Raw genomic sequence first — 60,948 nt, 5'->3', positions numbered from 1 at the left:
GTACCCTTACGTAAAATGAATAAACACATGAATACATTTATTTTCTCTGTGCAGATTAAAATTGTGACATTAAGCTAACACAAAACAGATTTCCAAGCATGGAACCAACAGGTGACGAATTCAGCATGTCAGCAGAAGATGGGAGAAAAAATAGAAACAAGTCTGTTCAGGGCCTTTGCCTCCCTTCTAGGTTAATTGTCATTGGTTGGCTGAGTTTATCCTGGCTGCAGTCACTGCCAATCTGCAGTCATCCAGCTTAATCCTCTGCTGGCAGGCCAGGTGGTTCTCTGTGACAGACAAAGGTGCCATCACCATGGAAGTCTTGACCTCGCCTGTCCTTAAGCTGCAACCAGCCATGTCAGCGTTTAAAACCATGACAGTGCATATTTGTGTCCAGACTATACCTTTTAAGATGTTTAATCTTTGTTTAATTTATTCACAATACTAATATCAAAATGTTTGCTTCATTCTTCTGCTCTTGCAGAACATCGTAGCACAATTCTGAGAAATTATTTGGTTTCAGATGTGCTAAACTGCAAGTTCATGACATGTATACACCAATCAACCACAACATTAAAAACACTGACAGGGGAAGTAAATAACATTCATCATTTTGTGACAATCCAGTGTTCTGCTGGGAAACTTCTGGACCTGACATTAGTGTATTTGTTACTTAGACATGTACCACCCACCTAGACCAGACCAGGCACCCCCACCCCATAGCAATGACACTCCTTGATGGCAGCAGCCATCCCCAGCAGGATGCAGCCTGACACAGACACACACACAAAAACAGTTTAGGAACAACTCAAAAAACATGAACAGCACAAGGTGTTGACCTAGCCAACAAATTCACTAGATCCAAACCCATAATGTTATGCCTGGTCAGTGTACATATGCTGGCCATTCGATATACCGAGCAGAAACCGAAAGCAGCCACTGCACAGAAACAATCAGTTCTACTTCCCCTTGTGAGGAAAACTATACAAACATCCTGTTCAAGGATCTGTACTTGCTGGGTATGTTTTATTTATGCAAAATAAATGTGTGCAGCATTGACATACATGGACCAGAGGATGTTCTCGTCATAGGCCCTAAACTCATCTAAAGCCTTGTGCCCAATTTTCCAGTTACAGTGAAGAAACTTCCTCAGCTAAACTGTCTTAGATAATTATATCCAAGAGCTGCAACAGAAGTCATGACACACACAAGCCTACAGTGAAAGTCCCACAAGTCCCAAGACGGTCACATTAAGCTCACGACACTTTACTACAAACAGCATTTATTTTAATCACAATAGATTCACATTTAAAACTAGTCGATTTTTAAAAACCATTAAATTCTTAGTTTTCTTTAAAAACAGGATTTACAGTTACTGATTTCCAACTACACTGCAGACCAATACTGTAATGTAATACATAGTCAGCTGTTCCATTCCCATCTACTCAAACTCCCTTTGAGAGAGAACAGTGCGATAGAGGGAAGTGCCTTTAGCCTGGAAGAACGTCACGATCATCTTGTTCTTTGTGACCTCTGCGTGGACAAAGCCTCCCAGTGTCGACGCTTGGCCGGTGAAAAACTTCACTGAACCTTTGGGGACATGATTCCAGTGGCGCACGTCAGGATCCAGGAAGTTTCCAGCACCGCTCACCACGTAGCCCACACCAGACTCTTCAATGTACTGTAAGAGAAAGACAGTCGTTTGAGCTGAAAGCAGCTATGTAGAGCTATTCAAGATGTTAAGACATATCCTTCCATAGCCGACCTGCAGATTGTGATCGTGACCACAGAGATAAGCGGTAGCCTTGTATTTAATGAGGAGGGGGTGAAGCCTCTGTAGCAGACACTCGGTGGGCCCGTGTTCAGACACCGACCACACAGGGTAGTGGCCTGCCACCAACAGGAAGTCTGCCTTGGACCGAGCCAGTCTCTCCTGCAGCCAAGTCAGCTGACGGTTGGCATCCACTGCACGCAGGGGTCCTCGGGGCTTCTCGTCCACGTAGTCGTCAGAGTTGCCGCACAGCATTATAGTGTCGAGCATGATGATGGTAAGGGTCTTCCCAGTGTTGGGGATGCGGAAGTTTAACTCATAATAGTAAGAGGGAAATTTCCTAACGAGGTAATAAAGAACAGTTTTTAAACCAAGACTTAAAGACGTGGGAGTCAGTTTAATAGTTAATATTTAGGCTGCCACTTACCATCTGTCCGATTTCTTGCTGTAGTCGATCTGGGCTTTGACATTGCCTGCATGGTCGTGATTGCCAGCAAGAACATACCAAGGGACCTTGAGAGACTTTGCAGTGTACACAGACTCAAAAGTGTCCTGACAGGAAGGGGGGGAAAAAAAAGTAGGGTTACAGCTCCCACTGGGCCACTTTAACATCAAATATTTAGCAGTTCACAAGGGTTACTCAGCTGACCTTAAACCGAGGAGAATCCACACTGTCCACACCTTTGTAGTAGAAGTTATCGCCAAGGGCCAGAACAAAGTCAGCTCCCATCTGCTCTGCTACTTTGCTCATTTCTCGGGCAGTAGCCTTCTGCACAGCAGTGATGTACGGGGGATAGGGCACTCCACCCCAGTCGCCCACAGCCAGGAACTTAATGGTGCTTCTGTTTTCTGTGTGGAATGAAGCAAAAAAAAACAAAACATTAGGACTTCTGACCCCGAGGGATAAGACTAATGACGATACACAGCTGTTCACATAAGCTCATGAAAATTTGTACTTACTACTTAAGTCCTCCAGGTCTTGGAAGGCAGTCGGATAGCAGTAGGCCACAGGGACGGCAACAATCAAGATGGATAAAAGAGTGAGTGCCATCTTTAGAGGCAAAACAGAAGAGTTCCAGTTAATGACGGACCCAAATATATAAAGCGAAAATCTAAAACAACACCTGCCTTCATAAAGACAGACTTAGTGGAACATGAAACCAGCACAGCAAACCACAGCTTACCATGTGAGCCTATGCTTCCTCTCTCTGATATCCTCCCACAGCACTAAACAACTTCCCCATCTCTTGTTTCTTTATGCCTTAAGGTGACCTGTGATTGGCTGCAGCCTGAAGCTGACATGTCCCAGCTGTAGCTAATAGAAGCTAATCAAAGCGGCCATGTCTCTGAGGCTGAGCGGGTCAGAGGTCACCAAAGATAATTTCATGTCTGCTTCTTTTTAAGAAGGCACTTCTGTTTATGATGTATAAATTGCATTCATCCGCCTCAGCAGAGACACCTCAAAGCAAAAGTAGAGGAGTGTCTGACGCTTCAGATCAAAAAGAAAGCAAAGCTAGCAGACGGGAAAGAACAGCCAGCATGTGTGAAGAATAGGTGTCTGAGATAATAAGGTCAAAGAGAAACACTCACAGCTGATAAATGGTGATAACCTCACAGGACACGCTCCGCACTCGCAGCGCTCTTCCTTCTCGTCTTTTATCAGCATTCCCGGAGGAGAGGCTGCAGGAGGAGGGCTACACCCGGCAGACGCCGCAGGGGCATGATCATGGCTCACACCCTGACTCAGTCCTGGGACCAAAGTGTCATCGGGGCCACATGTGATCCTGTGGTGCTTCTGTGGCTATTATAGCTGGCGTCCAGACTCTGCTGTTTCCGCTTCAGTGTTAATCATTATTTTCCAACTTGCGCTTCCACATTTTTCAAAAATTTCATGATAAGAAATGTAATTAACTGAATTTATTTCAGTAATCCAATTAGGGTCAAATCATGGGCACATTGTTCAGTCTTGTGATTTGCTTTGGATCATTTTGCATGAATCTATATTTTGTCTATTTTCTTCATCTGCCTTTAAAATGGAAATTAAAAAAACGCTTGTTAAACAGCTAGAAGGCCACAACGAATGCATTGTAGAATTAATTTACTTTTTGCAGACCTAAGCAAAAAATAGAGAATATTTTCTAATAACAAGCTGCCTTGTGAGACGCATACAACAGCATTAAGTTATGCGTTAGAAGCTAAGGAAGGTTTGTCCCGTTCACACATGTGCAGATTTAAGGGATCAGATATTCATCAGAAAAAAGATGTCTGTACTTGTGTTAAAAAACCCAATGAAGTTGCATTACAAGAAATGTAGGACACCATCTTTTGAAGGCTTTTCATCTCAACCTGTTGCATCCACTTTCAACTGTATAAACTTTATACAACAGCAGCATTAAACCAGTGGAGTGACCATTTAAAAGATTAATTTTTTTTTTGTTATCTTCTGGAGTAACGTTGCTACTCAGCTTCCCTAATATCCCATCGTCTGTATCGTTGCATTGTTTACATCTTTGCATATAGACCATGTGTGCTACATGGTTACACTACATGTGAACTAGAGTGGTTGTGCAAGTGCTGCAGAAGCCATTTGCATCACTTGTACGTTACTAAACAGCCCCAGTAACACTCTTACGAAAGATGTCTTTAGTGTTTTTAAAGTGACAGTCAAGCATACCTCAATGTAGCATCTTCAAATTCATAATCTTATCGTGAAATGCTGTATAATAGAGCACCCCCATTTAATGAACGGCGCCTAACTTTGCTCTGTACTTAAGAAACTGATGGTCAGAAACTGCTCCAAAATAAGAGTCATTTATTTCTACAAGATTAGAGCATTTTAAAGACACACAAATTAATACATCTTTCATCCAAAACAACAAGCAGCTTTAAACCAAAATCATAAAACAGTACAGAACCAATACACTTAAAAAACAAAAACTATGCAACATTCGTGTCAACATGGACATGATGAAGGATTCTGTAGATAAAAGAAACAACTGTTTTACCAGATGTCAAAGAACCAACAAAAATACTGCAAATTTTCCAGTTTCACAATAGGCATAAGGACTTTTTTTTCCTTTTCAGAAGTGGTCATCATCAAGGTTGAAAAGGTGAGAGTGTTGTGAGAAAGGTTGCACATGATGTGATGATCAGTAATTTACGTCGCTGTAGCCAGAGTATGAGCTCTGGTTTTGCTCTCCGAAGCCCTGGTACATGCTGTACCCCTGCTGATCGCCCCATGATGACTGGTTTCCCCAGCCTGTGAAAAGACATCAGACCAGTTGGCATTTATCTGATGTTGTTGTGTTGTAGTACATTTCAACTTGAGATTTATCCTTACTCACCATAATTATTATACCCTTGTCCCCCTGTCACAGAGCTGGGGTAAGCTGTACTGTACATAGAGTAACCTCCTCCCTGGGCCTCATTCTGACCTTGGATCAGCATCTTCTTCTTCTCATCTCCATACCCATAGCTGTATGGGCTCTCCTGGTCGGCAGGAGGAGGCATGGACTGGTAGCTTTCTGCCTTTGTGGTGCTGGAGTTGGAGTTGGAGATGGGTGGGGAGGAGTAGGTGCCGCTGCTCTCGGGGTAAAATGTGCCATAGCCGACGCTGCTGCCTGGTCCGCTGGGTACAGTGCTTTTGCTGGAGGTCCCTACTGCGTTATTACCATACAGTTTATCTGAAAGACAGTGGAGACAAGACGTTACTGTGTGAAAATCCTCTTCTCATTTTCTTACAAGACATGCATATTTTTAATTAGTTGCATGGTCTACAAAATGTCAGAAAATAGTACGAAATACAGATTCCAAGAGTCCAGGTTGCCATATTTCAATGCTAGTTTGTTCCAAATAAAAATCCAAAATCACAAATATATTCAATCAGATTAGCAAAACTGAAACCAAGTAAATAAATGCTTTTCATAAAAAATACTTCTACGACTACTCGATAATTAGTCTTCAACATATTGTTTTTCTGTGCAACATACTCATCAATACAAAACCGAGAGCATGATAGCAGCTGTGCAACACATGCCAAACATCAAATACTCAGTGACAGTCTACACCATGTAAGGCTGCTGCATGTCTTTTAAGAGCTTTATAACTAGTAGACACTTAATTGTGTTATTTAGTGCACACACACACAAAATAAACCAAAATCCAAACTAATCAACACCCAAAACACACACAAAAATAACAAAGCAAAGCAGTGATCACCATGAAATCATAGAGCCAGTGTGAGGAGCACTAAGAGAGATGTATTTATACTCACGATAGCCTGTACCAGAGCTGCTCTCATAACTGTAGTTGGCTTTTAAAAGAAAGGAAAGAAATTACTGTTTAGTTGATTTCCTCACAGGAGCAAAGTGCTTGTTGTACTTGTTTAAAGGATCCTTAGTTGACTTGGCCAACACTTAGCTAGTGTCAAATTCCTTACTCTTGTTATAACTGGGTCCCGAAGGAAACGGCTTGCCTCGGCCCCTGCCTCGACCCCCTCTGTTGGGGCCCCAGCCACGGGACCCAGAGTCTGAAGGGATGCCACGGATCGTGCCGAATCCCGGGATGTGCTGATGAAGGGAAAATGGCACAAAGCTTAATGTGAAGTGCTTCTAAATTTAAATTGCACAGCGTTATGATCACTAGTTAAATATTATACCATGTCGGTGTAGGTGACCTTCTTCTTTGAGGCAAATCTGTTGGACGCGCCATTGTCATCTGGGAACAGCTTCTCCAGAGCAGCGAGGGCAGCGTAGGCCTTCGCTTCCTTTTTATTAGAGCCTCGTCCTTTAAACTTCTGCCCGTCAACTTCCACCTAGAAAAGAGATCACGCCTCAGAGTTTTTCCTCTTTGAAAGTAAACACGCATTATTTCCAATCAGTCTTTTTTCTGTGACTGTACGGCTAAAGTTCCTTTTAGATGTGATTTATTTCTGTTCTCACATTTTGAAGTGAAAGAGTTTTTTTCCACACTGATAGTAACATGCAAACGTGGACATTTAGGCCTGTTTGGAAACAAATACTGTACTACGACAGAAGAAATGAAAGCCATCAGGAAAGCTTCACCCCTCAAGCCTAATGTAATGTAATGTTTTGGGTAATTTCTTTTGAGCACTGTTGGAGGCATAAAAAGAAGAATGGACAGATTACCATCACTGGAACTTTGATTCAACGTGATACTGAACAAAACTTAACCAAAAGCAAAACCTCTTCATACCAGCAGGTGGCAGATCTGTATTTGTTATTCACTATGCAATGCACTGCAAATCCAGGAACGACCAAACATCACCTTTATCTCTGTAGTTGTTCCCTGTGTTTGACATTGCCGACTCACCTCCATGACAAAGCACTTTTCATGGGAGCCTCCTGTCTCTGCAGAGAGCTCATACTTGAGGCTGCGCCGCTTCTCGTTCAGTTCCATCACAGGGTTTTTGCCATTTTTAGTCAGGATTGGACCCTGGCCACTCTGTTTACAGCAAGTGGAAAAACAACTGCTGGTTAATACACAAATGTAAGCTGTTAAACTCAGGAACACATGTTTTCCTCTCTGATGAAATATTTTGTGTATGAAGTTTCTAAATAAATCACTCCAGAGGGAACTCAGGTATGTACATCTTCTGATGTAGTGGAGGATGTGGCGGCAGCTTTCACTGAATCCTGGCTTCCTTCAGCATCACCACTGGACTCTGATTTAGTTTCTGAACCTGTAGGAAGACCAAGATCTTGGAGGACCTGTGAGTAACAAAAGTCAAAATATTAAGTAACATGTAAAACAGAAACAACTCTCTTTCCATTTATCTATTCCTTAACAAAATCTGTTATGTGGAATCTTATCAGCAAAGTAGAGACAGCGTTCTGTGCATTAAGTAAGAATTGTGATTGTGATATTGTGACTACAACGCAACGGTCATTCATTCAAACAAAGCCAAAAACACTGATTCATCGGGGCACAACATTCAATCAATGCCAAGTAAACTTAGGTAGATAACAACAAACAGTCTTGCCTTAGTGGCTACATTAAGCTTGGCTGCTCGTTTGGAAGGCCCTGTCGCCTCGTACGTCTTTCCATTTAGGTCCACAGCCATTGTGAAGACCGGCTCATGGACTGGACCTGTCTGAGATGTCAGTCGGTAATCAAGACCAGGTCTGTACTGATTCAGACGCATCACGGCATTCATGCCAAGATCCTCTGTGACTACAAGAAAAGGAGAAAAAAAAACAGGTGAACATATAAATATATACACTGCCTCGTCAAAATAAAGTTGCCACCTGGATTTAACTAAGCAAATAGGTACGAGCCTCCTACTGGATAATTACTGCATGGGTGATTATCTTTCAGCTGGCAACAAGTTATTTTAACCCCAACTGATGCAATGAGTAGCTTCTCATTTCTTAAACAACCATGTCTAAAGACATCCTGTGGTCGTGGAAAAGATGTTAGTCTGTTTGAGAAGGGTCAAATGATTGGCATGCATCAAGCAGAGAAAACATCTAAGGAGATTGAAGAAACTACTAAAACTGGGTTAAGAACTGTCCAATGCATTATTAAAAACTGGAAGGATAGTGGGGAACCATTGTCTGTATCGTCGCATTATTTACATCTTTGCATATAGACCATGTGTGCTACATGGTTACACTACATGTGAACTAGACCGGTTGTGCAAGTGCTGCAGAAGTCACTTGCATCACTTGTACGTTACAAAACAGTAACACTCTTATGAGAGATGTCCTTAGTGTTTAATGTGGTCGGAAAAAAACAACAGTAGACTCAGCACTATGTTCAATAGTGAAAGTAAGAGCATTTCCACAAGTACAATGCAAGGGGAACTCAGTGGATTGGGACTGAACAGCTGTGTAGCCTTAAGAAAACCACTAATCAGTGAGGCTAACTGGAAAACAAAGGCTTCAATTTGCTAGAGAGTATAAAGATTGGACTATGGAGCAATGGAGGAAGGTCATGTGGTCATACACAGGCCTCTGATATTCATTACTGACATGATTTCCTCTGAAAGCGCTTCTGGAACTTGAGAAACTTCCTCTGTTTGCTGTTTAGTTGAGACTCTTCCTCATCTTTCTCCACCTCTGTGTAAGGTCTCTTAGCTGGCATGTTTATGTGCCCAGCAGGCATTATCTGGGCTGCAAAAAACAGCAAAGAACAGACCTTTAGATTAGAGTGTTAAATGATACTTGAACAACACAGAAAGAAAGAATGTACATGATCACCGACCTGTGCCAAATCTGGCTCCAGCAGATTTCTGAGGCTTTACAGGTTTGCTGTCCATCCCCAACACCTTGTGCATCTGTCCAAAAGCACACAGCCTCAAGGCAAACTGAGGATGACACAAGAATTAGCCACTACTACCAAGGTTAAATAATAATATTGCTGTACATGGGTTTGCCTTGCAAGCTTGTCTTACCTGAGCACTCTGCGTGATATCCTCACGATTCTGCGGACTCAGATTTGCAGTGGCATCAACCTCCTCCTTCTCGCATGGATCTTTAATTCCAGGTCCATCTTTTCACACACGTAGTTAAATATACACATTAACATTTGTGCCCATGTGTAAACATAGATGCCAGTTTGATAACTCAAATAAAATCTCACCTTCCAAGAGGATTCCAGAGGCAACGCACTCTAAAACCCTGCGAAGAGACTCGCCAACTCCCATTGGCCTCTCAGATGTACCGATAGCCTTTTCTACCAGCAGTTCAAGAGGCTGTGTGGAGGCAAGACCACAAACCCAAACCGAGACACTACTTATCAAGATGCTGCTCCTTAACAAAAAAACAGGTCATCCCAAAGGAGATTGGGAAAAGCTGAGATGAGCCAAAATATGTACTGTGCTGTTTTCAGAATAAGTGGACAAACAGGTTTCTCACCCATCCAGAGAGCGGTGTCCAGGTAGGAACACGATTACACAAGTCCCTCATGATCCTGATCACAATGACAGCAGAACTCAGGTTGTTGACTTTTGCCTGGAGACACAAACAAAAGGAAGTTCAGCAAAAGGAGCTGCCACCTCTGATGGCACCTCTCCCCTGTGCTTTCTGAGTTTCCATGAAACGATACGGAAAACAAAGCAAGCACAGAACGGTCAGAACTACTGAGCCCTCCCCAAATGTTAAAACTTGTACGTTAAGTGTATCAGGCATTTATGGAGTTGAAACTGAGAGAGCTCACTGTCAAATTATATGCTTGTGTCGATACCAATGATTTATCCACTTCTGTCATTGGTATGGATCAGCAGATCGTCCCTCAACTCTTCTAAAAGTCAAAAGTTTGACAATTTTCGAAGATTATAAATTACATCGACATGAACTGAAATCAGATTGAAAATAGTTACTGCCTCTGAATGGACGGAATTAAAAAATGGAAGGAAACAGTTCAACCTTATGCACAAAAAAGGACGTGAATGCAAACCTGGAACCACTTGGCGTGGCGGAGAGACGCCAAGGCAGTTAGGCATTTCTGCCTGTCCAGAAAGTCCGGCGGATCGTTGACTGTTCGCGTTTCTATTGACGAGGTGGGGTAAGAAGAAAAGGTACAGTTTGACCAAGGGGCTCGGCTCTGTCTGGCAGCTCAGGGAGTAGCAGCTTTTCCCAAACCAGCAGCAGCAGGGAAGGGGGGTCCCAAGCACCTATTGTGTAAATCTTTGGTTGTAGCCAGCTTAATATTCATCAGTCACTGATCCCAGCTAACTTTTCCACAGTGTATGAAGGTGGAAGTAGAAAGACTGCTACACAGACCACATTGCATGGCATATTGTCAATGTATGCACTACAGTGCAATACAGTGCCCCTTCCCTCAGCTCTTCGGCTTGGGTTTGCTGCTCCCCACCCCTCCTGAGACAGTGTTTCCAGTTGGTCAAAGGTCCAGCGTTCCTACAAAACTTGACAAACTAAAAGGTAATCAGTTGTAAATCACAAGCATTTAGAGAAACTTCACGTCTGCCCCACACTGCAGCAAAACTGATGAGTCCCTGACCAAGAAAGTGGCTGAAAAAGGACCATACGAAAAATCGAACACAAAGAGCCATACCAGCTTTAAGCAAGTTTTAGCTCATTTTTCCTACAAACCAAAATATGTCTAGCTACTAATCTACCCCCGATAGGTTTTTCGGAAAGTACTATACCACAAAGAGTAGTCACATGAGTAAAGTATGCTTGCAAGCAGGGCTGCATGATAATAATATAATAACAATCCATTTAGCTAAGCTCATAATTAATGGTAATACTTAAAAACATGAAAAATGTTAGTTGTAACACATCTGAAAATGTCCAAATATTCAAATAAAAGTAGGCCTTCCCTTTTAAACACCGTATATGTAACTGGATCTAACACTGATAAGTAATAAATTCACCAGAGCATATAATAAAAAAAAATATATATATTAAAAACAATAGAGATGTTGCATGCAGCTGTATGTACGAAGCAGAGGGATGTTAATCAGTTTGCTCAAGACAAACCCCAGACTGGTCAAATAGTTTACATGTGAATATGCAGTGTTTGATATGATGTACACAACCAAGCTGTTACACTCACTTTCATTAGGTACACTAGTGAAAACTAATGCATTGTACTGTAACAGTCGTGCAATAAATCCTCCTTCATGTTCAGTACATGTTGAAACCACATCAGAAAGGTGGTAACTCAACTGGATGATCATTTTATAGGATGCTGTTTACGATGCTGTTAAACTGGATTGAATTAAACACTAAATAAATAAGTGTGTCTATTAATTAGTCTAGACCCCTGCCTAAAACGGGGTTGTCTAATAACAGAAACATGTGTCGGTACAACACAATACAATTGAATAGTACGACAAAATGAAAAAACAGTTGAATCAACAGCTCTCTAACAAATGCTGAATACCATAACCTTCATGAAGTTAAGATCTGGTGCTGGGCTGTTACACAAGAATGCAAGCAAGGGAATGTCAGTATGATTTTTACCGTGGATGCCACAATCATGATCCCAGTTTATACATGATTTTGTGCAGCCCCAGTGAGTAGCGAGTATTCAATGGAGTAAAACTGCACTGAGACTGGTATGGTTCTATATGTGTAGATGCCAAAAACGCCTCATTACCTTTAAATAAACTAAATACAGGTTCAGACTTCTGTGCAAATAACAGCCCAAGCTCCTCAAACACACCACTAACCAATATATTCAACTAAACAGAATAATTACCTTCTATTATTTATGTAAATGAATTTATTTTTTCCTTAGGATTTAAACACTTCCAAGAAATCAACAGAAGTGGCCTCACTGCCGATCAGTTTTGCTGCAGCTGGTTCCAAATGTACATGTTCAGCATCAAGGTCATGCAATGCGCGCTTTAACTTATTATTCTTGAAAAGGCCTTCACTTTAAACATGAAAACAACAAGAATAAATAAAGTTGTTTTTACGAGGGACTGTCATTAACAACATTAGCAGAACATATCAGCGGATACAGAGGAAATGTAGTTCTGCAAACGGCATTTTAGTCACAAGACGACGACAAGACTCTCGAGCAAGTGAAGAGCCAACATGGGTTGGTTGTTCACTGGCATCAGCCTAATACAGCCACTGTACAAACTCAACTGAGGTTTGAGGACATACAGATGCAGGGTTTGAACACTGACTGACGTGTTATAACCAGTAGAGGAGTACAGCGTCTGCATATGGAGAACACACAGATCAGGCTTGTAGGAGCTGATGTTCTAATCAAACGCTGTACCTTCTTCATACGCACCTTCTTCTTCTTCTGTGATTTTACTCTCTTCTTCGGTCCGGACAAGAGGAGATGTCAGGTGGATAATGAGGGTCAGGACTGACTCCTTGGTGTTTGTCACAACAATGGCTGCATCTATTGGACACTGGCTGACTGTGTACGTCCCAGATGAAATTTCCTATATCAAAAAGGAACAAAAACTCAAAAAAGGGGGCAAAACCAACCTAACTTCAAATCTGTGAAACATGTTTTTACTTAACAATGCCTTAAAACAGCCGTGGACACTCATCCCTACCTCCAGCTGTGCAGTTAGCTTTTCAGCCACTTGTTTAAGCAGAGACACTGTCGGCTTCTTGGAACAAAGAAGCACCAGCTCCAGGTCCTTGTCACCCTTCAGCAGGAGACCTTTAGCAACTAGGCCGACCCTCATAACGCCACGCAGGACACGCTCTTTTGAATCATCACTTGCACTACGAGTGGAAGAGAAAGAATATTTGTATTATTTTTATACTGAAAGGAAACACAGATGTATTAAAACAGATGTGCACTGTAACAGTCAGTTTACTCTGAAAACTACAACAGACCATTCTGGCACTTTGCTTACCTCGCTGCCTCTTTAGTTTCATCTTTTGGAGTATCCATATTGTCAGAAACAGTCTTAAGGGCACACTCCACATGGGAGACGATTGTCTGCACCGCCTCCAGCTCCTCTGGTGAGGGGTATACTTCAAAGTGTTTGGCCATCACAAGGCGATCATAAGGCCCCCTGGGCACATGGGGTGATGCTGCTTCCTTTATTGGAAAGGAAAAATTAAAATATTAAGAAAACATAAAAAACCTTTTTATGCTGCAATATATTTGAAAGCATTTCATGAATTATAGCCAAACATTGATGTTCATTAAATATTATACTACATTCCTTATCTACTTTATTTCTATTCTGACATACTCCAGAAAGAAAAAAAAAAACTGAGAAGTATATTATTAGCAATAATAATTGGGAAGCACATGATTAAAAAAAACAAACCTCCTGCACAGACCCAACTTTGTGCAAGAGGAAGAATGGACTTTAATAAGGTAATATTCAAAGACCAACAGGAGATAAAATAGTGATGGAAAATACTGGATCTTCCTTATCAATGTGGAAAAAGACGTTGGCTTATTGGCTGAAATGAAAAAACAAAAACTGGATTATGAACCTTACCGACTCATCAGATGAAAGAACCTCATGATGGTGACTGTCCTCCATCTCCTCGATAGCAGCAATGTAGTCATGGTACTGTCTCAGCTCCTCCTCATAGCACAGGCAGTCATACCAGTAACGCAGCTCCTCGTATCTGGAAGAAGGGAATGGCACAATGAAGGAAGCTCTGGAGACGAGTAGTCAAATCAAAACTGGTGCAGGAGCAGTGAATATATACTAATTAACACTGTTAGAAGTTAAGAGGTCCTTTAAGGCTTGAACTACCCAGTGAGATTTAATTAGGACTGTCAATGTTAATGGGTTAATAGCACGTTAATTCTTTTTAACTCCACATTTTATTTTCCTTTTTCATTTGATGTGTGACTTGACCTTTGAACAGACACATAGTTTGGGAAAATCAGAAAGTGATGCAGAATGAATTTCCTGGATGCCAAGCAGAAACAAACTACCTCTGAACAGAAACAGACAAACAAAAGAGCACTGCAAAGCCTCACCAGATGGCTCTCCTGACAAGAACAAAGCCACCTGCACCCAAACTGAGCCACCACCAGAGAAGACAAATCTCAAACACCACCCACTATCATACAGCCTACGCAGAGAATCCTCCTCCCCCTGGCCCCGAGCCAAAGGAAGACGACCCCAGACAGCCCACAGCACAGACGCAGAATATCCTCTGAACGTGCAGTACCTTTAAAGTTATTCTGGAAAATCTTCTGGAGAGTACTTCTCATTGCTATGGATTGTTACACTAATAACATACATTTGCACACGGCAATCATACTTGTCCACTCTCATTAAGTATTAATAGTTATACTTAAAATATTCCTTCACGATACATTCAGAATGGATAACAAATTATTTATTTGTGATTAATTTGTGGTCGCGTATTAACTATGGGAAATATGAAATTAATAGCAGCTGAATATTTCATTGGACTGACAACTCTAGTTTTAATATATAATTCTTATCGAATTCAAAAAAGCCTGGCCATGTTTGTAGTTTCTTCTCTTTGCATTTATTGTTTTGTTATTTTATTTATTGCATTCGCCTCTACAATCTACTCATTGTATGACGATAAAAATTGCTTTAAGTTTTCTTTTAATTAAAGCTTTGCCTCACTGCAATCTTGTTATTGTTATTGTTATAAAGGAAGTCAGTGCTGGCTCGGTGCGTGGTGCGTACCTGTCAAAATCCTCCGGGTGGAGCCGGTGGCCCTGTTGAATCAGCGTGTCCCAGTACAGCAGCTCCTCATACGCCTGGTGCTCGTCCCACATTGGCGATAAAGCGGCCGCCATGCTGTCACGACTGCGCAGATAACTGTCAGTATAATACCACACATGTCAAAAATGTGACTGAACAAATAATGTTATCCACATGCATGGCTTGTTGACAGCTAACGTTAGCTAGCAAGTTAACGTACGCAGGTAACAACACACCCACCAGGTTGAGGCAGGTCTTTCCAACGCAAATAAACATTTTGTGCATTAATATTTAAGTTCAACGAAAACTAATCGCACACGCTTTCATTCTGTTGCCCAGGCACTCAAATAATATCCCCTTCCATATAATTTAAGAGAGGTGGTTAGCTAATGTTTATAGCAGTAAACGTCCACTAGCTGTTAGCGAGCTAGCTAACGTTAGCCAACGTATTAGTACAGTTTATGTGTCGAGGTGTTGATTTTATTCAGATTGAGTGTTTGCATGCAGGGCTTACCTGTGTCGGCAAGCGAATAAACAGGTATTGACCCTTTACAGTGGCGCTGCTGCCTTTTTGATGTTAGGCTCTTTAGATGCGAGCCAGGCGTGCGCACAACTACCTGCGACTGCCGCGCAATGCATGCCGGTTAGATTTCTTCTTCTTCCATGATTTACGGCATCTGGAATCCACGGTGTCGCGTTAACGCCGCCATCAGTTTTATCCGCCATCAGTGTCCTTTAATTTTAAACCACTTTTAAGTTCGGTCGTCCGTAAAATAAAAATGAATAAAAGCATTCTTCACTTGAAGACCGTTCCACATTCTAATATATTTTAATGTTCTCCTTTGTGCGTTTCATATGGTAATTTTCTGCATGACACAAAGATACACATCAGGGCCAGACCATTCAGATATTATTTTCATGATCTTTTACATAATCATTTTGATAATGACTCTGCAGGATGCACACACTGTCCTCAGAGTAAATTCTGAAAAACATACTCATGCACAACCCAAAGAATTAAACTTCTGAAGCCAAAAGATCTGAGACTTACCTGATCATGTGAATGTTTGAGTACATAGGCTATGAGTTACTTTTAAGCTGCTGCAAATAAATACGAGTTATAATAACAGTTGTACTAGCTTGCTAATATGTTCAGAGTAGCACAATCATTAACCACTCAAGCATCCTCCTTCTCAGATTAGGCCTTTTTGTCAGGAAAAGACAGAAGTGAATGCAAAGACTGAGAGTAGGATCACATTGCATTGTTTTATTTACATTCATTTTGTTTTACATGCCCTCAGTAAAGTGAGGGTAAAATTCAAGTATGGACATATCAAATCTGACATTACCTCACATAAAGAGCTATAGAAACTCACAAAAAGCATATATAAACTTAAACATACATAAATTCAGTATTTGAATTTTAACATTCCTTAATGAAATACATTCAAGAGAATACTTAACATTAGAGATACACTTTAAATACTTCTTTGTTTACTCTGGAGCTTCCTCTGATATTGATTCTTCCTCTGCAGCTGTGTAGTCGATGTGCTGGTGAAAATGAAGTCAAGAAATAAAACCAATCTCTCTATAAGCATCACTCCTGTACACCTTTGACTCTCTCATTCATGTGCTGTGGCCTTAATTTTGGCCCGTGTTGTTGTGAGTTTCCTAAACAGAATGTAATAATAGAAATGTTCATTCAGAAGTAAACGGCAGAAAGTTTCTGTTTTGTGCAAAATCATAGCATTAGCTAGCTTTCATTTGTAAGGTCAGACAATGAACACATTAGTAAACTTTGCTGGTGTTTAAAGGTTTGACTGAATCCATGAAGCATTTCCAATGAGAATGAACTAAAACCTGTTAAGTGCCACAAAATTTGTTCCTAATATCTGTTCTGTGAAGGGCTCTCTTCCCACAGGCCCTTGCACCAATGACTCTTCCCTTGTTCACTGATCTGACAACGAATTACATCCACAGAGTATTATATCAGTCTTTCTCTCAGCTCAGATTTGGTCAACTTCATTCTTCTCTGAGCTGCGCCGGCTGAGCTGAGACGGCTCCCAGCGGCCTGACACAGTAGTCCTTAGGCCTGCCTGGCACTTCACGACGAGGTAGATTTTGCGCAGCACAGAGCGGCGCAACAGGATGTAGACCCAGGGGTCGAGGATCTGATTCCATGTGGCCAGCCACACTCCTGTCCTCATCAGGGTTTTATAGTTGGACAGGTTGTCCCCAATGGTTCCTGTGTAGGAGTGGATGGCGGATATCAGGCCAAAGATCTGCAGGCATGAAACATGTTCTTGAAATTGTTATATAATAAAAGACTGAAAAGGCATCACTGAGAAAGAAACCACTTTGAAGAAGAAAAACAAAAAGAACTGTTCTTAAGGTGGTCCTGTTTATGACATGAATGCACCAGTTTTGCATTAACTGAAATAAGTTAAGTCAATAATGATAATATTACTATATACTGTACAATATATGCACAGTGAACAAATTTTATACTTTCCTATTTTAATTTTCCTCATTCTAAGATCAACTTATATATTTGATATTTCATATTTAACAGTTATGTAATATTAATAATGACTAAGTAGTCGTCTGTCCACGGCGTGATAAACTTCACTTGCAGGCTCTTTGTGTCGACTGTAAAGTGGGATGCGTTATTTGAGTAAGTCAGCAATCTGAATCTTTTACAATATTTTACTAGTTAAATTCCCCTCATTAGAACAGATTATTTTTTTTGTTTGGTTGATGGAGAGAGAAAATAAAAAAAGACAGAGTGCGCTAATGCAGAGGGTATTCATGGGGACTTCCAGCTTCAAGTGTGTACTTTTTCAACTTGTTGCTCATTTCCCACAAATCTAAAAATTACTGAGCATCCACACAAACCCTCTGTCTGTTTCTTAAAGCTGGGTGGAGACATGTTTGTCACTAAGCCCCAGCAAGAAAGCTGTATATTGCTCTGCACAAACGGGTGCAACAAAACTGTGACGGAGCATGCACACAACTGAAGCATGCATAGAGTACGACATATTGGGTAACCTTAGTGGAAACTGTGTGAATAAACTACTGATGTGTGAGGCCTTACGGTAACACTTTTATAGAGCTTTTACCACTTTTTAAATCTGATATTGGCCCATACTCATGGTAGACTTATAGCATAGCTGGGCTGTAAAATAAATCCCCAAAGCTATCCAGTCCCTCAGTAAATAATAAAACTAAATATTTAAAATTCCTGTGCAATATATTTAATATTTATTATAATCTCTGTCTGTGAATGGAAGTTTGTGAGTGCATGTAGTAATTTTTTTAAATTTTAATTTTTTTGCTTATATTTTATTCTTCTGAAATGCATTGCTGTGATGGGTATCTTATACTTTCGTTGTACCATGCATACAATGAAATACAGCCTTTTCTAATTTCTAATGGACTTTTCGTGGGTTTTTTTTCTTAATTTGAAGAATGGTAATCTCTCCATCTCATCATGACATGACTGTATGCTTCCACTCACTGTACTTCCTGATACTCACCAGCAGAGGGCTCCAGCAGAGGCATGAGGTGATCATGATGCCAACCAGCTGCACCACCATCTCTATATCATGGGACCTGGATGAGTGATGGGAGCCACGCTGCCTCCTAATCCGGGCCAGCACCAGTGTCAGTCCACTGATTGTGTTACACACCAGCGCCACAGCTAGTGAGGTCAGTCCAAGTCCAGAGAACAGCACTACCAGCGCCACATCCACCTCTTTAGTGTCACTGAGCACATTGATAAAACACCAGGTCCTTGGTTCCTGATAGGTGTACGATCCCAGCTGAAAGTATGGCAGCATAGCCACACACAGAGCTGACAGCCAGATGATGGACAGGCAGATCTTTGTGCGCGTTTTGGTGACCAAGGATGAGTGCAGCAATGGTTTAGTAACACCCAGACATCGCTCAGCAGCCATTGCACAGCCCAAGAAGAGAGGGCATAGTCCAAAGAAAACCATGCTGCCACCCAGAACCTGGCATACGCCATCAGAGGTCCCTGAGTCATCAGGATTCACACCTCTACGGAGTCTGAGTCGGAGAACTAAGGCACCAGGAATCACATGGCCCATGAAGTCTGTAATCACCAGGGAAGTGGCAAACAGAAGGAATGTAGCTTTGGAGCGCCGGCGCTGGATGGAGTAGGCATTAGCCAGGATGAAGAGAGCCACAATGTTGGAGATGATGCCCAGTGTCATGGGCAATACAACAGTGATGATGTTGTTGGCCTCCACCGTCCCTCCACTGTCATTAGCCAAACGAGGGAAGGGTAGGGCCAAAGAATTGTTGTGGTTCAACAAAAACTCTCTGTTGTCCATGAGGTCCATAGTTAATGGAATCTGCAAGACAAAGAAGATGTAGATCAGATTTATAAAATGCAAATGTAAAAGGTATTTGTTAATTCGTAAAAGATACACATGAAAATTTAAGGAAAAACCCTGAATGAATTAGTGACTGAGACAATGCAAACACATATGAGTTAGTCAGGGCTCTTCTGTATCATCACAAAACACCAAATGAGGGAATACATTTTAGAAGAATGCTTCGTCTCTCAAGCGGAGTTCACATACCACATGAAAAGGAGCATGCAGCAGTGTCTGTGTACATATCCACTTGCAGTTGACTGTACTTTGGTATGTGTTATTTGAATAAGTCAGCAGTACTTTATAATCATTTTATTTTTTCACTAGTTGGATTCCTCTCATTGGTTCTGATTTTCTTTTTCTGTTTATGTCAAGTAAAGTGGAAAGTGAAAATCATTGAGGAACAAAATGAAACGGTCGAACGCCTCTGTGCTCATGGAGAGTGTATTCACAGTAACTTAAAATTTCACAATTTCTGGAACACCTTACTCTAAATCTCTAATTTTTCTCTTTTAAAACTAAAAGATGAATCCTCCTACAAATTATTCATATAAGACTAAAGTAGATCGTAGCCTGTAGACTTTCATTTTACAATTTATACTCTGAAATTGCCTCCGAACCGGACTTGACAGCTGTGGTGTCCAGCCAGTTATGACAGATGAAAGCATTTCAGCAGCCACAGAGGCAGGACACTCTACTGAGAGAACTGTCAGCACTGCAGCGATACATGAAGAAAAGTGATCACTCAGGTTTAGTCTGAGTACAGATCAAACTGGTCAGAAGCAACACCCAGCAATAACAGAAAGCACAAACAGAACTTCTTAAAGCTAAGCAAATACTGCTCAGCATCTTTCATATTAACTTTAATAAAGACAACCCCCACACCTCGTTACAAGAACATTCCTGGGACTGATTTCACCCAGAACGAGTTGTGATTTCTTTTAAAAGCAGCTGTCTGTACTGTCCAGAATGATTCAAAGCAACCAAAGACAATATCATAGCCGATTTTCTGTACCAGCACATCATATTACACGTACACTGGACATGCATGCACAATTTCTAAGAGAGCAGGAGATGATTTGCAGATTTGCATCAATTTGCAAAACACAGTACACTGTTTCTGTGTGTAACAAACAGTGGACAACACCATTCTCTGCCTATTTTCTTTTTGATTACTCTGATTTTTAGATTGAGAATTAAAAGAAATAACTCACCACCAGACATTTCACACGTCCTTCTCAGTCCTGCTGAATCGTCCAGAGACACTACTCCAATCACCGGGGGTCTAAAGCATTTCGGCAGTCCCGAAGCAGATCAATAAACGCCTTGAAGTCATGTCTCCCTTTTTATTAAGTCCAACACTGCGGGGGATAACGAATGAAGCGGTGTCCTTTGAGAATGCCACTTGGTTGAATCTGTCCGACGGTTTCATGATAGATATGTAAAGGACTCCCACTGGCGCTAAAACATCGGATCACTTTTTTTTAATAGCGCGTCACTCTTTAGTGTGTGTGTGGGCGTCTCTCCGCGCGTCCTGCGCCAAGTTCGCTACTCATCTGTCCTCTGCGATCCCTCATGTCGCTGCTCTGTTTACACTAACTGTCCCGAGCAGTAGGCTAAGTCACTCCACTCCAAGTGTGTCACCTGCATTTCCTAAAAATGATCTCAAATAGACCTGCTTCACCTCCGCACATTTAGACTTTATCGGCTGTAGCGTCTTTGTTAATGTCCCCTTTATTTCCATGCACAAGCGCTCATGAAGCAGTTTATTTGTGGTGAGGTCAATGTCTGATGAAGACGCGTTTCAGCTCTCCAAAAATACCGACCAGTGTTCAAATATTCAGTTACATAGCCTACGATATAAATTTGCTGTTTAATGCGCAACTCAGAGCTCAAAATAACCTCTGTGGTATCAGTTGTCCAGAACGATCCACTATATGATACATGTGAGTTTCAGTCCTTCCATGGAGGAGTCTTCAGTTTCAGTTATCTGAAAAAAAGTGTGGTGCATAAGAGGTTGTACATTCCAGATGAAATGATGAGAGGTCACTGGATTTCCTTTTCAGTTATAGTTCACGTTAATTACCCAGTGGAAACCTTTAGGACAAGTATGGAAAAGTCATACATATTCATTCTTATGAAAGATGTTCCTCAAGGACTTTGGTGTTAGTCCCGATTGTTGTTGCAGCTGCATCACGGGAAATAAGTCAAGTTTTATTCAGTTTGACCGACACAGAGAAAAACCATTTTTGTTCCTTCCCTGCATACTGGGGACAGGTGATCATGCTTGTTTTAATTTTACAAGAACTCAGCAACCCAGCTGGACGCATGCTTGCACAAGTGGTGGTCTGGAAGCTGACTAAAAGCAACATCCGAAATTGGCTGCCGGTTCACTGAAGGGAGAGCAGCGGTAGTCACTGACACATAAACTGGTTTCATTTTTTCTTTTAAAGAGAAACACCTGAAGGAAGACATTACCAGATGGCAATGGTGCAATAAGTCTGTGAAAATATAACCTACTGTGGTAGACATTTACAAAATGAACTGTATGAGAGCTTCAAAAGGCTTGTCAGATGTGAGTGGTTGAAAAAGACAAACAGCAAATCGTTTTCAGCTTGGATACACAAAGGTTGACAAGCAATTTAGTCGCGTCAGTGAGGCTGTAACTGACAGCGCTTAGAGCTAAAAGTTAAGTAACTTAGTTCATCTTAGTTCTGCAGATGGAAGCGGCAGAATGTCACCTTCAAGTCCACACAATCCACCCTTCAGAGGAACGTGAGTGTGTTTATCCCTTTTCATGACAACCTGCTGAACTATCTCCTATTTTTATCTTGTCAGTTTGTTCAAATGCAAGTCTTGTACACTTTTTTTGAACTTGAAGAGTGTTGTTTTTTATGTGCAATTGAGCTACTGTGATCAAGCAGTTTCCCCTGTGGGTGACAAAAGTCTATGTAAGTCTAAGTCTAAGAACAGTTGTTGTGACATTCCACACAAAACCACATCCTCACTACGAGAAAAGTAACGGCCTTTCAGTTATCTCAGCAAGGGAGCACAATTTAAAAGCAACACAATCAACACATTTGTCGCCTAAAGTGCAATCATAGTCAGCGGGGATTCTCCCTCTGCGGACGACCTCTGTTAAAATCCATCGCACAGATGTCAAAACCAACACTGGACTGACAGACTTAACGAGTGACCATGCCTAAAAAAAATAATTGAGATTCATTATTCCTACCATTTTCTGTTCCCATATTGCTGAGAAAAGAATGAATGTGATGTTTATTTCCAATCCCACGGAAGGAATTCACCATTTGATTGAAATGGCATTTGAGGAATTTGAAGGTAATCTAGATTTCTTTATTTTATGAGCTTCGTGTATCTGTGGAACACATCAGGGCAGGCACGTTTCAGAGTGTGTTGATCTTGGAATAATGTATGTCTGATTGTCTTCCTTTCCTGGTGCACATTTTGAGAGTGCAACAATCAAGCTCTTGGCTGATGCATGTTTTTCCTCCAGCTCTTAAAGGAGACCTCGATGCCCCCATTTTCCTCCTGAATAGCTTTCATTAATGGTGCCATTTGGCCCCTGCAGCCGACCGGCTCGTCCAGTACTAAGTCTGGGGTCTACTTCTACTCACCGCAAAGTGAAAAAGAAAAAAAAAAAAAATACCACACACACACACAAAAAAAACACTGACGGTATACTTATTGATCTTCGAAGCACTCTGAGACAGAGGTGCTCTTCCTATTGGAAAAGTTAAGAGAAAGAAAAGCAGTTTTCTTGCTGCATGTGCACACAAGTATTCCATCTTGGCTTCAAGACTTTAAAACATCCCCACTGAGACTGTCAAGTGGTTCTTCTCATTGCCCGGTTTGCCAAAACTTTCTGCAGACCGCTTGCCTGCTTCAAATCTTACAAGGGTTTGGTTTGCCAGCAACTTCATTTTCTAAAATTTCAAATATGACCTTTGTCTTTTCTTTTATAAAAGGAAATCATGTCCTGTGACGCTAGTTTACCACAATCTGCTTGTTTCAATTAAACAAACTGACATCATGTAAATATCTTCAGTGTGACAAAGGTAACCCTGGCCTGTGTGCATTCCTCACTGACATATTATGGAGATGCTGGCTATTATGAGTGGAAAGCCACACGCTATCTGTCAGGGAGCCACAGGAACTGCTGGCCAAAAACTGAAACAGTGGAATGTTTGCATGGGAATATTCTGCTGAGAGAGGAGGAGACAAACAAGCTGTCAAAGACAGAAACAAGTTCAAGTACTTTTCTGATGTGTTGAGTGTGTGTTTCATGAGAAACACACACTCCTTGTAGTGCAAATTGTTTAAAAACTATGTCTGACTGTCTGTCTGGAACCCAGAGGCAATTTTTAATATTTGGTTACTGTTATGCCTCTCTGCAGAGATGGGAAAGATTTTTGAAAATGCCAAGAGAAATAGCCCATTCTCTGCAAAGAAGATGGTGGATCACAGATGAGTTTGGTGTTTCTATTGAAAGCATTTGGGTGAACTTTGTTAAAGATAAGTTATGATATGAAGCAGCATTCAAGTTACAGGTTAAAATCATCATTTCTGGGGAAACAATGCAATCGTGTGGTTTCATTGCTGAGTCAGAGCTACACTGAGTCTGCATCAGAAGTTCCTTAGTAATGTTGTACAACAACTTTACCAATAATGTCTTGCCAAATACCGTTCAATAAATCACCAGAAACATTGTTATCAGTGTGAATTCTGCGTGGACACGTGCAGCTGCTGCTTTTCAAAGAGCAGACCAAAGTTTGAGAGACAAAACAGAGTAAATCCAATCTGACAGTACCTTAAGTTAAAGAAACCTACGTTTCAAACTAATGCATGAAGCTCAAGGTTTCTGGAGTGCATTTATTATACAAGGTCTTTTATTTGGAGCTTGCAAAGCTTATTCAAACCAAATATTTTCTTTTGTAGATCTGAAACAGCTGCTGTTGTCCTTGTTCGTTGTGCTTTTTCCCCCTAAAATGTTATTTTAGTGCATTAAAACTTAAGAGGCCTTTTAATGTATTGGCTCAAACTACAGCAACTGTTAACTAGTTATTATACTGATTACAGTCATGCCTTATGAGTGTGTTTGCATAACTTGTTGCATAACACAAATCCTACTGCAGGAGCAAACTTTTAAAGTTTGATTTTTAGAGGAGTAGAAAAATATCTTCTTGAATTTGAAAACAGCCTTTTAGTGTCAAAGTCGGTTAATTATGAATGTAGCCACTGGATTTGACTGGTGTAGCACTGCTGGTGCATATTTTCTGGCCATGGACTGTAAATAAAGATGAATCAACCTTCTTTCAAGTCATCCATAGGTTTGTTAAAGTGTTGTTTTGAAGCTCAGCGAGGTGGCTTCAGCTGTCGCAATCTTGCCAGTGCCTGACTCTACCCATCTCAAATGCAAAAACGTGTGACATGAGCGTGAGTGTCATTCCTAGGCTGAAAGTTAGTGATCCGTGAGGCACCCTCCAATCATTAAAAGCAGCCACGCCATTAATTATGCATAACCTTAAGGAAATTAGCTATAGAGACAGAGACCGTTTTTTGCACCAGGCTGTAAACATGTTTATTTCTGCTGTAAAGTTGGGCGTTTTATCATCAAGGTCTATGGGGGCTGACTCGCTTTGGGAGCCAGCCTCTAGTCACCATTTGAGGAACTACCCTTTGCAATTAGCATAATTTTTCAGCCCAGGAAATAGCTGCTTATCAATGCCTATAACAGACCTGTGTCCAAAAACTGTCAACTTCTCTTAAGAAATACTAGGTCTGTAAAACTTTGCCACATGTCAATAGATGTCATTTGCAAAATTTACTTCCTCAGGTCAGCGTGCTGGTGGTCCTATGGAAAATAATTCCACAATTACGGAGCTATTACGCCTTAAAGGAAGTTTGAGGGTGTGTCTGGACTGATTGACAAGCTGACCTTGTTCTATCCAGCTCCTCCCTCTTGTCCAAAGAGGGCTTCTTCTGGTTCCAAAATAGAAAGATGACAACACCCGAAGGACATACTCCAGGTAGTGTCCACAAATAGGTGTCTACGTACATAATGGGGCTACATCCATCTTTTTTCTCTTTTTTATAGTGTCTATAATAAAACTCTGGCATAAATCAGTCTGTACGCTGAACCTCAAATGTGCGGGTTATTAGTTATATTTTAGTTCATGCTGTTTGGCAACATCTTGTCATTGTCTTCTCAACATAGACCAGGGCAGATGTACACTCCTCCAGATTTAACTAAACCATCACTGTAGGAGTTCGGAGCCATTAATATGGGCAAATATAAAATGTACATTATTTCCCTCAAAAATGCAACCTTGTCCCTGTATTATAAATCTATCAACATTTCCTCTTCATGTTAGAGATTCACATCTAGGTCAGACATACTGAAACAAGTAGGAGAAATGTAGTAGCTTCAGATTACATTGAGGGATTATTAGGAATTCCTTGTTTTACAATGACGTGATTCACCACAGCAGTGGTTTGACCCTCTGGCCATACAACAACTCCCTGTAGACACTGTTTCCATATACAGTATGCTATGTGTTGAGTGGTGAGTTAGGACCGAAATACAGGAAACAAGGAGAGGCAGGAGCAGGAAACAAAAAACCTTTAATGAAAACCTCCTAATCAGGAAAAAAAATATATATATACACAAACGGGCTGAGGTGTTGAAGACCCAGGTTACACTAATGAGGAGAAACCAATCCTAACTTGTGTGAAAACAACACAGACAGGAGATGAAACAGGACACTCAATACATGACAATATATGAGAATAAAAACAGCTTTCTCAAATGGGCCAGTATGTTGCACGGCTAACGTGACGAGCCTGTAAAAGTTACGAGGTGTCTGGGGTAAATTGTTGAGGGAGAGGAGACAACACCACAGCTAGAGCAGCAGAGGAAATTAGTGCCATGTTATGTGAACAGTTAGAGGTAAAAAAAAAAAACAACAACACTGCAGTCATTGGAACATGAGCCTTTTGGCTGTCCAAGCACACACATGCTGGTTTAAAAATGAAAGATAGGATGGCTCAGATTGCTTTAGACATCTGTTTTCCCACACCAAATGTTCTCATTCACCTTCATTTAGCCTTCCTTCTAAAGAAATTTAAAGACCTGTAAATGTCCACATCAGTATCCAAGATCACAGGAAGAATGGTGTCCCCCTTTTTCCGAAAGAGAAGAGATGTTAATATGTTTCTTTTTGTTTTTAACAGCAAACCTTCAGTCTTTCCTCGTCTAATTCAGCAGAGTGAAGGTCCACATGTGCCAAAAAAACAAGTCTACAGGATCTTGTCAACTGATTGTCATTATAAGAAGTGGAAATCTTCAGTCTTCCTTCCTGTTGTTTTTGCAAAGAGCAAAGCAGAAATATTTTTGTGGCTTTCTTTTCTCGTAAATCTTCCTCACTGTGAAGCAAATGACCATTTTCCGTATCAAAGTTTAATGGACTACATGAGATTACTGCCTGGGCCAAATAAAACCATGTAATGTCAGCATCTGAATGAATCTATGAAGGGAATCTGTCTGGCTCCAGATGTGTTGACTGATGTTGAGGTCTAAATTGGATGGTAATTTGCCTAAACAGAGAGTTTAAATGCATGAATGACAATGAGAGACATAAATCCCGAGTTGAAGGGAAATCTTTATTTTTTATTTTTGTGGGAGTTCATGTTTCAGGAGGAAGATTAAAAATCAAGCTTTACCATCTGGATGAAGAGATAGGAACTTTGCAGGAAGACTCAACATATCTGAATGATCTGATGCCCAACAACAGCCCACACCATCATTTCATGCGGGCTGTGCTGGGCAGCAGCTCTACTGATGTATGTGGTAATAAAACCGACGGCCTTGCTTCTGTGCAGTGATTAATGAGAGGTCCTGTCAGTGTGAATAAAAGCGGGGAAGTGGTAATTAAACTGGGTCTGCAGCCCAGCAAGATTTAAGAAGCGCAGCCAGCTAATCAAGTCAGCAGAGATGCTATTAGTAGGAAATGGTGACTCAAGACAACAACATCCAACAACCCGCCAGCCCACACACACAGACCATCACGTAGTTCAGTCACACACATTAACCTTTTACCTGGAACCAGCAAATGCTTCAAATGTCCTCATCCACAAACAATGTGCTTGTTAATTATAACAAATACTGATTAGATTTTAAGAGGCATTGTTCAACTAAAGGCTGTGACACCCCAATGCCGACAGTCATTTTGCGGTGTTGGCTACTCGTCAGTGGCCCTAGTTCTTCTGATGTGCCCTGGAGTCTTGCTACCTGTTGGACCCTTGTTGCTGGCGGCGTTCTTACAAAAGTCAGCAAAATGACAAAGTAGAAAGGGCACACACAGATAGGGTGACCAGATGTCCCGCTTTGTGCGGGACAGTCACGCATTTTCATTACTTTTCACACGTCCCGCAAATTGAGACGTTGTCCCGCATTGTTATTGACGGTCAGACTCCAGTTTTGAAATGCATGTTTTATAATCTGGCATTTATCCAATAGCTGTTTGGAGAAAGCAGTGAGGGCTGTCATCAGGGGGCAGGGCGGGCTGTTTGATCATGTCAATCAAACTGGGACGCGGACGCAGGTTAAGGGCGCGCCCACCAACAACAAACAATACAAATCAGATCAGAACGGCATGCAGCGCGAGACATGGAGGGAAGCATAACCCGTACGGCTAAGAAGAGGAAATGCAGCTATAATAAAGACTGGGAAACTATCCAATGCAAGGCGAGTCTGGTAAAGTTTGCTGTGAAGTTTGCTTGAGTCATTTTTCCGTTTCACACGGAGGTGAATACGACGTGAAACGACACAGACAATGTGAGACAAACGCGTGCTCACCTTGGGAACTTGGGAAAGTTGCATTTAAGCAAGTTTTTATATATATTTATATTATAAAACATATTTGTTAAGTTTTTATTTGCAGGCTGTTATGTGCTACTGAATCAATCAGACGGCAAAGCATAGTAATGCCATAAGCAAAGGGGCAGAATAGAAATGTTTATTTTTTCTCATAGTTCTTTTAGACTACCTTGATGCATTAGTATCTCACATTGTCCCACATTGTCCCACACAAACGTAGTCTTTGTCCCACATCTGGCGAATTGGGATCTGGTCACCCTACACACAGATGGTTGTTCTGGTTTTTCATCTCCATCTCATCCAAGCGTTCAAATACACAAATATGTTCACAACAACATGAACACCTAGAATGAAGAAAATGTAGACCAGCTGATCAGCTTGATTTACGAGGGCCAGCTCAGGTCGATGGTATGTGACAGCTGACTGTTGGCAGTAGGCTTTGTGTTGCGTTCAAAGGCAACATTTTGGCCCAGACACAGGCGAAGAGAGGTGACGTCACATTCAGTCTTAGTTGCTGACAGTTCTTTGATGTTGGCGTGGTGTGTCCTTACCATAAAGGGCCTGAGAAATGTTCGGTGCATTTTGATTCTGCCTACTGCATTTTTATCTAAAAGAACAAAACAAAACAAAAAAAACAAAACAAAAAAAACAAAAAAACTAAGGAAATTAGGGAGTCTGCCTTCCCTCCAAAAAGCCTAGTCTCCTAGTGAAAAAAGGATGCAGGCAATGGAAGGGACATGAACATTTGAGAAAGTATTTCATTGGTTCAGGGTTGGCCCACATACTGATGTATCAGTGACATATTGTATAGTGAAAAAACATATCACAGTAAAGGATCAAATTTAAGTTCATGTAAATTATATTTATTTTATTGTTAAATATGCCTTTTGCTTTCTCTGTAAGAATTAGATTACCTGACTAATACCACTCTCATGTCTGTAGAGGCTACAGCCAGAGGAGGCAGAGGTGAAAGCCAACCTCACTATGTTAAATGTCCAACTTTTAGCACTGCTTCACTTTTTATGTTAAGCTAAACTAAGCTAAGCTAAATGACTGCAGGATGTAGCTCTTTATATTAAAGACGTGTGTTGTTGACTTTCCATTCCAGGGAGATTTTTAGCTTGCTCAGTGAAATTTGCCACCGCTCTCAGACACGCTCTGATGTTATTTGTCAGCAACGTACTCAGGGATACTTGTATCAACACTTAATATTCCGATGAGAAACACAAAACACTATGTCTTGAAGATAAAGTGAATACAATGAAGGCATTATCTGAACAGTAGAGAGCTGTGCCATGAAACAAAACAAGGACAATCAGTTTTCTTGTGATACAGAACCAGGACAGAAACCTTTAACCACCAATAACCCTGTAATAAATGAACATGTTACTGCCATGAACAGCCAAATGGCATTTTTTTTCATAAAAAAAATGTGATCTGATTATGTGATCAGACAAACCATTTTCGACCCCCATCACTTAATTTGGAGCAATACTGTGTACAGTTTCTAAATGAACCCATTCCAATCACAAATTCATTTTGATAAATTCTCTCTCATGACAAAAATCACCTTTTTTATAAATAACCCTTTATACTGATTGATGCAAAGACCAAAGACATCAATCATACATTGTTGTCTCTCTTCCAGATGCACACTAACTTGCCAGTAACAGTATGAACGGCTGGAATTTTGAAGCCATCTGTCTCTTCACTGCAGCTCCCACCCTCCATTTCATTTCCGTTTTACCATCAGTGTTATAGCCGTGATGAAATGTACTCTGCAGCCTGAGGCTTGAAAACAGGCTCGGAATAGGATTGAGCTCAAATGTCAGCAGTAAAATCTTGAAAAAGACCTTCAGATTCTTTAATAAATAGCCCTACTGGGAATTGCTTTATCTAAGAAACTGGAAATTTCCCTCTAATACTTTCCCCCGCATGTGTCTTCAGTTTCTGTAGTTACGCAGGGATGACTCTGCCGAACATGACAGATATACTGCAGTCCGAACACAGCTGTGAAGACAACGCTAGCTGCAGGACAGATAGTTCACTCTCTCTCCCGACCTTGAAACTGATTTCACGACATGGGACTTGCTCAGCATTGTTCTTCCTAAGGTACAAACTGTAGAGACACAGCGAAAGAAACCTGCCAGCTCACACGTACTGGTCATACTGCTGATAGTTATCATGCTGTGTTTACATCCAGTTTGACCTTCCTCAGTTCATCCAAGGTGTGCTACACTGTAATCACACCAAAAAAAGGTCAAAGCTGATGCTGTAATTGTTTGTCAGACACTTATTCTTAACCCTTTATAGGACAATCATTGAAATACTTGGAAATTTCAACCCCAGAGTGTCACTGTAGGACATAAGAATACTTTTTTACTTTTGTGAAATTTTTCAAAACATAGAAAAAAATATTTCATATAGAAAATCAAGGTCAATGAAATTGCCATATATGGTTCCTTGCCCTTAAGTGATAAACAACTGTAAACATGTATTTAGATCATTAGAACATAAGTGCTGATTCAGACTTGTCAACATACACATTATCACATTAGACAGCATTACACTCAAAAAAGTGAATGAAGTGGGTTGTTTACTTTATATTAATTGTATGTTTTCAGTTTACTTAAAATACATGTGTTTGTTAAGTTAACTTATTTTTTTCTAATAAAGTCCATGTAATTGTGTCTTTCGTTATGTGTACAAAATAATTATGCATTGGTTAAACACAAATCATTTAATTTAAGTGAATTATGGGTGCGATACTTCTTACATCCAGAAGGTGGCAGTAAGAAGAATATTAAAATGCTTCAGAGGGCACTTGCGCAAACTCACTAGCGTCCTTGTTTTTGGCGGTGAAACTTGACAACGGTTCGAGCATTGACTGTATAAGGTAGGTGGACATGTTTCATCCGTACTTATTATTGTAGTAGCTTATTATTGAGCATTATTTAATTGTGTGTTTGTGATACAACACTAGTTCTATATTTCTGAAGTGCTTGTGTTTAAGAGAACGGTGGGTCTGGCACGTTTACGTTTACGTCGGTCTGCTGTTATCCCGCCATTTTCCATTTAAAAGTTTTCCATCGGCAAATTAGTGGGGGGCTTTTATTGTAAAACAAGTACAGGAAATGCTACGTCTTCTAAAAAGCAAATTACGTTGGGAACTTTATTAAGCATCTTGTACAAAGTGCTGTAAGATAATACGTCTCATTTACATATTCACACACAAACGGATATATTCAGGAAACTGATGGGAACCAAAAACAACGTCTGTAACATTAACTACTCCGAATGTAATCAGACGTTGTTTTTGGTTCCTATCGGTTTCCTCAATATATACGTTCGTGTGTGAATGTGGAAATGCTTATAGTACTTTGTAGAAGACGCTTAATAAAGTTCATTCCATTGACTCGTATTGGTTCGCGGGACAGAACTACTTCCTCCAATATGGCGGCGACGTTGACGTATCGCAACAACGGGCCAATCCGCTCAATGAGGCGGACTGGCGTACGGGGACACCGGGGATTTCCCCGGTGGACCGGGCCATGGGAAAAAGAAAACTAAAGGGGGAAAATAAGGCGCGTTCGACTTCATGCAAATCTGAGCAGATCTGACTTGACGTGATGCATGCTGGGTTGAACAAGTTCATTTTAACCAATCATATTCGAGGTCTATGAGCATGAACAACCCAGCATGCATCACGGCAAGTCAGCTCAGATCTGACTTGCCGTGATGCATGCTGGGTCGAACAAGTTCATTTTAACCAATCATATTCGAGGTCTATGAGCATGAACAACCCAGCATGCATCACGGCAAGTCAGCTCAGATCTGACTTGCCGTGATGCATGCTGGGTCGAACAAGTTCATTTTAACCAATCATATTCGAGGTCTATGAGCATGAACAACCCAGCATGCATCACGGCAAGGCAGATCTGCACAGATCTGCACGAAGTCGAACGCGTCTCTTGTCTATCGCAACGGCCAACAGCGTTGTGGTCCGCTGGGGGGCTGGGTCGGGCGAATGGCTAGGCGCTACGTCATCATGTCCAAAAAAGCCACTTCCGTATCCATTCGCTAATATTCTAACGGTTACGGTGCTCTGTCAAACTGGACTACAACGGCATTAAAATGGTGCAGTGCTGTGTCCCGTGTTGCAATAACAGAAACGACGTGAACAAAACGATCTCTTATTACCGATTTCCCCTCCACGAAAAAGAGAAGAAGAGATGGCTGAAGTTGATACGGTAAATTGGATCTCAGATGATGAACATTAATAACAGAAATAATAATAATAACCGGCTAGCGATTACTAGCGAGCTAACGTTACTAGCTAGGTACTACTAGCTACTGCTAGCTGTTTGTTTTGTCAGCACTTCGACTTCCACTTAACGTTAGCTCGCCATCTCTTCTTCTCTTTTTCGTGGAGGGGAAATCGGTAATAAGAGATCGTTTCTGTTATTGCAACACGGGACACAGCACTGCACCATTTTAATGCCGTTTTAGTCCAGTTTGACAGAGCACCGTAACCGTTAGAATATTAGCGAATGGACACGGAAGTGGCTTTTTTGGACATGATGACGTAGCGCCTAGCCATTCCCATACCTGTGTTCACGTATCACTACCTATGCTGTTAGCCAATCACATTTCGTCCATGTGGGTAAGTCCCACCCATTTCCTCAGCTGTCACTTGTAAATCACACTGCGCTAGCGGTGCAAGACAGCTTTGGTGGATTGAAAGCCAGTGCTGTCTATTTTTAAATAACATTTTTATTGAAATGGGCTTATTGTTGTAATTATGTTGCCGTATACGGCCCTTTGGCTGACTCTGACCGGCCCACGTAAAGCTTGTCATTTGTTCTCGACAGATCATCCGGACAGGGTTTTTGTTTTGTTTTTTGCTGGTGTCCTAAGTTAGCATGCTAATGCCGTGTTAAACATGCTGCTGTTATTTGGCTAACGGTCACTTTCAGTGTGTCTGTATGTTAGCATTTATGTTAGCATTTATGCTAACATACTGTGTTAACTAGTGTTAGCATTTATGCTAACATACTGATGTTTAGCTGCAGTGGTGTCGTCATTTATAGTAAGTTTTCTGTTAGCCGTGTGTGCTACCGTGGAACAGTAGGCTAACAGATTTAGCCCGTTATCTGCTAACTGGTCTGCTAACTGGTTACTAAGATGTAGTAACGCTGCTAACTGGTACAGAGCTACTACGTCTTTGTGTCAGAGTCTCCGTTAACATATTTTAGTATTTAATGCTCTAATACTTGTGTCTTGAGCTTTTATTGGTCAACCGTATCAACTTCAGAGCGCGGCGCTACTGTACCGATACACTGAGCGGTTGCCAAGGCAACACTATTAATTGTTTGGGGTGCCCCCTAGCCCAATCAGTAAAGTGTTGTTTTGTTTTTTATGTTTTTTTTACTTGGATTGAGTGCATGTAAGTCATGGTGAGGACTGTATATACTGTAGCTCTAAAGGACCCTGTACAAAGCATTCATCTCTTAACATTTTTATAAATGTATTTTTGTTTATTTTCTCTTTTTGTAATAATCATATCATGTTGCAATATTTCAGGTACTGATTAATGGCTTATTGATGATCCGTGCTTCCTCCTGTCTGCCCTACTCATAACAGGTATGATCACAACCAGCTACTTAATTACTGTGAATTGAGTTGCCAGTATTTTTATTTTAAGAAACATTTATCAGGTGCTTCATTCTCTTGCTCTCGTTCTGAGTAGGTGTTTTTCTTTTTTAGATTTCTAGTTCTTTTAAAAACAAGTAATGAACTACATTCATTTATGGCTCCTTTATGTTGAATTTCAGATTGTATAGCTGTTTCTTCACTGACTGATGTGGTGTTGGTGGCACTGCTGAGCTTGCCCGTGGTATGTTAACAGTCAGACATTTCTTTCTTAATTTAAGACTGTTTTACAAGTTGAGTTTCCCTTACCAATATCTCCTTTGTGTTTTGTTTTTTTTGTGCCCCTCTCCCCTTCCCCTCCCAGATTTGAATGTGGCAGTGTAAAGGTTGCAGTTCAAAGACCTCAACTAGAGGCCAGTTACTTAAACATTACAGGTTAAAACATCCACATTATGGGCGCAGGCACCCATATCCTTGCCCATATATTAGTTGTCCTTGTACATCTAAATCTTGGAATGCGCTCAGGTCACATTTGTGTAGAGTCCATAGTAGAGAAACATCACGGCAAACATTGACATCAGCCACATTCAGTTGTCATGTTTGTGGATCCTCTGAAGTTGCCTCTGAAAAGGAGTATTTCACTCATATAAATTTGCATCTCAAAGCCAATGAAACAGTCCCCTGCATGTTCAAGGGTTGTACATTTAGGACAAATATTTATGGGACATTTAAATCACATAAAAATAGAAAACACCTTGGTTATTCTTACACTGACTTTAAACCTGGAATTGTTGCAGAAAGAGACACTTTTGAAAGCTCAAGTGTATCATATGACCATGGAGACAATGAAGAATCAGAAGAAGCCCAGCTTGAAGTGCAGTCTAGTTTTCAGAGAGACGTCTCAGAAAATGTTGAGAAGATGATAGAAGAGAAACTTGCAGCAATGTTGCTTAAGCTGGAAAACATACTCCATGTTCCCAGTAATGCAGTCGATGAGCTTTTACAGGACTTGCACTTCCTAATGAGTTCTGCATCACAGAGTACATTAAATGCCATTGTTTCAGATTTTTGTACTAAGCATAATCTTGCTCTTGATGCAAAAGAAACTGAAGAATTGGCCTCTGCCCTCTCTCTTTCTAATCCCTTGACAAAAGCAATTGGAGATCAGGGCCCACTTGGCACTGCTTTTAAGCGGAGGCAGTACTTCAAAGACAAGTTCCAAGTAGTTGAACCAGTTGAATATGTTTTGGATAAGGAGCGCAACCATACCTACCAATATGTACCATTATTGCAGTCATTGCAGCAGCTCCTTAGCAAAGATGGTATAATTGATGATGTAGTAGAAAACTACAGTGCTCACCAAAATGAAACTGCACACCAAGAATACAAGTCATTTCAGGATGGAGAGTTTTTTAAACAAAATGAGTTCCTATCTTCAGGGGAATTGAGAATAAGTGTGACCCTTTATATTGACGAGTTTGAGGTGTGCAACCCTCTGGGTACTTCCAGAAAGAAGCACAAACTTTGCGCTATATACTGGATTTTGAGCAACTTACCCCCAGGCCAACACTCCTCTTTGTCATCCATCTACTTGGCAGTACTGTGTAAAAGTAACTACATCAAGGAATACGGATATGGAAAAGTGCTTGAACCTCTTTTGCGTGATCTGGTTGCTTTGGAAGAGCATGGGGTGTTTAACCCACAGATTGGAAAAAATATTAAAGGCACAGTACAATGTGTAGCTGCAGATAATCTGGGTGCCCATGGGATTGCGGGCTTTGTGGAAAGTTTTTCAGGAGAGTATGTTTGTCGATTTTGCACAGGGCGTCTCAGTGATTTTCAGACCAAGCAGGTTCTGTCCAGTGAGTTTTGTCTTCGATCCAAAGACGAACACAAACAACATGTAAAACATGCAGCGGAAAGTGGAAAGCCTTGTGTTGGAGTGAAAAGGCCATGCGTGCTGACAGAAAATCTTTCTCATTTTGATGTGACAACTGGATATCCACCCGATGTACTCCACGACCTGTTGGAGGGTATTGTTCCAGTGGAACTTGCACAGTGTCTGGGTGTGTTGATATCCAAAAAATACCTCTCTTTGGACACTTTAAATAAGGTTATTCTCAGTTTCCCCTACAAAGGAGAAGATAAAACAAACCGTCCCCATGTTATGCCACAAAGATTTTTAAGCAAAAAAACAATAGGTGGCAATGCAGCTGAAAATTGGACCCTCATAAGATTGCTGCCTTTCATGATTGGAGATGTTATACCTGACGGTGAACCAGTGTGGGAGATAATTTTGGATTTAAAAGAGATCGTGGAACTTGCCGTTTCCCAGATCCATACAGAAGAATCCATTGGATATCTTCAGTTCAAAATATCTGATCACAGACAGAAATATCAAGAAGCATTTCCCAACCAAAAACTTCTCCCCAAGCATCACTTCTTAGAGCACTATCCTCACATGACCCGATGCTTCGGTCCTCTAGTTGGAGTCTGGACAATGCGGTTTGAGAGCAAACACAGTTTTTTTAAGAAGGTTGCCCGTCACACCAAGTGTTTCAAGAATGTTGCTCTAACACTGTCAAGAAAACATCAGATGATGATTGCGTATCACTTACACTCATCATGTCCACAGAAACCTGGAGTTGAAGTATCAAGTGTATCGAGAGTCCCTGTTGAAGTGCTGAAAGATGATGTATCATTGCCTCTCCAGCAGATGTACCCAAACATGACAGAAGTAAACATGGCTAAAAGCGCTGATTGCAAGGGGATCAATTACAGAAAGGGAATGATAGTCATCTGTGGATTTACTGATGGTCTACCTGAATTTGGAGAGATAATACGAATATGTGTACTTCAGGATACGCTGAATTTCATAGTCAGGATGTTCTCAGCTTGGTTTAGGGAGCACTACCGGGCCTTTGAACTGCAACCATGTCCAACTGGCACAATGTCCCTGATAACACATGACAAACTGGCAGAGAAGTACCCATTACATGACTACTTCGTTGGGTCCCTTCGACTGGTTACATTTAAAAGATATCCTTATATTACAAGCACATATTGAATACGTGAGTAAATGGCTTTAATTGATAGCTTACTAAATGTGCATGAAGAAGTGTCCTATAGGACATGAAGAAGTGTCCTATAGGACACTTCTTCATGGTACCTAGTAAAGCTTAGTTATGCTCAGCGGTCATGCAGAGGCCTTGCAGACCACATTTGACCTGATAATGTTACCTTGGTCTTTGCTGAGTGGTTGGTGAAAACCACATACTTCTCAGGCTCACTGGGATGCAATTTAAAATGTGTGTGGAAGTTACCATATAGTGGTCCTCACCCTATAAAGGGTTAACAGTGTGAATAAATTCATTAACAACCCTTCCACAATTGATAAGAAGCACAGGTCACACTTATAACAGACTTTAATGTAGATGTAATGAGTCATAAACGGTTAATCAATAATTGATAACCTAAAGTATAATGGCCATGAGCAAGATCAGGGTCTGTAAATGGTTATTTTTGGGAAAAAATATAACCAAGGGAATGGCAAACAAATCGCCACTATTTTCATATTTTCTACCTAAAGAAATGACAGACACCTGAGAGAAATTTCTTTTGTACAATATTGTACAATATGAATTATGAAAATCATGTATTCTCTGTTTTCATACTATATATCAGGGGTTCCCAAACTTTTCCATGCCAAAGCCCCCCAAACAGCATTAGCTTCTGGCCAGGGACCCCTTTGCAAACCTATAGACAATGCAACAAAATATGTAAAGAAACATCACCTTTTATAATGTTTCTTACTTTTATTCACTATTCAATAACTATTACATTTGTTTAGCGTAAGTGCTGCCTCATATTTCTGTTTTTAGTTTTTAGTTGGCCAGGAGTTCTTAGGTTTTTTGCAGCAGTGTCCTCCACGACAGGGCTGTTGGTCTGTTCCTTTGGTCTCTTTCTTGTCAAAAACCTGTCCATTTTGCGCTAGCTACATGCTAGCTACATGCTAGCTTGAGGAGCAAAGCAGCTTGATAAATGGTGCAAACCGCCAGGTCTACACAGATTATGAGGTCATGAACGATGTTTTGACTGGCAGGGGATCAGAAAGATGAGCATGGCAAATAACATTTAGATATGATATATTATTAATAATTATGATTTATGATAATGATTTAAAAAACAATTAGATTATATTTTATAATAATGATGAATAAAATCATTAAATTATATTTTATAATAATGGTTAAAAATAATTCGATAATATTTTTTTCATTTTTCTAATTTTTTTTCTTATCTTCCCTCCAATTGTCTGAGGCCCCCCCTAGCGCCCCCTGGCGGCCCCCACTTTGAAAACCACTGCTATATATGATTCACAGAAGAAGACCATTTTCGACTAATGTATCAATATTTAATCAATAACTAAATATGTCTTTGTATCTGCTTAAAATGAATACAGAGCAGATTTGCAATTAGTCAAATATCAATCAGGACAGGTGAACCGTTCATTAACCCAGCAAGAGTACAGTTATTTTTCTTTTCTTTTACTTGGGCAGCACGGTGGAACAGTGGGTAGCGTTGGTGCCTCACAGCAAGAAGGTTGCTGGTTTGAATCCCCGGGGCGAAGGCCTTTCTGTGTGGAGTTTGCATGTTCTCCCCGTGTCTGCGTGGGTTTTCTCCGGGCACTCCGGTTTCCTCCCATCATCAAAACATGCTAGGTGTTAGGCACCGGTCAGGTTGGACCACAGTGGCGGCAGGCGTGAGTGCAGCGGCTCAGGACCAACCCTCCATGTCTGACCATGCAATCTCGTTATATGATACTTGTATGATATAATGACAAATAAAGGCTCTTTATCTCTCTTTATCTCTTTGTCATACAGCTACATATGCCGATCCTCATGAACAGGTTTAAACCAAACATTTAATTGTCAAGAGGCAAACATTTAATTGTCAAGAGGCGACTTGGTGCCCTCTGTGGGTCTGTATCTCCTTTCTGTCTCAGGTGTTCTGATCAGAGCTGCTGCTGGTTGTTTCTCTGGGGCTGGGCTGTTAACTCTACTGCTTCTCATCATCCACTCAAGCCTGGAACAACACTTTCAACTACTGCTTTCGACTTTCAGCTCTCTCACTCATCACTAGTTCTTCAGTTTACCTTTGTTGTGGTTACATACGAGCCAGCTGTCAACCTTTTGTCAACTTAGGAAGTGCAATTCCTAATTTGCCTCCCTTTTCCCTTTTGCTACAGGTGTAGCCCAGGCTGCAGTATACGCCAACCATCTCCTACTGACGTCTTTGTTTCTTTTGAAACTAAACTTATTGTTCATTAAACTCCTGTTTTTGTGCCTAGACTCCTTAATCCTGCGCTTGGATCCTTTTCAGAGTTTTGAGTTGTATAAACATAACACTAATAGAGCACCAGAGTCACTGATTCTGATCAGGTCAGCCTTGTAATCAGTTTAAGTCTGGAAACTTTGCAGGTTTAATATTAATGCTCTTAATCAAGTTAAGTTATAATAATTATATTAATTACTGATTAATCAACCTGAAACTTGGACTTCATTTCATCATAATAGTCACAGCTGTTTCCCCACCATGGCTCATGTCCAGAGGATTGTACTTATTTTCTCAATTTCTCGTTGATGGTGCAACACTAACAGCTGGGGTGATATACAGCCAGGCTCAGGGATGTTTCATGAGCCTGCTGGGGCTTCAAGGAGGATCAAAGGCTCATTACTGTGCTTTGTTTCCAAAGCACCTCCACAGTCAGGGCTTAAACTGACATGACGATATCTCGCATTCACCCAGAAGTAATAGAACAAATATTATCTAAAGTGTGATTTGAAGAACGTGGTAGATCTGTGACGCATCTGTTTCCAGAAACCATAGAGCTTTGTACTAACTGCTCTGTCACATTTACAAGAAACCCGACTGCACCACTGTCACGACCATTTATAACTTCCCAGTGTGTCTACTTTGGAGTTTAACCTTTATTCAGCCCCTCAGTTTAGTTTATTTCTACAGGTTTAAAAAAGGCATGGAACATAACCGAAGTCTGGATGTAAATGGGATTTTATGAGCAAACATTTGCGGATAATAATGGTGGTTTCTTCATCGACAACATTATGTCATGCAATGGATTTGGGATGATGACACATCAAAGTAATATTTGACATATCAATTAAACAAGGCCTCATTAAAACTGCTGACTTTACGCCAGTGTATGTCTCACTGCTTTCACATAATCCTGTTTTATAGCCTCTGCTCTTTATGAAACACAGAAGGGCCAAATATCATTTAGGATCTCCTTCATTTTAATGCCCTAAATAGAACATGTTTTTGGCATCCTCTCTTCACACACCCATGTGAGAACTGTGTCTAACAAACGTGCAAAAACACAAATAAATCCAAACACTTTCTAACAGATTTTTGGCGTTGATTAAAAAGGACATTTGTTCCATTCCTTTCTCTGATGGAGACAATGTAAATTTGTGCAGCCCGTTCTCTGTAGGTGGCCCGAAGCTGCGTCTGCCAAGCGACTGCAATCCCAACTGTAAATGTTTGAGCTCGAACAGAGGATAGTAGCCAAATATTAAGAGTGTGCCGTCAAGTGTGTGTATACATTGGTGTTGTATATACTTTTATGAACTTTTAATGGGTTTGACTTTTTTTTTTTCAAAAGAATATAATGGCAAGATTGATGCCACTCTCATATCTGTTAAATTTAGTTTCAGTTTTATATTGATGAACCAAAGTTGTGTGCTGCATTTTGTTCTATGTTAATATATATATATAACCTGTATACAACTGGATAGTCAACCAGTCAGAGCAATAAATTATGTGATTTATGTTTCTTGACGAATGCTTTAATTGTTGTTCACTATTTGTCCTTTAAAGGTACGAATGGACTGGATTTCCCGGTAAACTTGCTGGTTGGGGGAACTTTGGGCTGGCTTCCAGGTTACAATGAACCAAATGTGGAAAGAGTGATTGATTGTGCCTTCAGATGAGGCCATTTCTATTTTCTTCTAAAGAAAAGTCTGTTTCTCCCTCATATCGCATCGACAACCTAAAAAAGGGAACGTTTCTTAAAGTTGCGACGCGTTTGCTGTTTTCAGAAATCTAGAAGGCCAATTTAAATTTTTTAATGGATAGATGAGTTTTTCTCCACAATTTTATAACATATCTGAGGAAACTGTTGATGTTCTCACCAACCACATCTGTTCATTATTCCTTTAAATTTGGTTAGATTACTTAAGCGCTGTAGTTTACTAAATTGTTAGCCTGAATGGCTTCCAGACATTTCGCATCCAGGTTCTTATCACATGCTGGTAGCCTATATTAGCCCACATGTGTGGTCAGGCTGTCAGCTCTGTGTGGTTCACTACACGACTTCCTATTGCTTCTATAATAATAATTCTATAATGATAGAAGCATGTACGGATAAAACTGCAGACTAGAGAGCCAGGCTAGATGTGTCCTCCTCTTTACAATCTTAATGCTAAGTTAAAGTGCTGGTAGCTGCTTACTTACAGGTATTAAATATCCCCATCTATTTGGCAATAAATAAATAAATAAAAAGTGCATAATTGCTTTAAAACATGAAAAAAGAAAAGAATGTTATAGCTTCTTTTCCTTCGGACCTACACGATGGTGCGGTGCAGCACTGTTGAACTTATGTGGAGTTTATGTGTTCTGCCTATGTCCTACACAATCCGACCTGTCCATTGTGTACTCTGTCTCTTGCTCTGTGCCACATGGGATAGGCTCCAACCCCCTCAGCCCTCTACAGCAGGGGTGTCAACTGGCCTGTCAGAGGATGCTGTCTGGCCCGTGGTATGAATTTGCAAAATGTGGAACTTACACAGAAGATTACTGGTGTGATTCTAAATTGGCTCTAGGTGTGAGTGTGAGTGTGAATGGTTGTCTGTCTCTGTGTTAGCCCTGTGATTGATTGGCGACCTGTCCAGGGTGTACCCCGCCTCTCGCCTGATGACAGCTGGGATAGGCTGCAGCAGACCCCCGCGACCCTTAACAGGAACAAGCGGTTACAGAAGATGAATGAATGAATGAATGAATGAATGATTGCTGGTGTTTGGGAAGGTTTATTAAGTTTATGGAGTGTCCTACGTTCAACATGGTTCCTGAACACACCACAGTCCTGTGTTGTAAATGGTATGGACAGGTGTCAATCTGTTTGATTTGCCAATTAGTGATGTTCAAGTTAACCTACCGGGGTTCCAGGTGAGACTGAGAGGGAAGAGACAGAGCGAGAAAGAAAGTCACCCCTAAAAATCAAATTTCGGGCGGAAACGTAGGATGGTAACGACCAGGCTAGGGGACCACATGGTCAAAAATAAATGTTATGTGTGCTTCTAGAAGTACCTTTGTGAGATTATGTATTTCCTGGTAACGAGTAGGGACCTGTGGGGCCACAGCGGTTTTGTTAATGTATGGGCGGCTGAGCTCTCATGGGCAGCATAGCTGTATATGAAGATAACCAGGTCTCTGCACCCTAGAAAGAGTCATACATTCTAACTGCTGCTTTACACACATCCCAAATTTAATACTTTAGTAGACCCGTCATCCGTTCACCATGCCAAGAGTGATTACTCAGAATAGTTTTGAGGTAGTTTACCCACCCTCCTGTAAAATAAGAGACCAGCGTGCTACAGAAGTAACTGCTAATTTATCCACTGTTTCAATGAGAGTAGCAAACAGAACACAACAACCAGCAACAAAATGGCACTATATGTATATGCTGTATGTGGCCCCTGAACTAAAATGAGTTTAACACCCCTGCTCTACAGGAGGAGCTTATAGATGATGGACGGGTGGAAGATTTCTTGAACTTTTGCAGCAGTAACTCAATAGGTAAAAACTGGTGGAGCTGCTGGCCGTGGAAATGTACTTTATTTTCTTCATTTTCTAATTTACATTTGACACTTTTTTACACAGACTCCATTTAAGTGTTGTGGCTACACTGTATGATGATACAAAAGTAGTTTTATCTAAGCCTAATTCTTTGCTGATAGTCTTCATGACTGAAAGAGGGAGTAAATAAAGAATAACATATACAGTCAAATTCCGTTCCTATAGGTGGAGATACAGTGTATGAATGAACATCTTTTTTTATTGTTATTATTCTGGTGGTATTTCAAAGCACAGATGAATGATCCAGACTTTAAAACATATGGATCAAATAACACGTTTGTCTTTCTGCAAGACCTGGGCAAGATTACAGATTTTTCACATTTCCCACATACTGTTAGCAGGTGTAAGTGATAAATATTTATTATAGTTCAACCACAGTCAGAAAAGTCAAAATAAAAAAATAAATAAATCTAAAGTTTCTTGATTAACAGATGGAGATCAGTGACGTGGTCAGCACTGATGCCTCACAGCGAGAAGGTCACGGGTTCGAATCCATGGGCCGACTGGGGCCTTTCTGTTTGGAGTTTGCATGTTCTCCCTGTGTCTGCGTGGGCTTTCTCTGGGTACTCCATCTTCCTCCCACCATCCAAAGACATGCTCATTAGGTTAACTGGTGATTCTAAATTGGCTGTAGGTGTGCATGTGAGTGTGAATGGTTGTCTGTCTCTCTGTGTTAGCCCTGCGATAGACTGGCGACCTGTCCAGGGTGTACCCCGCCTCTTGCCCAATGACAGCTGGGATGGGCTCCAGCAGACCCTGCGATCCTTAACAGAAATAAGCAGTTACAGAAGATGAATGAATGAATAAAGATCAATGACGTATCAGGTGACTGTATGGCCTTAGTTTGTCAGTGTGTATGCGATCAGATGGTTCTCTGTACTGTGTGTCATTTGGTAGAATTTCAAAGGACATCACTGCTGTGCATTTTCTCAGCCTGAGAGGACCTTGCTTCCTGCTGGCTGCCAACAAACAATACTTTAGCTGTAATAGCACTACTCACATTACCCATCCCTCATTCTATTCACATATTTTTATATTGCAGGTTAAAGAAATCTTTAGTTAAAAATGCTGCCCTTCTTTCCAATTAAACATTAAGAGGAGCATATAAATTACTTGATGGCCAACCAAACTACAAATGTATGTATTACAGATTAAATCTCGTCATGAACTATTAGGATTTGTTAAACATTTCTGGAAGGACATTATTTGCAACAACATACTGAGTATGTCACATAACAAAGAAGCTGCTTAAACCAATTAATCTCACACATTTCTCTACGCACAAAGCAACTTCTCTTGTCTGGACCACAAAGATGAGTCTAGACGACAGGTTCCTCATCAAATTTCAGGTCTAAAAAAAGGAAATATAATTCTAATCTGCAAATTAAAAATTTTGTAATCAAGATTAATTTGTGTCATTCCAGCCAATTGTGTGGTCATGATGTTTTTCTTTACATTATCTAGAAATGTATTCTGTAAAAGGTAAAAGCTGAAAGGTAACGATAAATGTTTGTTGTGCACAATTTGATATTTCCTGTGTATCGGCCGTCAGCCTACAGTTCCCTGTGATGTTCATACCTGGACTGATTTATACTTATTTTGATCCAGCTGAAGAAAACCAGGTCAGGTTGCCGTTAAATGAACAAGTACTGTAGTATTAAAGATGTGGAAGCTTTGTAGTAAAGAAGGTCAACTTGCAACAGCAGAGTAAACACATATTTAACTCACAATGAACTCATCTTTGCCATTTCCAGTGACAATACAATATGATTAATGTCTTAACATATTAATGACACGTGGCTTTAATTCTTGAGCCTTTTTCCAACTGTTGTCAGGGCAGTGTTGCAACAATCTTGACATAAAATTCTCAAGAACTGGATCTGACATTTGGAAGACTCAACATCTGCTGCACACAATTATAGTGCTTTTATGCTGAACTGAATCATTTTCCTTGCTACTCCTGTCTTGGTTCTCTGCATCTTTATTTTGCGCTCATCCATTTACTGGAAAACCCAATCAAAAGCACAAAACTGAGCACCATTCCGGTGAACTGCTACTTACAAGATTAAATGACCTGTGCAAACACACTTGAAAGAAAACTTGTCCTGGATGATTTTATTAAAACATCTGGAATCTAAATAAAGTCATTACTGAGAGTTGGATGAGCCAACTGTTTCAAACAGAGTTCAGTTTCTGCACCACATTTACAGGATGTTCAAAGTATTGCCTGAATACCCATAAGATATGTACAATGTGGAGGAGGGGGGAGAGGGACACACAGCAGTTAACATGCTATACAGTAATAGCACAGAATTGCATGACTAGTAGTAGATAGGAAGTTAGAGGACGAGAGCTCGGTGCCAGAGAAAAGACAGTGGAGGATGCGAGAGAGGAGAGAGAAGAGAGAAAAGAGAAAGAGGACATGTGTTCGGTGCATTGTCCCCCAGCAGCCTAGGCCTATTGCAGCATAACTAAGGGATGGTTGTTTGCTTCCTAACTAATTATATGTGACTGTGCTGACCAACTAAAAGGCTGCGCTAGAAATCCAAACCTTTGAAGCTATACAGAGGCACATCAACTTACTTTGAATTTCTCCATGTGCTGAAGAGGTGTGCATGGGACACTAGTGACGGCATTTGAGGACAGCATGGAGACATGGTGTTAAGGAACGGATTCTACAAGTTGGTCTGCTGTAAGTGTTTCCTTCAGTAGTGTAACTTCCATGGCTAAAGGCTGTGACGCTTGGCCTTCGGATGTGACCTGTTGTTGGGGCGTTGGACAGTGTCCCGCACACATGGTTGGTACCAGTTGTTTACTGGTGGAGGAGCATGTCTGTGAGACAGATCACACTGATCAGTTATTCAGCTTAGACAAGAAGAGAAACAGAGGAGCAAAAAGTAAGCAAACAACAGAGACATTGCCTCATCTGAACATTTCAGCACACAAATATTTTCACAACTATATCCCCATCTGGAACAAAGACACTGTCGACCAACTGATCGGCCCGATTCAGAGACCAGCTCTGTACGATAGTTTGTAGCTCTTCCTAGCTTCCTAGCTCATCCTAGTTGTTCAGGTTTCCCCTTTATGGCAACTCAATTTGTTTATTAGTAGCTATCTACAGCAGCTAAGAAGCTTGCTTTTTTCTACATCTGTCTTAAATCATTAATCCTGTGAGAGTTCAGTTCGAGGACCCAAGAGCATGACACACAAGGTTTATTTATAAAAGGGACAATACTAGATTCTTCAAAATCAGTTGGGCAAAAAAACACAAATGTCAAGGCACGAGCTGAGAAACTGAAGAAGCACCCAAACAATATGAAGGCAAATATGGAGCGGTACCCTTCAAGTATTAATATGGAAGAAGTGAAATCAGGTGGAACAAAGCTTCCATTTGTCACCATGGAAACCAAACTACACCCACTGTTTGCCAGAAGTAGCAACCTTAACTAAGGAGGACTGGGGTCACTGACAGGACAAGAGAGACTTTAAATCCTTTCTGAAAACATCTCATACTGAGTCAAACTGATGCCGGCACAGAAGCTGCAAGAAGGATGAAATGTACAGTTTTCCTCTTTGTTCTTCCTCGCTGGGAATTTTCAGTCCTTTGTAATCACGACAAGAATAATTCACACCCGCTGCTCTGTGTTTCTCAAACATGGACTTTACTCGCCTGCATCTCTGCAGGCTTCTGAAACGCTTCAACCCATGAATAATCGATCCCAGTGGAAGGAAGATGAGGGGAAGAGAAACAACAAGATGGAAGGGGTGTTAAAAAATAAAAATAAACTACATGGAAGGTTGATCCAAATGGGTGTGTAGCTGGAAATCCCAAAATTGGTTGGACTCCCTATTCTGTTTATTCAGTCTATTCTGTCTGGATATTTTTACAGTTCACACTTTGGTAGGTGCAGCATGTCCTGAAGTGGCCGTTGTGTGAATTTATGGGAGATTCCACAAGCAGTTTTAAAATACACTAAATTATTGTCGGTACACAGCCCAAAGGAGGGTAGTTCCAGCTCCAGGATATGATATAAAAATACCTTGGCGTTAATATGTTGACGTAACTCTGTGTGCTGTAGGTGGAGAGGACACAGGGTTACTGCGTCATCTGTTCAAGTGAGCTGTTGGAGTCCGCTGGCTGACTTCCATGACGATCTAAAAACAGCTCATGAGAGACTTGAAGGGTAACAGCTAAGGACGCATCTGACAGAGATACAGACAGAGGTGAGAGACTGATCATCAGTCACCCTGTCTTGAATGCAGACATCTTCCCATTCTGCAAAGCACAGCCCTGATTCCAGTTAGATTGAACCATTTCTTCCCAGTCTCCAGAAAAGCCTTCATAAATTAGGTTCTCCCGACAGGTCTGCCAATACAGCTGTGACGTCAGGGAGTAAACAACATTCATCATGAAAAGGTCATTAGAGTTTGTCTGCATCCTCGAGGGACTTAAAAAACAATTTATCTTGTAGTTAGGGAGTGAAATAACATGCTTCTGTGCGGCGGTCTCTACTTACACGAAGGTTTAACAATAGTACACAGTTGCTTTGTTTACCCATGTATAGTCATGTTTGAGAAAGTCAGCACTGAATGGACAAACAACAATCAAGCTTATTGTTGAACCTTGTTCCAACAACGTTCAACTTTAACATAATTCTCTCCAGAGAGCAGGAGGAGAACACAGTGAGACAAATGGAAGAGGAGAGTGAAAAATCAGTTATGAAACATTATGAGTCAAACTCTGACCATCAGCCAAACTCTGCTCATTCCCTCGGCACGATCGAGATGAGGAGGGCAGCGACATTAAGCCGCACTCGCCGCCGAACGAGGCTTCCGTATAAACAGCACCAAAAATAAGATTAGTAAGTGAGCTTTTAGAGATTTTGGTCGCTCCCCAGTATTTTTGGTTCCATATTTGGAGCTTGTGCTGCCCTGTTGAGTATCACTGCACTGTGGAGGAGTCATGTGTTTATGTGACACAACGAAGAGTCACTGAATGTTAAACTCAAAATGTACACTTTCCCTGCTCTGCTCAGCAAATGATGGAAGACATTAAAGATATGTCACACAAGCGTTTTCAAGTACAGTTAATCCTCATCTTTATGACTAATTATTGTAAATAGTGCTGCACGTAGACTGATCAGGCATCACATTATGACCACTGAGAGGAGACGTGAATAACATTGATAATTTTGTGACAATTCAGTATTCTGCTGCGAAACTTTTGGACCTGGCATTTATGTAGATGTTACTCAGGGGCACTTTACACGGAAACGATTGGAGGTGAAAAGCGCAAAACATTTTATCGGATGTCCTATATCGTTTAGATGGTGACGGCGTTTTTGGGGGTTGAAAACGCAAAAAAGTGAAACCACCCTCCAGAGTGGAAATCTTAAAAACGCTCCACCCTCGCGTCACCGTGCAAAGGGTGAATAACGCAAAACTGCGTTTCTCGTCGAATAGAAATGACGTGACAAGCATGCGACAGGACCAGAAAAACAAGTAAACAACATGTCGAGCTCCGCGATGGAGGTTCAACAGGCCCTAGCCGCAATAATTTGTATCCAAGTGGTTGTTTTGGTTAATGAATTTCGCGCGCTAAGCGTGGAAAAGTAGAAGAAAAGTAAATACCTCTACGCAGGCACTTTTGGGAGTGTTGCCACCTAGCCATCTGGCGGTATACTGCATCTATGTGTATGAAATTTCACACACTTTTGCGTTTCCGTTTGAACACAGATTTGTTTCAGAAACGCTCGTCTAAATGCGGAGTTAAAAGTGAAAACGAAACGCCACTTTTGCGCTTTTGGTTCAGATAGTTTCCGTGTAAAGGTAGCCTTAGATATGTACCACCCACTTAGACCAGACCAGGCACCCCCACCCCATAGCAATGACACTCCTTGATGGCAGCAGCCATCCCCAGCAGGATGCAGCCTGACACACACACAAAAACAGTTTAGGAACAACTCAAAAAACATGAAGAACAGCACAAGGTGTTGACCTGGCCTCCAAATTAACTAGATCCCAAACTGATCAAGTATCTGTGAGATGATCCACAGAGGCCCCTCCCCTCAACTCATAGGACCCAAAGGCCCCCACTAACAACGTTGTGTTACCAGACACCACAGGACACCCTCAGAAGGACTATGTCCATTTTCTGATGAGTCAAAACTGTTTTGGAGGCACAAGGGAGACCTACACAATATTAGGAAGGATGGTGGTCATAATGTTATGCCTCATCAGTGTATTTTGTGAACATGACGTGGGATTGGGAATTTCTGTGACATGATGTTGATGTTATTTTCAAATACTTGACTCAATCAGGTGTTGCATTTTGAATAATTACCAGACATAATGATGTGGTGGTGATTATTTAAGGTGTGTCTTTACCTCAAAATACCCAGCATGTGTATGTTACTTGTTCACTGCCTTAATCTGATTATTCATCTACCGGTTCTAGACCTTGTTGACTGACTGAATGTTTCTGTCCTCTGACAACTCTTAGGTGAACCACACTTCGACTGGTTTGTGGGAGAAGGGTTAAACTGCCTCAGTTTTAACCGTCACAACCCCCAGCTGTATGAAATATGAAGTTCCTGGAATTTACTTGCATGAGTTTGATGAGTCAGTTTGCAGAGTGAATAGAGAAAAACACCAGGACATATCACCACTTAGATATACAACAATAAACCGAAACAGTATGACTATTTATGCATTATCTAAATAATGTTGAATAACAATAATAAATGCATGATAAGTTCTGTTAACAGTCAGTCAGTTTTGGGGAGGGGAAATGAGTAGGCGTAAAGACTTGAGCAACTTTAACAAGGGTCAAGTCAAAATGGAGAGAAAATATCTGGCTTGTGGGGTCGGCAGCGGTTAGTGGCAACCAACAGTGGTCAAAAGATGGACAAAGCTTGAAATGGCTGTGTTGGGACAAGTCTGATCCATGAAGGCTCTCGTCTGAATCATACAGGATTTAAGGGATCTTCTGATAACTTCTTGGTGACCTTCAGAGGTCTCTTATTCTATATTGGCTGTGGCTGTTCATGTGAGTATAAATAGCGGTTTGTCTCTTTGTGTTACCCCTGACGTAGACCAGGGATCTGTCCAGGATGTACCCCACCGCTCAACCAAAGACAGCTGGGATAGGCTCAAGCCCCCCACAAGCCTTTAGAGGATAAGCGGTAACAGAAAATGAATGAATGAATAAATATTTTGACTCATACCTGTACTTAATGCGTAGCTGGTGTAATCACCTATCGGCCACAACATTAAAACTAGAAGTGAAGTGAAGTGAAGTGAATAACACTGATGAGCTCATCTTTTGGGAAACCTGGGTTCTATAGCATTTATATGGATGTTACTCTGATATGTACCACCACTGGAACATTACTGATGCATACAAAGCACACTGGTATGGCAACGAAAAGGGGAGTGTTTCTTGCATCCTGGCGTCACACACAGACGGGCCATGATGTATAAGACAACATGATTCATCAGACCAGGCCAGCTTCTTCCATTTATCCCGTGGATAAATAAAGATATTAGAATATACTGTTCTAATATCTATCGGAAACCGTATAAACATTTTCAGCAATGTGAGCTACAGCAGCTTGTTTGTTGGATCAGACCACAGCCTTTTCTCCCCACATGCATCAGTAAGATAATGAAATAATCAGTGTTATTCCCTTGACCAAGGATTTTTCAGTCATAATGTTGTGTCTGATTTGATGTATATAAAATATTCAGTATTTGCTTACTACTAATAATGTTTGTGGCAATTTGTTCATTAATGGGAAAGGAGGCAAACAGTAACTGGAAAAAAAATTCTTTTTGCAGTTTTCCATAAAAGATAAGGTGTGTCTGCAGGACTCCAATCAATGGAGAAGAAAAGCCAGCGTCAACAAAACACAAAGGTTAATGCTTGACAGTGCTATACAATCTCTTGCTAAATTTGGAGATAAAATATCCATTGTGCATGGCCAACACCTGATAGCTCACTGACTCCCACATTGCTGGAGCCACGCTGGTTTGGAGCAGAGTGTGTTTGTGCTAGGAGCTCATCTGCAATGAGCCGAGCCTCAGTGTCCTGTCACAGTATCCGACCAAGTTAAAAATGGTTCATGTAAGGTTATACAGTGTTGGGAGGGGAGGAACGCTTTTTCATTGAACTATTGGTAGACGGCATGAATTCAGGGATTTTGACGAGTTGCTTTGAATTTCAAAGATTTCTCAGCAGATTTTTCTGAAATGTGATATTGTCTCTGGGCCTGTTGACATTATGTGGTTGATGGTAAGGAGCGTTTAAGGGAAAAAAAAAATGATTAAACCTGGAGCGTATAATTCTGAACTGGATAGGGTACTTGGAAAGAGATTACATATTAGATTTATGATGTCGAAGCCAAGGAGACATGTTGTGAGGGGCCCCAAAACATCTGGCGACTCATCTATTCATAAAAATTAGCAAGAGTAACAAATATAGGCTAGAACCTATACTCAAGTCTTTCCTTCCTCTGGCATTTACGGGGGCTTTTGCAGAGCAACCTATTTGCCGAAAGAGCTCTGTCACATCACTCTGCTCTAATTCTTATGTGTATGGAAATGAATGTGAGTCATATTTTATCTTTCAATCTGTGTTGGTGCAGTGATGAAATGGAAAGCTGCCCTGACTCTATCCCAGGTCTCAAATTTAACACCACAGATTTTTTTCCTTGTTTCCACAAACATCAGTATCAACCCAAGGCCAGTTCTGACTGACAGACACATATTCTGTTCAGATCATTTTTCTGCAACCTTCATGCCCTGATCATGTTGTAAAGTCAGGGCATAAAAGCAGCCAAAGGCGATTTAGACAGTGGCCGTTAATTTAAGTAATCTTGTTTCAGTATCGAGTATCAGTATCTCTCCTTTAAATGAAATACGACAACCAGTGCCTTAACTGCGCGGATACGCTCCGGGTAAATAAACTACAACAACCACTACTGCTTATACGGTTTCTTCTTCAATGAAAATTGGCAATTTTATTGGTTCTGTTTGCTAAACTAATGGTTATTGGACTACATTCAATACAAATCAATGCAGCTGTCAAGAAAAGAGCTTGGGCTCCACTTTTGAGTCATTTCATCTGTGGAATCTGTGTGTAAGACAAATACACACTGATTAAAATGACCCAGTGATGAAAATGGGCTACCGTGGCAATGCCAAATAGTTTCATTAACAATGTGCGGTGTTATTAGGGGTCATGTATTCCTGCTTATTTCCTTACCTCTGTTGGATAAAACCATCCTCAGTCTGTCCAAAGTTCAATCAGTACCATCTGTTTATCTCACATCTGAACATCATTTAGCCATATTTATCTGTGGTTATTAATCTAATTACTAACAAGAATGCTGGTGATGAGTCGCTGAGCTCTGCAGCCCTTTAAGCACTCTCATTTTAAAAAATACCCACCACGTATTTGTTCTGGAGAAATGTAAGAAAATACATGCGGTCTTCAAGATGAGACAGATAAAGGTATCCAGATGGCCATAACAAAAGAATAAATGGGCACATTAACACGTGGTTGATTTCAATGTGTCTGTGAAGGTTCTCAGTCATCCAGGTCATGGTATATCCAACAAAGGTTCAAGAAAGGCAACTCTACAAGTCCAGTTGCCTTTCTTGAACCTTTGTTGGATATGGTTCATTTCAATGTGCAAATTCAATAACATAAATTCAAATGAACTGTAACTGTTTGATAACATTTAAAGAGTATCTTGCAATATATTTGTCGCCTACATAACCCACAGTGATAAGTCTTTTGACAGTGTAGTCAGACGTAGTTGTCTTAAGACCAGACTAAAGAGACATCACTATGGGGAATGTTACCTGATTTTGCACTTACTCTGAAGCCGCAAAAGACTTCATATAACTTTTTTAAAATAAGTACGCAGAAGTACTCAAGTAATCATAACTTAAACATTTAATTATCTAATAAAACCATATCAGTATAAAACAGACTAATAGAACTCTGGAGAATGATGTTTTTGTCTGTGCTTTACTCTCTGGCATTTCGTACAACAAGATCTCGGTGGCTCTGTGCGACACATGGAGCCCCGGAGATGATAAAGACCAGACCAGAGCATATTTCTTAAATAGCTTTCAATCTACAGCTACTTTGGAACATTTTGTTCAGTTAAAGCTCTGAGGTGCTTGAAACAACTTAATAACTTAAAACCGTACTTCGCAGTATAATGGCAAATGATACTCACTGACCAAAACATCTGCACAGCACATTCACACAAATAAACATGCATACAAGTTGTGCATATATACACATCTCATGAGTTTCACTTTGTATCCGCTCACAAACATGGATAAAATTCTTTGCTATCAGAAACAACACAATGTGATGGAAGTTTGTTCTAAATCTCTGCAGTGATCAGGGTTTCATGGTCAGCTTTGACTCTGGGTGGAATAATTATCCATCTCCAGAAGATTAGAAGCAGAGGTGAAAAGAAATTAGTTTATTTATAACTTTAAAATATGAATGCTCCAGTCGCATCCTGTCTGTCGTACATCTGGTGCATCTGTTGAATCACTTGATCAGCTGGTGTCTTGTTTTGCTCTCCAGCCCTGCACAGCTTTTGCTTGTTAACTTCTCTAGCTGACTTGTGATACACAAATATGAGCATGGGCTGAATTTCCAAAAAAAAAACATCTTGGCAGCAATTCATGTATTTGTTCCACTTGTAAATCACTGCAGTGATTAGTTGCTTGTTTCAAATAGGTTTCAGATTCTGTTTCAGACCCACGATGTAGTGACCTCAACACAGGAGTTATTTGAGGTCATCTGACCAGCACGCAGAAACACTGTTATGATGACAGCAACAGCTTGGCCCCCTAGGAAGGGTCGTGATGGTGTCAAGTGTCAGTGAATCCAAATGTGCAGAACTGGCAACCTGAGCAGCCAAGTTCACTCTGGTGACAAATCATAATCTCACTGCTTGAAAATGGCAGTAAACTGCTGAATGAATGTGATTTTCTCTGATTTGCTTCATTACCAAAGCCGCTGATCTGATTACATGCACTGATGTGTGCCCGTAGGTGTGCAATGTTGCAAGACAAAGATACGTACATACAGTGCAGTGTTGCAACACATTTGCAGTGCCAGCACCAGATTTCTTTAAAAAAATAAATATCAAATTGTAAACTAGAACTAGAAAATAGAAAGGGAAAAGTACAGATACTCTGCCAGAGTTACAAAGTCTTGGGGAATCTGTCCTCTCTGAGGGATAATTGTGTTACCACAAACTGTGCAATAAAACGCCTTCTTCTGCCAAGTCCTCAGAACTAACAATAAATCGTACTGGAAATACTGGAAGAATTTACTTCCAGACACATGAGTCACAGACACTCTCAATGAAGGAAACAAAGCTAAATAAACTCTTGGTCCACTTTTGGCTCCTCTGAAAGAGAACGACTAAGACTAACTCAAACGAAAACTTAGATTTCCACATTTTATTTAGCCTTCTTATCAGAATATGAATCTGGTGTTGTGCCGTTAGGATTTCATTATGGGAGAGAACCGAGGAAAAAAAAACTCAGCTGCTCAGATGATGTGGATGTCTTCATTGCTGTTTCTCTTCTGTACATCACTGCATAAAACCCAGAACGATTTGACTGGCCCGTCCGTTCTTTGCCAAATCATAATCAGCTCCTAACTCCGGACCGGCTTCTGCCACAAAAAAATCGTGGTCGGAGGAAGCTGGTCTGGATCCTAGGCTACATTTTCTTAGCAATATATTTAGATTTTGGATGCAAAGAAATTATGAATGGACAGCAAAACTCAAAATACGCATGTGCATTTAAAAGAGTTCACATTAAAATACAACAAAACAATATTGTCGAAAACAATACTTGTGTGCATCATAATGCCTTTTTGATTTTTTGGCAATGTGGAGAAGAAGATCTTCATCAGCTCTACCTCTCACTGCCTGACATTACATCAAGGTTGTGATAGCTGTGTTCTTACAGAGCAACGTTAACTTTCATTTAATTTAGACTTTTGGCTGGACCATTTACTATTCCTTCAGCTCTGCTTCAACTTGTCCCTGAGAAACACACTGGCTCTTTAGGACTGTAGGTGTTGAAGTTAACTTTTACAGACATAAAGACAAACGTTTAAGTGCATTAGAGCACAGTTGTTTCAAAGTAAATCAGATTCCCGTTCACAGAGGACATTTTGAAATTTCAAAGCAGACAAAATAACAGAATTATTAGGCTAGGACCTTTTGCACCTAACAAGATTAATTTAAGTCACAAAAATCTTTTTAGAACCTCACACATTAATTTATCCTTTTATCCACCCCTTGAAATCCTGGGGATATCAGCTTCATTAAATTATCATTAATACATTTTTATTGATATTTTGTTACAAGCTCTTCTTCTGCTGTCTCTTTAAACTCCCATTACTGCTAATCCACATTCATCATAATCTTGTCAGCATGAATGGCATAATTGTATTAGACTGTCCAGTGTGTAAGGGAGCTATATTAAAGCCATTTAGATTTTTTCAGGCCTAAGATTATTTTCCCAGAACTTCCAACACTTGAAGAAGGATTTGCTCCTAATTTGGTGTTTCACCTTAATACGTGCTTTGGAAGTGCTGCACTGAGTCCCATGAGTCCGTCTTTAAAGCATCGGGTGTTGATAGCCTTGAGCAAAAGCCTGGTGAGATCCTGTCAGGTAGGAGGACTCTCCCCCTCTGTAAAAGGTTCTTAAAGATGGCACACCAGCAGAGGAGCACACATCAGATGAATCCATCAGTAGCTGGAGGCAGACTCGCCAGGGTAGTAAATCAGACAGAAGGAGACTCCAGGGAACGTCGCTGTAGAGGAAAAATCTAACAGAGGCAGGGACAGAAAGACAGATATAGAGAGGAGACCGTGGACAGTCTGTGGAGACAGAGGAGAAAACAGAAATAATGCTGCATGGAGACCTGTAATGTTTTCTCCTGCTAGCTCCTATGCAACTGTGTTTTCTACATCACTGCAGAGAGGAGGTTCCAGTCAGTAGGGGACTACCACAAGTGCACATGTGGTGTATCCCTGTTATTTTCTTGCTCTGAATAAAAGGGGAGAGAGTGTCACCTGTCTTATACATTTCAGTCTGACCCACCTGTGACATTCATACACACACACAGTATCACAGAAATATATAAAATTACATTTATACCAGTTTATATCTCATCTTTTGAGGAAGTGAAAAAGCAATTTGGGTTTTGAACACAGACAGCAGATTATTCATTAAGGGTTTGTTTTCCAATATTAACCTGACCCATTCACAGTCAATCGATAAAGGATGGATGACTCGCTGCAGAGGTAGTGAGATTAATGACGCCTTTCATCACTGCGTGTCACCGCATAGATGGCCACGGCCCTGGAGAGTGGACCAAATCAAATGAAAACTAGCGGCATTATGGCCAGAAAAGATTACCTTTTTAAATCACGCTGGAATCTAAACACACTTTATCGACATCACTCGAATCTTGAACCAAAAGAGAAAATTACAGGCTAATCCAGTATTGTCTAATTTGTTATATATTAACGTGGAGACGCCGGGGCGGACTTTTGGTGAATAATGTGGCACAGTGACAGTTCAGCAGCCGTAAGGTTTTAAAAGTATGAAGAAGAATAAAATATTATATGAAACCCTATCGATCTATCTATGAAATACAATCACTTGCTAAAATATTCGTTAAACTAGTGAAAGCGAATGCATTGTAATATAATTATTCTGCACTAAATCCTCCTTCATAACTGTTTACGTTCAGTTTACACTGAAACAGTGTCAGAAAGTTGTTCAACTGGTGCTGTTAAACTGGATTGGACTTTAGTCTAGGCCACTGACTAAACTGGGGCTGTCAAAACAATAGAAACAACATAATAAAATTCAATAGTACTACAAAAGATATCCCCAAAAATGAAAAACACAGTTGAAAGAGCAGCTTTGTGACATCTCTACATAATAAATATGATGGTAAATTGTGCAATGTACTGAAACCTGCATAGATGTGTGCACTACACTCTGCTGTGGCTGCTGGTGAGCTGCAGGTTCTTTGTCTCTTATTAGTTATCGTTTGGGTATTGAATTGGGAAATAAATAATAAAAAAAAAACAACAACAACACGACTCAGAAGTTAAGACATGGTTTATTTAAAAAAATTAAATGTAAAATAACCTGAAGCAACAGTAAATTATTAGCACATCATACAGGGTGTAAATGGAAAGAATGGAAACTCGACGTCACTCGGGACAATATTTTGACACTTTTCACAATGTTATGTACAAACATGGCATCAGATGGATTACAAATACCGTCTATCTCAATGGTATACTTCCAAAATGGTTCTGTTTGATTTTTTAAAAAAGAACTCCTTACATTTTTAAAAGTATAACACTATAACACAAATTCAAATTCATCTCTCATTGCAGGACATTAGTGAACGACAAACAGACTCAAAAAAAAAACCATTTGTTCAAATGGAAGGAATGTAAGAGCAGGAGGAGGAAAGCGCTCTTTGTCACAATGATAGATGAAGCATATTTGCATATTTATTTCCATGTGATCTATTGTGTCTAGTGGGTTTTACCTGAGCGGATTACAATGTGCTGCTTTCCTCATATGGCTCATGTGCGCCCCCTCTAGGACAAATAGGGGACAACCAACTTTCTGTCAATTTCTCATAAAAACAACATTCCTCCTAGGATTTTGACATTTGAAAGCTACGGCCGTGCTTAGGGCGAATTCCAGAAAGGATTTAGCCGACTAGACAGCGACTGGATCGACGAGTGCTGGAGCCGTCACGGGTACAGCAGGAGGAGATTCTTTGCCTTTGTAGCCCAGTGATAGGATGTGCTTCTGCAGATGCGTGATCCACTGCTCTTGGACAGACAGAGGTCCATGAAACACTTCTTCACAGAACCTGAACAGCGGAACAAGAGAGGTTAAAAGGTTAATCTATCCATCCATCCATTCATCCATCCATTCATCCATCCATCCAATTTATTTATACAAGTCTATCAAGTAACTGAGCAGCAGTTTCTTGATGATGTTGTTAAATAGAAGAACCTGTCTCCTTTAACACTGCACATTTAGTGTTGATCATTACTGGATTTTATTCGAACTAAACCCCACATATTTATTGTCCAAGATCCTTTTTCTCAATTACATTACGTCATCTAGACAACTCGACAGAAACCGTTTTTAACTCACTGCTATAGATCCAAATTTGAGATATAACACTGACCAAAATCTGCCACTTGCTCGTTTTGCAATGCACCTACGTCTCCAACAGCCAAAATAGCATCCTTAACACGGGTGCTGTGGATGTTATGGCCAAGGATACTTTTAACACTGTGTTGGCTGACTAAAGATAGTTAGTGTATAGCTGAATAAATGCAGTGGAGAGAGGGAGAGGCTGCAGCTGCATTAGCCTGGAGACACTCCGATGCCAACAGAAACTGCATAATTCTGCTTCTACTATTTTCCATGCGGATTGTTTTCATTGATACTGAGGTCACCCAAGAGGTAGTCAATGTACTGTATGTATGCCTTGTGTTATACAAATATTTTACGATATAAGATAACCAAGACCACAAGGACCGAAAGGGCAACAATGAAAGTAATGGTACAAAGTTGGCAGGAGACTTTGCTGAACAGAAGAATTTACTACAATTGCCATCAACACTCATTGTGATGTACAAACTGTTGATTTTTTAAATTTTTGTTTTTTTTTTTTAAACAGTACAGACACTGTGACTAACCTGCACTTGAGGGAGTAGATTTTGCCCACCAGTTTGACCAGTGGAGTCAGCGGAGGCTTTGGCAACAGAGCAGGGATGCTGCCTGACCGTGATGGTTGACGGGAGTTGGTGCTCCTTGCAGGCCCTCCGTGTTTGGGTGGATAGACCCCTGAAATCATGCACAGAGGTATTACAGTAACACACGAATTGCGATTAATTACAGTAGATATGTATGCAGCTATCTTCTACATGTCTCACCCCTTGGGGAGCGCACACTGGGGCTGCCGTGGCCTGCCATAGCGCGTGTGTGGCCTTGAGAGTGTCTGGATGAGCCGACAGTGATGCCTGAATCCGCGCTGCTCGCTTTGGGTTCTTGCTGGTGTGAGGAAGATTTCAGGCTGCCGCCAGGTATGAAGTCAGTGTCTGCAGACAGAGAGGATGAAGCAGCAGGTCTGTGGGACTGAAAGGAAAACAAGAAAACAATAAATAAATGCGTCGTTCGCATCTAGCCGAATCTGAATTTGGACCTTTTTTAGTGCATTTTAGAGAACAGCCCACCTTCCTAATGTATAGGTCTCCCATACGATAGCGCTTGGTTATTTCTTCCACCTTGGATCGGTCTCTGCGGATCAGCTCACTGAGGAGTTCGATTGGAGAAGTCGCTCCATCCGCCTTCCACTCGAAGAGGCCCAGCTGTCGGAGGTGGGCCCGTGCGTGACTGGCCAGGGCCTTGCGGTTTTCAAAGTCAAACCCACAGAGCTCACATGATGTGTCTGGCACTAACAAGACAAGACATAGTTAGACTTCATAGTCATAGTTTGAGAAATTCAGGGTTAAAAAAAATGAGATGCGAGTACACTCTCATGTGCTGAACATATGTCCTCGGCCACCTCAAGTCATCTCATCTAATAGAGTAAATTTCAAAACCTGCCATAAAATGTACAACTGGATTCCAGAACAAGGGTTTCACTCTTGGTAAAGTAAAATGTTTGCAAAATGCTACAGGAAGGAAGCAGGAGGAAGTAGTGCATTATGGGATGGGTCCAATGAGTAAACAATACGTAGAAAAGTTAGAAATCTTTAGGCTGAAAACTGACGCGACTTACCAACATGTGAGGACGCACTCTTGCCAGCTGGAGATTTCTCTTTCATGGAATAATCAAGAGGTGAGGTGATGGAGCTGGAGGCTGGTTCCCTTGATGGGGGGGTATCCAGGGATTTCTTGGACCCTTCAGAGGTCCACGTGGCTTTGCCCGATGCCGAGTCTTTCTTGCCCTCATCACTCTGCATGACCTCTCTGAGGAGATCAATTGGTGACGTTTTGATTGACCAGGTGAGTCCGAGCTGCCGCAGATGGGCGCGGGCGTGGCATGACAGGGCTTTGCGGGTGTCAAACAGCTGGCCGCAGAATTCACAAATGACTGTTGGCGGGGATTTCATGACTGTAAAAAGGTGGCGAGATTAACATTATAAATTAACGTGTATAACATCATAACATAGTAGCAAACAAAAATAAAAACGTTTGCCTGCAGATTATTTAGATGAATAGCTTTACCTGAGTCAAGAGGCTTTGCAGAAACAAGAGCAGTAGGTGACTTCTGTATAGGAGAGTTACTGCTTGCCTTTGGGTGAACAGATAAATCTGTCTCTACAGGCTCAGCCTTGGGTTTCCTATGAAGGGGGTCAACTGCTAGCCGAAAACCTTTCTTCGCTTTTGGTGCCCTGTTAATAGGAGCCTGAGGAGACTGAGGGGTCTTTGTGGGGCTCGGGGAGAAAGATGTAGAAGAAAACGGGGTCCAGGACTGGCTTGGAGCTGGAGACCGAGTCGGGGCTGCAGGAGAGGGTGGTGCTGGAGACGCTGCTGCAGATGAGCTGGTCGTACTGTTTGTTTTAGGGATGCGTACGGCTTCTAACATTCCACTGCTGACCAGGTCCTCGACGGCGTCAATGGCAGAGCTTTTCCCCACTATTTCACTCATCCCGATGTGCCGCAGGTGAGAGCGTGCATGGCTGGCCAAGCCTTTTCGATTCTCAAATGCCTCCCCACACAGAACACAAGAACAGCCCTCAGATGTTTTAGGCCGTTTGCCGAGGGGAGATGCAGGTGGGGAAGACAGATCAGAGGGACGTTTGGATGAGGATCCAGGAGAACTGTTTGATTGAACATCTTCTTTTTTCTTGATGCTGCTGGGCTTGACATTCTCCTCCTCCATGATCCGGTAAAGAAAATCAATAGGACTGCCCTTGACCTCACCATCAGGGATTCCGATTTGGCGCAGATGAGCCCGAGCGTGACTAGAAAGCCCCTTACGTGTCTCGTACCAGCAGCCACAAAGCTGGCAAACATGGACCTCACCACGGGTGTCTGAAAATGCAACAAAGAAAGG

The 60,948-nt window shown here is 41.0% G+C and overlaps 4 protein-coding genes across 5 annotated transcripts in view; all 4 read right to left on the bottom strand.

Annotated features, from left to right (window-relative positions):
- Window positions 1-1,265: 1,265 nt before the first annotated feature.
- Window positions 1,266-2,994, bottom strand: acp5a (acid phosphatase 5a, tartrate resistant). Its single transcript, XM_084567694.1, has 6 exons — window positions 2,956-2,994; window positions 2,732-2,822; window positions 2,421-2,620; window positions 2,199-2,323; window positions 1,766-2,111; window positions 1,266-1,681 (listed from the first exon to the last, which is right to left on the bottom strand). The coding sequence occupies exons 1-6, from the start codon at window positions 2,956-2,958 to the stop codon at window positions 1,442-1,444; spliced, it is 1,005 nt and encodes a 334-aa protein (XP_084423820.1). The 5' UTR covers window positions 2,959-2,994; the 3' UTR covers window positions 1,266-1,441.
- A 1,572-nt stretch (window positions 2,995-4,566) lies between these two features.
- Window positions 4,567-15,603, bottom strand: LOC311508778 (interleukin enhancer-binding factor 3-like). Of its 2 annotated transcripts, none has more exons than XM_084573736.1 (20): window positions 15,403-15,603; window positions 14,871-15,005; window positions 13,689-13,821; window positions 13,089-13,276; window positions 12,780-12,954; window positions 12,491-12,662; window positions 10,190-10,281; window positions 9,649-9,744; window positions 9,374-9,485; window positions 9,186-9,283; window positions 8,996-9,098; window positions 8,764-8,904; window positions 7,773-7,963; window positions 7,381-7,500; window positions 7,103-7,234; window positions 6,429-6,584; window positions 6,210-6,339; window positions 6,045-6,083; window positions 5,116-5,454; window positions 4,567-5,030 (listed from the first exon to the last, which is right to left on the bottom strand). In XM_084573736.1, exons 2-20 carry the CDS (start codon window positions 14,981-14,983, stop codon window positions 4,921-4,923), a joined length of 2,640 nt encoding a protein of 879 aa, XP_084429862.1. In that variant the 5' UTR covers window positions 14,984-15,005; window positions 15,403-15,603; the 3' UTR covers window positions 4,567-4,920. The 2 variants fall into 2 exon arrangements, with proteins under 2 accessions (XP_084429862.1, XP_084429863.1); XM_084573737.1 differs by having other exon boundaries at window positions 12,506-12,662.
- A 1,065-nt stretch (window positions 15,604-16,668) lies between these two features.
- ptger1a (prostaglandin E receptor 1a (subtype EP1)) lies at window positions 16,669-19,555 on the bottom strand. Its single transcript, XM_084572217.1, has 2 exons — window positions 18,425-19,555; window positions 16,669-17,170 (listed from the first exon to the last, which is right to left on the bottom strand). Exons 1-2 carry the CDS (start codon window positions 19,250-19,252, stop codon window positions 16,895-16,897), a joined length of 1,104 nt encoding a protein of 367 aa, XP_084428343.1. The 5' UTR covers window positions 19,253-19,555; the 3' UTR covers window positions 16,669-16,894.
- A 36,485-nt stretch (window positions 19,556-56,040) lies between these two features.
- Window positions 56,041-60,948, bottom strand: part of wiza (WIZ zinc finger a) — a 6,647-nt gene continuing 1,739 nt past the window's right edge. The window contains exons 4-9 of the mRNA XM_084574076.1: window positions 60,117-60,926; window positions 59,668-60,003; window positions 59,120-59,340; window positions 58,820-59,021; window positions 58,583-58,730; window positions 56,041-57,741 (exon numbers count right to left, since the gene is read on the bottom strand). Coding sequence (XP_084430202.1) covers window positions 57,585-57,741; window positions 58,583-58,730; window positions 58,820-59,021; window positions 59,120-59,340; window positions 59,668-60,003; window positions 60,117-60,926 — 1,874 coding nt within the window. The 3' untranslated portion in view covers window positions 56,041-57,584. The remainder of the gene's footprint in view (window positions 57,742-58,582; window positions 58,731-58,819; window positions 59,022-59,119; window positions 59,341-59,667; window positions 60,004-60,116; window positions 60,927-60,948) is intronic.

This window comes from Chelon labrosus (assembly GCF_963514085.1).
Source record: "Chelon labrosus genome assembly, chromosome: 2".
Taxonomy (NCBI): domain Eukaryota; kingdom Metazoa; phylum Chordata; class Actinopteri; order Mugiliformes; family Mugilidae; genus Chelon; species Chelon labrosus.
Note: the sequence above shows the minus strand (reverse complement) of the source record. Positions and strands in the feature narration are given on the sequence as shown.

Excerpts from the sequence above, each read along its gene's own strand:
- acp5a (XM_084567694.1), bottom strand. Across the intron at positions 2,621-2,731 it reads AGACCTGGAGGACTTAAGTA|AAAACAGAAGCACCATTAAG; the intron begins GTAAGTACAAAT and ends CATTCCACACAG. Across the intron at positions 1,682-1,765 it reads GTCACGATCACAATCTGCAG|TACATTGAAGAGTCTGGTGT; the intron begins GTCGGCTATGGA and ends TTTCTCTTACAG.
- ptger1a (XM_084572217.1), bottom strand. The coding sequence starts at position 19,252 with ATGGACCTCATGGACAACAGAGAGTTTTTGTTGAACCACAACAATTCT. Across the intron at positions 17,171-18,424 it reads TCTGCTGGAGCCCTCTGCTG|ATCTTTGGCCTGATATCCGC; the intron begins GTGAGTATCAGG and ends TCATGCCTGCAG.
- LOC311508778 (XM_084573736.1), bottom strand. The coding sequence starts at position 14,983 with ATGGCGGCCGCTTTATCGCCAATGTGGGACGAGCACCAGGCGTATGAG. Across the intron at positions 13,822-14,870 it reads CACCCGGAGGATTTTGACAG|ATACGAGGAGCTGCGTTACT; the intron begins GTACGCACCACG and ends CCCTTCTTCCAG. Across the intron at positions 7,964-8,763 it reads GCGCTTTCAGAGGAAATCAT|TCACAGAGGATCTTGGCATG; the intron begins GTCAGTAATGAA and ends CTTTTCTTGTAG.